Source organism: Myxocyprinus asiaticus, chromosome 13 (assembly GCF_019703515.2).
Source record: "Myxocyprinus asiaticus isolate MX2 ecotype Aquarium Trade chromosome 13, UBuf_Myxa_2, whole genome shotgun sequence".
NCBI classification, from domain to species: Eukaryota; Metazoa; Chordata; class Actinopteri; order Cypriniformes; family Catostomidae; genus Myxocyprinus; species Myxocyprinus asiaticus.
Genome location: NC_059356.1, coordinates 374,710 through 446,798, shown reverse-complemented (window position 1 = coordinate 446,798; position 72,089 = coordinate 374,710). Strand labels below are relative to the sequence as shown.

At 40.7% G+C, this 72,089-nt stretch overlaps 1 protein-coding gene and 1 pseudogene across 1 annotated transcript; one reads left to right on the top strand and one right to left on the bottom strand.

Moving 5' to 3' along the window:
• Window positions 1-24,630: 24,630 nt before the first annotated feature.
• Window positions 24,631-33,085, top strand: LOC127450382 (somatostatin receptor type 2-like). The gene is made up of 2 exons (XM_051714468.1): window positions 24,631-24,716; window positions 30,109-33,085. Exon 2 carries the CDS (start codon window positions 30,154-30,156, stop codon window positions 31,270-31,272), a length of 1,119 nt encoding a protein of 372 aa, XP_051570428.1. The 5' UTR covers window positions 24,631-24,716; window positions 30,109-30,153; the 3' UTR covers window positions 31,273-33,085.
• An 8,914-nt stretch (window positions 33,086-41,999) lies between these two features.
• On the bottom strand, window positions 42,000-71,471 carry LOC127450566 (ubiquitin carboxyl-terminal hydrolase 22-like; annotated as a pseudogene).
• Between the last annotated feature and the right edge of the window lie 618 nt (window positions 71,472-72,089).

The following is a 72,089-nucleotide window of genomic DNA, read 5'->3' as shown; positions in this document are numbered from 1 at the left end:
TTAAAAGAAAATAAATATACACAGTGGCATATTATTTATTTAATAGTTGAATAAATAGAACTACTGTACATTTGTATACTGGTTAATTTTTTTGGTTCATATTTGTAGGGCTTTACTGGTTGTTTAGATCAGTGTTACTATCAGAAATAATTGGTAATTATTTCTTTAGTTTTTAATTAATATTTAAATTAATTAATTGAATCTAACTCATTAAAACTTCATATGGGGCTCCAGTAAATGTAGTGCGCTACGTTTAGGAGCGGGTTTGGTTATTAGCAATAATTAATAACTAACAAAGATAATTATTAATTATTAAAATCAATAGAACATTGATGAGAATCACTGTTAGCTTTTTTAATCCTTTAAATCAACAATTATCAAAGATAATCATTAATTGTTAACATCGATGAAACATTAATTAAAATTAACACTAGCTTATTGATCATTCAAATTCAACAATCATCAAAGATAATTATCAATTATCAAAAATCAACAGAATATTAATAAGGATTAACATTGACGGGGCACCACCCTGGAATCAGGGACTAATAACCAGATAGTATAACAGTCTCAATATTAGATTGTTTTCTTAGGAAAATCGACATCCAAAGAATATCGATTTTCAGGAGAAAGAACAATGAATGAAGGCTTGAATCCGAGCACTGACATCCCGTCAGCATGACACAGGTGTATGCAAAACAAACCAAAACACTTCTCTTTGTAATATAACAAAGTTTATTTATGCAGTAATATCAATTAATAATTAATACAATGCAGTCAATGAACTTCCGACTTACAACTACAAACTAAACAGTGATATGATTAGATATGGAAACTAAAATAATCCTATAACACATGAGGGTGTGTGTGTGTGTGTGTGTGTGTGTGGTTAGTACGAGAGAGAGAGAGAGAATAAAGTGACGGCCCCAAAGCCGGTTTCACGATCGTGGGAGAGGAAGCAGCTGTTAGTTTATCACTCAGAGACGCGGTGGACAGCTCGTAAACCGTCCCGGTCTTTGATTCTTTAATGGATAAACTCAGTTTGCCGGTCTCATCCGCGATGGCGGAAATGCACAACAGGCCAATGTGGTTGGACCACAATACAGCAAATCAAATTTGTGATAATTAATACCCTGCGTATTAATAATGAGCAGACATGGCAGTCCGTAAACTGTACAAGCCAAAACCTTGGTACACAAGAATTACACACTATCTATTCTATCTCTGCCCAGACGTAAACTTCTTACTTGAATCGCATGAGGATGCAGAATGTGTGTTCAGCCGTCCTTTAACTCAGACTCCTTTCCTCGCTCTGTCGGCGGGTGGTATGGCTGCTGATTCTCGGCGGGCTGGCGGAAAAATTAGCGATGTCGACTTGATTGAAGATGGAAGAGAAATCTTTAATCTCTTTACTTCTGCAGGCAAACGGATGAAGATGCGGATTGCTCGGTGGTCTTCTTCGGATCCGTTAGAGTGTTCGGTGGAACACAGAGTAATCTCAACTCGTCCAGCGAGATGGAGATTGTATGGCCACAGTTTCAAGTCGGACGTTACTTCCTTGTGCCATGAGGCTGCACCTGAGAGTAGCAATGAGCTGCGTCTACACACGGCAAGCAAAGTTGCTGGAAGCAAATCCCGGAAGCATTTCAGAGGTATTTCTACTCCTGATGATGTCATGGTTGAGGTGCGTTCTGTCATGTGCCTCATCCAATAGGAGTTGAGAGTTCGATCCTTTAGTGAGCAAGGCTTCATGGGATTTGTAGTCTGTTTTGGACTCCCTTTGTTTGATTTTGGTGCAGTTTTTATCAGTAAGATTTACGACTTATGTGGGGGTCTGAGTTAGGTTTTACGACTGTGTTAGGCCTGCCTTTATCTTCTATCTGAATACATGAGGCCCAACATATTTTTCAAATAAAACAAATATTTAAACATGAAGCTTAAATTTCTTCATAAAGTCTAAAAGTTTTAAAGCATTTTGTTTCGGTTTGCAATTCTGAGAAAAGTTAATAGTAAGGCAAAATCATGAAAAAACGGTGATGGTCATTTGCATCAGCCTTTGAGTTAAGTAAAATTTTGAAAATCTGTTATGGCCCCCAAAATGCCCTGTGCAAAATAGTAAGTGGAAAACATGTTTCAATTATTTTTATCTAGAGTTTTATTAGATATTGCTTCTTTAATCTACAAAACAAAAATGGTGTGCATTCGTCTCTAAAAATACCCACATCTTTTAGAAATTTCTCTTTTGTTTTCAGAATAGAAATGAATGGGTACGTAGATTTTTAGAATGGTGCTCGCTGCCAAGATGCGAGGCTCTTCAGAATCAGAATGAGCTTTTTGCCAAATATGCTTACACATACAATTAAATCGTCTTGGTGACAGAAGCTTCCAGTGCACAGACAATTCAACAACAAGATAAAAAATAGAATAAAAATAAAAAGTGAATAGCAGTATATATATATAGAAATACACAATAAGACTGTAACGCATTCACAAGATGGGCAAAGAGGAGGCGGGAACTGGCTGAGCAGTCAATGTAAACTTTTAATAAACAAATGAACATAAAACTGCTTTCCAGCATAACACAAAACACACACACACACACACGCTGTGTGCGTCTCTCTCTCTCTCTCTAACTGGCATCCCTGCTCCTCTTAATCCCTCTCCCGGATGATTGGGCTGATTCAGCCCCAGCGTCCATCGTTACGGTCTTCCCATAAGACCTGCACCCCTGAGTCTTCTCTTTACTGTTGTACATTAAACTTGAGCGGGTAGAATTCAATGACAGTATTGTCATTTAGAACATTCATTTGCAGAAAATAACAACTGGTCAAAATAACAAAAAACAAACAAACAAACAAAGATGCAGTGTTTTCAGACCTCAAATAATGCAAATAAAACAAGTTCATATTCATTTTTAAACAACACAATACTAATATTTTAATTTAGGAAGATTTCAGAAATCAATTTTTGGTGGAATAACCTTGATTTTTAATCACAGCTTTCATGCATCTTGGCATGCTCTCTAACCAGTCTTTCACATTGCTGTTGGGTGACTTTATGCCACTCCTGGTGCAAAAATTCAAACATCTTCCTCTTGATCACATTCCAGAGGTTTTCAAGGGGGTTCAGGTTTGGAGATTGGGGTGGCCATGACAGGGTCTTGGTCCGGTGGTCCTCCATTCACACCTTGATTGACCTGGCAGTGTGGCATGGAGCATTGTTCTGCTGGAAAACCAATCCTAAGAGTTGGGGAACATTGTCAGAGCAGAAGGAAGCAAGTTTTTCTTCCAGGATAACCTTGTACATGGCTTGATTCATGTGTCCTTCACAAAGACAAATCTGCCCAATTCCAGCCTTGCTGAAGCACCCCCAGATCATCACCGATCCTCCACCTGGTCGTCTAATAGTTAGACAGAGACCTGGAGAGGCCTTTAAGCCACAGTGTCTAGCACCCACTGTAAAATTTGGTGGAGGATCGGTGATGATCTGGGGGTGATCTGTCTCTGTACTTAAACCGGAAGTGCGTCAAAACTAAATAAAATGCCCATTTTTAAATGTTACTCTTACATTTATAGTTTATATTAATAAAATATGCCTTGTATATGTCTTTTCATAATAATAGCCTAATAATAATAATAATAATAATAATAATTATTATTATTATTATTATTATTATTATTACTATTATTATTATACAACTATTATTTTAAAAATATTATTTTCTTTTTTTTTTCTTACCAGATGAAGCTGAATTTGTAGGCTACATTAACTGTGGAATATGTTGTTAACGGTGGTTTTCCTGGTATTTCTGATATCAATATCTGTATGAAACAGAATTTTCATTTGTCTGTGCATGTACAACAACATTATTCTGAAGGCAGGAGGAGTCAAGCAAAATGTGAAATGTCATGCACACATTTTGCAGAGAATAATCAATACAAACATTAAAAGAAATGAAAATAAAATCAATATAGCCTTCAAACAAGTGAAAGTCCAGTAAGTCTATACATTTTTACGATAAGAAACCATCATTTAGTTTAATACTTATTATTATTATTATTATTATTATATGTTAAATGTTTATAGCGCCTTACCAGAAGCATGACGGAGCATGTTTCAGTTTCTTTCTTTTTTTTTTTTTTTTTTACATAATGAGGAATATTCCTAATAGATGAATAAACCTTTATGGAGCAATTTAACTTTTTTTTTTTAATAAGTTTTAACCAGATAATTTACATAATCACTGATGTGGTCAACTTTAAAAGATGGATAGACGAGCTATGACATGAAATCATCACTTCAGGTCAGGAATTTAACATTTAACATTTAACAGACACATGAGAATCACGTGTGAATCATATAATACACTGACATTTCAAGAAAGGAAAATGCAGCAGCCAGAGTGCTGACTAGAACCAAGAAATATGATCATATTAGCCCCATTTTATCGTCGTTACATTGGCTACCTGTTAAATTTCATATTAATTTTAAAATTCTAGCTCCTCAGTACTTGAATGGTCTAGCTCCGCAGTACTTAAGTGACTTTCTACTACGCTATTGTAGGGCTTTACTGGTTGTTTAGATCAGTGTTACTATCAGAAATAATTAATAATTATTTCTGTAGTTATTAATCAATATTTAAATTAATTAACTGGATCTAACTCATTAAAACCTCATATGGGACTCCAGTAAATGTAGTGTGCTACGTTTAGGAGCAAGTTTGGTTATTAGCAATAATTAACACTAGCTTACTGATCATTCAAATTCAATCAAAGATAATTATCAATTATCAAAAATCAATAGAATATTAATAAGGATTAACATTGACGGGGCACCACCCTGGAATCAGGGACTAATAACCGAATATTAAAACAGTCTCAATATTAGATTGTTTTCTTAGGAAAATTGACATCCGAAGAATATCGATTTTCGGGGAAAAAAAACAATGAATGAAGGTTTGAATCCGAGCACTGACATCCCGTCAGCATGACACAGGCGTATGCAAAACAAACCAAAACACTTCTCTTTGTAATATAAACAAAGTTTATTTATGCAGTAATATCAATTAATAATTAATACAATGCAGTCAATAAACTTCCGACTTACAACTACAAACTAAACAGTGATATGATTAGATATGGAAATAAAAATAATTCTATAACACAAGGTGTGTGTGTGACAGTGTGTGTGTGTGTGTGTGTGTCAGTGTGGTTAGTGAGAGAGAGAGAGAGAGAGATGATTAAGTGACAGCCCGAAAGCTGATTTCGCGATAGCTGGAGATAAAGCAGCTGTGTTCATCACTCAGAGACGCGGTTTTACGAGCGGGGCTCGTAAAAGTCCCTTGTTATTTGACTCTTTAATGGATGAACTCAGTTGCTGTCTCACCCGCGATGGCGAAAATGCACAACAGTCCAATTTGGTTGGACCACAATACAGCAAAACAAATTCGTGATAATTAATACCCTGAGTATTAATAATTAGCGGACATGGCAGTCCATAAACTATACAAGCAAAAACCTTGAAACACAAGAATAGCACACTATAATATTCTATCTCTGCCCAGACGTAACCTCTTACTTGAATCGCATGAGGACACAGGTAGAATGTGTTTTCCTCCATCCTTTAACTCTGACCTGGTTTCTTGAGGCTCGTGTGATGACGAGAGGCCATTTCCACACGCTGTCGGCAGGCGGTACGGCTGTTGATTCTCGGCGGGCTGGCGGAGAACTCAGAAATGTCGACTTGATTGAAGATGGAAGAGAAATCTTTAATCTCTTCACTTCTGTAGGCCAACGGATGAAGATGCGAATTGCTCGGCGGTCTCCTTCGGATCCGTTAGACTGTTCGGTTGAACACAGAGTAATCTCAGCTCGTCCAGCGAGATGGAGATTGTATGGCTACAGTTTCAAGTCGGACATTACTTCCTTATGCCACGAGGCTGCACTGGAGAGCAGCAAAAAGCTACGTCCGTTTTCGGTGAACTAAGTCGCTGGAAGCAACTTTGGAAGCATTTCAGAATTATTTGAAGTCCTGATGATGTCATGTTTGAGGGACGTTCTGTTGTGTGCCTCATCCAATAGGAGTTGAGAGCTCGATCCTTTAGAGGGCAAGGCTTCATGGATCTGTAGTCTGTTTTGGACTCCCTTTGTTTGATTTTGGCACAATTTTTATCAGTAAAATTTACGACTTAGAAGGAGGGGGCTTGAGGAATGTTTATATGACTGTTAGGCCTGCCTTTGTCTTCTGTCTGAATATGTTGAAAACAACAAGAGTTGGTTGTTGTCCAGCATCTTTAGAGCAACTGAAGGGCCGAACAGTTCTTGTCGGTTCACAGTAACCTGTGGGTTACGCCATCCATGTATTCCTGATAGGAAAGAGAAATGGTTGCACAGTCCATACAGTTCATTAGAGTTCACAGAGGTTTTATCATCTGGACAGAGACTGAGGCACATCTGGGCATAGAACTTCCAGCTAATTCTAAAACTACATTCATCACACATAAACATTTCAAGTTATTGGAAGGCACAGCATTAACCATAACACAATCCTTTGTTGTTCTTTGGTCATAACACAAAATCAAAGTAGAACCTGACATTGGTTACTAGGAACAAAATGTTAGAGGAAAGGAGGGTTAAAGGTTAAAAGGCTTATCCTTGGAAATGATGGAGTTAACCTGTGTGATGGGCTCAGACTGGTGTGTAAAACGCGGCTGTATGAGAAGTGAGTCCAGTCTGGCCTGTAGGTGTTGAATGTACCTGTACCTGGCGTGTGCAATAATTGCGATGATGATCCAACCACTAAGGAGGAGCCAGAGGGCAACCAAACTGATAGGGTGTTCTCGGTAAGATGACGATCTGCTTATGTGACTATGAAATATAGTGGTCAAGCCAGTCGGTTTGAGACTGAACTTCACTAATTCCATCCCTTCAGCCTGAAGCTGCTGTTGAAGGGTGTCATCAACGGTGAGGCTGTGACCTCTAAATACGTCCATGATCTCAATTTCTGCGTCATGTTTGTTGACGTTGAGATGATGGAGGACAATATCGTCAGTGTGCACAATGGCTCTTTGGGGAACCATTAAGAACACCGTTTGGTTTGGTAGCCTTAGTTTAGTGGCCTTAGCTTAGTGGCTGTATCATGGCAGTCGTATGACTTCAGTGGCTGGTGTGTTAACGAGCCAGCAACTGCCTGCTCGCTCTACCTTTGTCTCTGTTCCTTCATCTTTGATGGACATGCTACCATGACACTTGTTCATGGAATTCGGCTCTTTGGCCGCAGAGGTAGTTAGTCACCTCTCTAACAAAGGGGTTGCGTTTTGACAAACCCAATGAATGTACTTTGTCTTAGTACACATGTTTAGGTTAGAGATAAGGTAGAGCGAGGGGTCCTCATCATGGTAGGCGAGTGTTGGTGGTGTTTTGAGGTGAATGTGTGCATTACCTCTCTGAAAACCAACATTAAATACAGATTTTAGTCTATATATATTCTGCCTATGATGGTAGATTGAGGATAAATCCTATTTTGAGGTTCTGAGGATTTACATGGATTGGAATTTCAGTGCCAAACTATATGCCATGTGTATCTGTGAAGGTTGCACAATGGAGATAGTTGCAGATCTAAGGATTTGTTTGACAAGGTTTAAGGAGACCAGGTAAGCTGGAATCCTTCCATCACTCAGACTGTTGACTGAGGAGCTAATTTCCCTGAGGTCCTGCATTAGATCTCTAACGATACACACATAAGTTGTTTTCTCTGACAAAATCCCTAAAGAGTGCAAAGTGTTATTGATAAGAACGGATTGCGAATTTACAGTGACTATAGTACCCTGAAGGGTTTTATTCAGGCCCTGTAATTGTTCTTATTGGAGTCGTCGTCTCTGCTGGATTTTTGGATGATGGCGACGTGTGCATCTGAAGCTGGCGAACTGTTTTCTGGACCAAGTGGTCTCGGTATGTCAACCTGAGCCCACGTGTCCATGACGGCAGTCAATGAGTGGAGCCAATCGGTTCAGTAGGTCCTGGCCAACTAACGGTGGTTCCGTATTAATGGGACATATGTAAACAGGGTCTGTTAGCATCATCCCTTGAAAGGTGTCAATCCAGGCCCGTTTTGTGATAGACGACCTATCTTGCGTGTAGCTTGTGATGCTTACGTTGCAGGTCTCTGTTTATAACGGTTTGCCAAGGGAGAGCTTTGCTCTAGCCACCTCTGCGAAGGTGTTGGAACCCATTAGACTATTTCGGAACCGGTGTTGAGTAGTGTGTGGGAGTTGAATGACATGTGTCAGGCATTGCCCTTACGGTACAGATCGCCCAAGAAGGTCAGAAAAGGAGGGTGTGGCATGTTAGGAGTGACTGTTTTGGGGAGCAACTTGGACACTGTTCCCCTTTTCCTGACCTACAAAGTAAACTTTGGCGTTAACGGGAGGGGGTACATCGTCTAGTCATACTGACGAGGTTTCAGCGGCGTGTTCCTTTGAGGAGTCGACGGACCTGGTGAACAACGGAGCACGTCAAGCTTAGTTACTAACTCAGTCAAGCGTCTCCTAATATCCTCCATTTCCTCTCTCAAATCTTGTTCTCTGAGGGGATTCGAAACCTTGTCTACCCACTCACCTTCTTGTTTGGGTTTTCGTTCGAAACGCGCATTTCTTTTCGGCCGGCGAATGTTTTGTTGTTTAGGCCTGCCGTGACCCTGGGGGTGTGTCTGGTCACCACCCCCCTGGTTCTGTTGCCTACCCTGCTGGCGGGGTGATCGCCACCTTTGGGGTCCTGTTCTAGCATTCACCTTAACGCGAGGCATTTCGTTGCCTTCAAGCGCTAGGTCTGCATATGAGGCTTGGATCCCCAGGGCTCTGGCGTCACCTTCGTGCCCTCGGGCAGGGCGCACTCGTGTCTCCCATGCCAGTTGCGCGTATCTTCTGATTTCCTGCATGGTGGGGTTGCCCATTCTGCAGTGCATCGTGACGTCATATCGCACGCACTCGTGGAGGTTGTGAAGGAAAAGAGACTTGAAAGCTCGTTCCTCCTCCAGACCTGGTGCATTACTTCCTTGGAAGTACGTGGTTCTCAGGCATCTATAATACTCACGCGGAGGCTCGTGCCTCTTCTGGGTGATGGCAAAAGCAGCTATGGTAGCGGAGGCTTCGTCGATATACAGCGAATACTCCTCGCGTAGGGCTTTACACAGAGCTGAGTAGCGGTTTCGTGTACCAGTCGGTAGCGTTTCCATGAACGCATGGACACTCCTTACCGTGGTCTTCCATATGAGCTTGAGTTTTTCGCGCGACAAAGTGTAAGGCAAATCAATCAGGCAGTGCTCAATTGCTCAATTAAGATAATTGTCGATGTTTGAATCTCGATTATTTGGGTCAAAGCGTTCTATGTCCCCTGCGAGGGACTCGAGTTGTCGGATGCGCAAGCGTTGGTGTCGGTATGACCACGGGTCGTCCGAGTCATCCGAAACATCATAGTCACTCGGATCGCTATAGCGATGAGGACGACTTCCTCCCCTTCGTGGTGGGGAAGGAGTCCAGTCGACGCTTGGGGGTGGACCCCGGGTTGCGTACAGCTCCCTGGCTAATGGGATCTTTGAGCCGCTTACACCACTCTGGGCTTGAAAATAATTGTCCCCCCTTCATGGTGTGGAACCAGTCGGTTTGAAACGCACGGTGTCGTGACTGAAAAATGACTGAGGAGGGCAACTATAAGGAGGGGCACCTGCATTCAACCAGCGGGCCGCTGGAGGATTTTGAAAGGTGTCTTGGAGGACGAAGTCAGAGACTGTACCACTAGGGGCAGCTCGGCTCCTAGCGTGTGTTCCTGGGTTTCTCAGGGGCACATTTCTACGCGTATCGCTAAAAAGGGAGCCCTCTTCTATGTCAGATGTCGTGCGGTGCGTTTCAGCTGCACTTACCTGATCTGACTCTACTCTTAGCTGGGCTTCGTTTTCCTCCTGCATCCGGGCATGATCTTCCTGTGCCTGGACTTTCTCAGCTTGAGTGCACCTAATTTCTTGGTGCAGGTTGAGATTTTCATTCTGCATAGCTTGATAGCTGCTCTGCAGCTGTGCGAGCTGGGCCTGGTGCTCTGCGGTTTGCAGTTGGGTTTTGCGGTGATGAAGAAGGAATATTTGGCCCACAAGGTCCAGGATTGTGCGCATTGGCTTCCCGACCGGGTTGTTGACATAATCAACTAGTTCCTGCAATGCTTCATCACAATTACTAATATTGTAGCCGTTAAGGTTATCTCTCTCCTCTATGGAGAGACGAAGGACAGCAGCAACTACATCTTGCAGTGCTGGGTCGACTAACCTCTGTGGAGCTTTAGCTCCAATCACGCAGGGCGATTGGTGACTCATTTTATTGGGGCCGTAAAAATTCTTGTGACAGTGGCTCTGACAGCTTGTTGTTTTACAGTTGATATAATGCTAACACAAAAGCACAGTTGAGAGGCTTCGACCTGTGGCTTACGGTCTACTGTTATGTAATGTGCAAATTTCACTGTGTTCTCTCTTTGGTGGATGTCAATGAAGTGACTTGGCACCTCTCTGTAACATTTAGATGAAAGCGTTAGGAGTTAAATAATAACAACGGCAGATTTTAAACAGACTATAGTAAATTTTCCAACCCCTAATTCACTCTTAAGAGTACTTTCACACCACACTGGCTTATGTTTGGCAAGTTTTGAGAAGTAAATTGACACTACTGTCAGCAGACTCCACTGCTGACAGTAGTGTCATCTGCAAACTTCAGGAGCTTGAGAGGGGTCCTTGGAGGTGCAGTCATTTGTGTACAGGGAGCAGAGTAGTGGGGAGAGTACACATCCCTGGGGTGCACCAGTGCTGATCGTACAGGTGCTGGAAGTGAATTTTCCCAGTTTCACTAACTGCTGCCTATCTGTCAGAAAGCTGGTGATCCACTGACAGATAGAGGTGGGAAGAGAGAGTTGGTTTAATTTAGTCCAGAGAATAGCTGGGATGATGGTTTTGAAAGCCGAATTGAAGCCCACAAAAAGGATCCTTGCATATGTCCGTGGTCTGTCCAGATGTTGCAGGATATGATGCAATCCCATGTTGAGTGCATCATCCACAGACCTGTTTGCTCAATAAGCAAATTGAAGGGGATCCAGAAAGGGTCCAGAAATGTCCTTCAGGTGGGCCAACACCAGTCTCTCAAATGACTCAAGGTCACCAGAATTGGCCGGATCCAGCTCCATTCCTGCTTGGTGTCGGACTCCACTGCTACGTGTCTCTGAGTGATGACGACTAAATGCAGCCGGTGCCAGCCAGACATCACTTCAGTCTATTACAATGGACTTCAGAGGATGAACTGATGCCAAATCCAGCTATAAGACATAGGATACTTCATATGCCATTGCCTGAACCTTGAATTTAGGATGGACCTCACCAAAATTACCGGTCGGTTGAACTGTAAAGCACCTCACTGATTTCTGCCTGCATCACCCTGGTCTAATGATGGACAACACTCTTAAAATGGAATACATAGACTATCAATTAATTTCCAAAAAACGCCTTCATCAGCCAACTAACAAAGGACAATGCATCTATGTGAACTTCTGCAGTTAATCCAGGATGAACTTCAAAGACATTAGTCATTAATCTTACAGTTCTTACAAAATCTTTGTTTAAACACTGACCCTTAACACTTAGTTTAATAATTTTAAACCATGACTTGCACTAAGGTTATTTTTCTCCATTAACCAACATCTTATGGAGTTTTTTGTTCCTTGCCATAGTCGCCTTCGGCTTGCTCATTGGGTTTCTAAATACAACTATTATTTAATTACTTATTATTATACACAATTCACAATTGTACTTAATCAAACTACACAATGATGACTCTAAGAATTTATAGATATTACAGCATGATTTTCTGTAAAGCTGCTTTGAAATGATGTGTGTTGTGAAAGGCGCTATACAAAGAAAAATGACTTGACTTAGTAATGTCTTTCAGGCCTCTCTACACTGATACAGGGTTGTTAGCTGAAAACTTGTTTTCTTTTAGCCACTCTAATCTCTTTTGTCAGTTTGTTTCTGGCCTGATCGTACAAGATTTTATCCCCACTTCTGAAGGCATCCCTTTGGCCTGACAAAGCTGCCTGAGTTTAGCTGTAAACCATGGTTTGTCATTGTTGAATGTTAAATAAGTCCTAGTAGGAATGCAATATCCTCACAGAAACTGATATATGATGTCACAGTATCTGTGAGCTCGTCCAGATTGGTGTCTGCAGCTTTAAAAACACTCCAATCTCTGCAGTCAAAGCAGGCTTGTTGTTCGAGCTCTGGTTCATTGGTCCATCTTTTTACAGTCTTTACTACAGGTTTAGCTGATTTAAGTTTCTGCGTGTAGGTCGGAAGATGAACCAGACAGTGATCAGAGAGTCCCAAAGCTGCTCTAGGGACAAAGCAATATACATCCTTTAATATTGTGTAGCAGTGATCCAGTATATTTCTGTATCTGGTGGGGCATGTAATGTGTTGTCTGTATTTTGGCAGTTCATGGGCAAGATTGGCTCTGTTAAAATCACTAAGAATAATAATAAGTGAGTCCGGGTATTGCTGTTCCGTGTCTGTGATCTGATCAGCCAGCTGTTGCAGCACTGCGCTCACACATGCTTGTGGAGGAATATAAAAACTCACCAGAATAAACGAGGAAAACTCCTGTGGCAAGTAGAAAGGCTTACAGTTGATAAAGAGCGCGTCCAAATTAGGACTGCACATCTTCGTTAACGTTGTTACATCTGTAAAATCATGTTCCACCACCTCTTGTTTTCCTCGTTAAATCCACAATGCGATCCACTTTGAACAGCTGAAAGCCTGGCAGATGTAACGAGCTGTCTGGAATGGCTTCACTGAGCCCAGGTTTCTGTGAAGCACAAGGCAGCAGAATTTGAAAAGTCCTTGTTTGAATGGGTGAGGAGATGTGGTTTGTCCGTTTTATTAGGGAGAGAGCGGAGATTCGCTAGATGAATACTCGGCAGCGCTGTTCGAAAGCCACACTGTCAGAGCTTGACCAGTGCGCCGGCTCGTTTCCCTTGCTTGCGTCTCATAGCGCGCTTGAACAACACAGCTGCACCTCTGACTAAAATGTCCAGCAAAACATCCGAATAGTCCAAAACTGGGAGAATATTGTCTGGTATGTGCTGCCGAATGTTCAGCAGTTCGTCCCTGGTAAAACTGATTGGAATAAAATTACTAAACACAGGACAAACAAACAAAAACAACAAAAGAGTTGGAGAGCTCCACAACGAGACTTCTTGAAGTACTTCTGGCTTCTGGTACTACAGAAGTACTCAAGGCTTCTTGGTGGTTGTCAAAAGAGCCCAGCGTGATTTGTGGTATTATTCATGTTTTTTGGTACAAATTGTTTGGGGTGAGTTAATGCCATGTTTATGTGTGATTTTGTTCACGTTCATATTTTTAGGTTTTGATTTCTTTTTTTTATTTGGAAAGTTTAGATTCACTTCCTTGTTCCTGATCCTTGTCTGTCATGTGATTTCCTGGTCTTGTCATGTGAACCTTTTGTTTCATGTGTTTTGTTCTCATTGGTTCATGTTTTATTGGTCTTGTTATCTTGTTAACCCCTGTCTGTGTATTTATAGCCCTCATGTTGTCTTGTCCTTCATCAGGTATTGTATGTTTAATGTTGGCGTTTATTCTAGTTCATAGTTTTAGTTTTTTATCCAAGTTTTGTATTTATTGCACTTTGTAAATAAAAATGCACTTGAGTTCTTTTCATCATTGTCTGCTACTTCAGCCTGCCTCAATATTACAGAATGCCTGACCAACAAAGATGGACCCAGCTGTACAACTAATTCGTCTCCATCAGGGAAACTGTTCCATCGAGGATTATGTTGAAGACTTTTGTGGACTATATATCCTGGTGAATTTCAATGAGGTCACCCGCAAAGGATTTTATAGTTTTGGATTAAATGAGCCTCTAAATTCCCTGATGCCCAGGTGCAGAATTCATTGGACTTTGGCTGAATATATTGATTACGCCCTATTGTTGAGTGGTTCGGCCTTTACTGTTGGAGTTGCAGAAAAGAATGTCTGCACTCCTACAGAGAATTCCATTCCCGCCACCATGGCCGTCACGCCAGAGTCGTTTTACCTTTACCTTTTTGTAATTTGCAATGTGTGAATAATTTGAAAACAACAACCATGAAACAAACTTAGCTATACATAAAAAAAACCTTCTCGACTTGTTCACATGACAATTAGACCTCATAAACTACAATCATTGTGACTCACCTAATGTGAAGGTTATTGTTGTTTAGCATTTACTAAGCATTTACTTCATGTCGGGCTGAAGAGAAGAAAGTTGCAAACGGAGATCAGGCTCGACGTGAAGCTTATTCCGGTATTTTGTCTTGAGTGCCACCAATGCATAAAATCCAGCTTCGCATAAGGATGTTGTCGGAAATAGCATCAAAATCCTCAGAGCTTTGTCAGAAAGATCAGGATAATCAGAGAGAGTATGAATCCAAAAATTCGTCAAAGATTTTTGTGAAAACAGTCATTTAAAGCACTGTCACAAGATAAGTCAATAAGGCTGTCGTGCTCCTTTGCGCTTAAACTTGTGAATGCTCCCTCACACAAGTTTACAAAAGGATTTTCAATCCAAGTACCCTGAACATCTGGAGATGGAAAGTAGTCGTGCAACTGGCTCTTCAGACCTTGGATGCTTCAGATGCTTCTTCTGTTAAAAAAATGTGATAAATTCTCAAATGATTCAGAGTATGATTTGCAAATACGCCCAGCCCACATGTCCTTTATTGTGGCTTCGATTTTATTTTGGACTTGAAACGCTATCACTGATTTGCCTTGAAGACTCAAGTTCAGACCATTTAAGTGATTGAAAATATCAGAAAGGTAGGACAATTTTGCAAGCCACTCAAAATCACTGAGGTGGTCCGAAAGGTGAAATTTTGATTCGGATAAAAAAATCAGTGCTTTGTTGCGTAATTCAAAGAGACAAGTAAGCACCCTGCCCCGTGAAAGCCATCGTATCACAGTGTGTAAAAGAAGCTGAACATGGTCGCTACCCATTTCTTCACAAAGAAGTCGAAAACAAACGTGACTGAAGGGGCTTAGTCTTTTTGAAATTAACTATTTTAACAGCCTCATCCAAGACACATCTGAGATCTGTGGGCATCTTCTTGGTAGCTAGTGCTTCCCGATGTAAACTGCAGTGGACAGAGCTCATGAGTGGCGCAACCGTTCTCACGCACACAATGACTCTGTTGCGATGCCCCACCATCGCTCTTGCTCCGTCTGTGCTCAGACCCACTTATTTAGACCAATCTATTCTATTTTACACAATAAATGCATTAAAAATATCAAATATGGCTTCGGCAGTTGATTGAGCTGGCGGTGGCTTACAAAAAAGGAAATCCTCTTGTAATTCTCCGTTATGTACATACCATACATAAGCAAGGAGATTGGAAAGGTTTGCAATATCGGTCGATTCATCTAACTGTAGGGCATAAAAATGACTCTTTCGAATGTTTTTAACCAACTTCTGAGTTATATCATCTGCCATTTCATTTATTCTTCTCTCAACTGTGAAACCAGATTTAACTGCCTTTTCTCCACACATCATGCCAACCATTTCTTTCATGGCAGGTAAAATCAAATTTTCATCAATTGTGTGAGGTTTTCCAGCCATTGCAATGAGCTTTGCAACATGATAAGATGCCTCCACTGCTTTACTGTTGTCGTTGCCAGAGCACGCAGTTTCAAGAGTTTTTTTCCTGCTTTGGTACTCTTTAAGTTTGTTCTAAAAAAAAAAACTCAATAGGCTTGGACACATATTGGCTATGTTTTGTCTCCAAGTACCGTCGTAGTTTGTTCAGTTTCAAAGCTTCATTTGACAAGACTTCTGAGCATAAAACACAGAGAGGTAGCTGCTCGTTCTCCGCTCCCTCATATTTGAAGCCTAGTGTTAGGTAGTCACTACTGTATTTTCTTCATTTAGCTTTATTTTTAGTCTTTTTTTAAGTCAGGCATTGCTGAAGATTTATCCTTACATGTAGATGAAGAAACATCTGTATTTGTCCTTTTTCAGTGACCCTGTTGCAATTTTTAAATCTGTTGTAACTGTAGGCTACTGTATGCAGCAAAAATATGATAAATTGGCGGGTTATTCTTAAACAAACCAATCAGCAAGCTCGAATAGTGAACGCACAGTAACAGTTTAATATTTATTTTTCGTTATTTAATTATATATCGAATTATGATATTTAATTATGACTTAGACATTTTTACATATATTAACAAAATTATTATTTCTATTAATAATAATTGGCGGCCTCCCCTGCAATACCGTCGCAGCCCACTAGGGGGTTGAAAACCACTGCCCTAATCCTAACCCTAACCCTACCCTTACTCCTTACTAGTCTTGTATATATTTAAAGTTAGTACATAGTAGTTAAGGCCACCTAATATAAAGTGTGACCAGTTGGCTTGAAAAAGCCAACCTACTGACTCTAGCTCCTCCTAGAGCTTTCAAACTACATGCACCAAACTCGTCACAGACCTTCAGACTAATCACAAATAGTCTGTGTGATGAGGAGGAGGGCGGGGCTGGCCATGAGAGAGCACGACTGGCCTTCAATCAGGATAATCAGCCGAGGAGAGGGATAAAGCCGAGCCGGATTGGGAGAGAGAGAGCCACACGCAGCTGCCATGTGTGTTTATGTTTGTGTCTTTTTAAGTTTTCATTAAACATTATTTTGATGGTTCGTCTGGTTTCTGCCTCCTCCTTGCCCATTTTAAACCGTTACATCACTGCTGAAACCCGGGACGTCACACATATCTCTTCACCAGAACTTTGTAGAGACATCCGGATTTTCTCATTTGACTCAGGCTAGCAAGGAGTCTTTTGAGTATCACCCTGGTAACTGCCTAGCAATCACATGGGGTTACCCTAGCAACAGATTATCAAACCACATATCTCTGCACCAGAACATCATAGAGACTTCTGGGTTAGGTCATTTGACTCAGGCTAGCAAGGAACCTTTTGATTATCACCCTGGTAACTGCCTAGCAACCAGATGGGGTTACCCTAGTAACCGATTGGAAAACAACATATCTCTGCATCAGTATATCGTAGAGATTTCCGGGTTGGGTAATTTACTTAGGCTAGCAAGGAGCCTTTTGAGTATCACCCTGGTAACTGCCTAGCAACCAAATGAACTCATCATCAAAATACTTTTGTTCATTGTTTTATAATATTGATTAATTGATTGAATTATTGATTAAATAATGTTAACATATACAGCTGCTAATGTAATATATAGCTCTGGAAAAAATTATGAGACCACTGCAAAATTACCGGTTTCTCTGGATTGACTATTTATAGGTATGTGTTTGAGTACAATGAACATTTTTGTTTTATTCTATAAAGTACTGACAGCATTTCTCTTAAATTAAAAATAAAAATATTGTCATTTAGAGCATTTATTTGCAGAAAATGACAAATGGTCAAAATAACAAAAAGATGCAGTGTTTTCAGACCTTGAATAATGCAAAGAAAACAAGTTCATACTAATAGTACAACACAATACTGTAGGGCTTTACTGGTTGTTTAGATCAGTGTTACTATCAGAAATAATTAATAATTATTTCTGTAGTTATTAATCAATATTTAAATTAATCAATTGAATCTAACTCATTAAAACCTCATATGGGGCTCCAGTAAATGTAGTGTGCTACGTTTAGGAGCAAGTTTGGTTATTAGCAATAATTAATAATTATCAAAGATAATTATTAATTATTAAAATCAATAGAACATTGATGAGAATCAATGTTATCTTTTTTTTAATCCTTTAAATCAACAATTATCAAAGATAATTGTTAATTGTTAACATCGATGAAACATTAATTAAAATTAACACTAGCTTACTGATCATTCAAATTCAATTATCAATTATCAAAAATCAATAGAATATTAATAAGGATTAACACTGACAGGGCACCACCCTGAAATCAGGGACTAATAACCAGATAGTAAAACAGTCTCAACATTAGATTGTTTTCTTAGGAAAATCGACATCCGAAGAATATCGATTTTCGGGAAAAAAACAATGAATGAAGGTTTGAATTCGAGCACTGACATCCCGTCAGCATGACACAGGCGTATGCAAAACAAACCAAAACACTTCTCTTTGTAATATAAACAAAGTTTATTTATGCAGTAATATCAATTAATAATTAATACAATGCAGTCAATAAACTTCCGACTTACAACTACAAAATAAACAGTGATATGATTAGATATGGAAATAAAAATAATCCTATAACACATAAGGTGTGTGTGTGACAGTGTGTGTGTGTGTGTGTGTGTAAGGAGGGATGCGCACAAAATGGCGGACGTAACTCTCGTGGAGATTATGTCACGCGAGACTTCCGGCCAGGGAATATGACCGCGAATGGGGGCGGAGAGAAACCAGTCAATGGCGACTGGCGTCTACCAGTTACCACGTGTATCCGCTTGTACGATAGCTTAGGGACAAAGCTGGGCTTTAGCATTTAAGCTATCTACGAGCCAAAATATGTGCCAGAATGTTTGTGAGGGGTCATGTGCCTGCGTGTGTGTGTGTGTGTGGTTAGTACGAGAGAAAGAGAGAAGTGACAGCCCTAAAGCCGATTTCGCGAACTTGGGAGAGAAAGCAGCTGTTAGTTCATCGCTCAGAGACGCGGTGTACGGCTCGTAAACAGTCCCGCGTTATCTGACTCTTTAATGGATGAACTCAGTTGCTGTCTCACCCGCGATGGCGAAATTGCACAACAGTCCAATTTGGTTGGACCACAATTCAGCAAAACAAATTCATGATAATTAATACCCTGAGTATTAATAATGAGCGGACATGGCGGTCCGTAAACTGTACAAGCAAAAACCTTGAAACACAAGAATAACACACTATAATATTCTATCTCTGCCCAGACGTAAACCTCTTACTTGAATCGCATGAGGACACAGGTAGAATGTGTTTTCCTCCTTCCTTTAACTCTGACCCGGTTCCTTGAGGCTTGGGTGATGACGGGAGGCCGTTTCCTTGCTCTGTCGGCGGGCGGTACAGCTGTTGATTCTCGGCGGGCTGGCGGAGAACTCAGAAATGTTGACTTGATTGAAGATGGAAGAGAAATCTTTAATCTCTTCACTTCTGTAGGCAAACGGATGAAGATGCGAATTGCTCGGCGGTCTCCTTCGGATCCGTTAGAGTGTTCGGTTGAACACAGAGTAATCTCAACTCGTCCAGCGAGATGGAGATTGTATGGCTACAGCTTCAAGTCGGACGTTACTTCCTTGTGCCACGAGGTTGCACATGAGAGCAGCATTGAACTGCGTCCACACACTGCAAGCAAAGTTGCTGGAGGCAAATCCCGAAAGCATTTCAGAGGTATTTCAACTCCTGATGATGTCATGTTTGAGGGATGTTCTGTGGTGTGCCTCATCCAATAGGAGTTGAGAGTTCGATCCTTTAGTGAGCAAGGCTTCATGGGGTTTGTAGTCTGTTTTGGACTCCCTTTGTTTGATTTTGGCGTGATTTTTATCAGTATAATTTACGACTTGGAATGTGGGGGCTTGAGTTAGGTTTTTATGACTGTGTTAGGCCTGACTTTGTCTTCTATCTGAATACATGAGGCCCAACAATACTAATGTTTTAACTTTGGAAGAGTTCAGAAATCAATATTTGGTGGAATAACCTTGATATCCTATCACAGCTTTTATGCATCTTGGCATGCTCTTCACCAGTCTTTCACATTGTTGTTGGGTGACTTTTTGCCGCTCTTCACACAAAAATACAAGCAGCTCGGCTTTGTTTGATGGCTTATGGCCATCCATCTTCCTCTTGATCACATTTCAGAGGTTTGCAATGGGGTTCAGGTCTGGAGCTTGGGCTGGCCATGACAGGGTCTTGATCCAATGGTCCTCCATCCACAATTTTATTGACCTGGCTGTGTGGCATGGAGCATTGTTCTGCTGTTAAAACCAATCCTCAGAGTTGGGGAACATTGTCAGAGCAGAAGGAGGCCATTTCCCTCTCCTTGTCTGTGGTCCCCACATGCTTTAAAACATCCACCATTATGCCTGTACCAAAGCAACTCAAAATCACTTGCTTAAATGACTGGCGTCCTGTTGCTCTGACCCCCATCATCAGCAAATGCTTTGAGAGGCTAATCGGAGATTACATCTGCTCTGTGCTGCCTGCCTCACTGGACTCACTGTAGTTTGCTTACCACAACAACCGCTCCACTGATGATGCCATTGCACTTACACTACACACTGCTCTCTCCCACCTGGAAAAAAGGAACACATATGTGAGAATGCTGTTTGTAGACTACAGCTCAGCATTCAACACCATAGTGCCCTCCAAGCTTGATGTGAAACTCCGGGCTCTGGGCTTAAACAGCTCACTGTGCAGCTGGATCCTGGACTTCCTGTCAGGCAGATGCCAGGTGGTTAGAATGGGCGGCAACATCTCCTCATCACTGACCCTCAACACTGGAGCCCCGCATGGCTGTGTTCTCAGCCCACTCCTGTATTCCCTGTACACACATGACTGTGTAGCTCCAATGCCATCATTAATTATGCTGATGATACGACGGTGGTAGGTCTGATCACTGACAATGATGAAACAGCCTACAGAGAGGAGGAGAACACTCTGGCATGCTGGTGTCAGCCTCTCCCTCAATGTCAGCAAGACCAAGGAGCTTGTGGTGGACTTCAGGAGAAAAGACAGAGAACACAGCCCCATCACCATCAATGGAGCACCGGTGGAGAGAGTCAGCAGCTTCAAGTTCCTCGGTGTCCACATCACTGAGGAACTCACATGGTCTGTCTACACTGAGGCCATTGTGAAGAAGGCTCACAAGTGCCTCTTCTTCCTGAGATGGCTGAGGAAATTTGGAATGAACCACCACATCCTCACATGGTTCTACACCAACGCTGTAGAGAGCATCCAGACTGGCTGCATCACTGCCTGGTACGGCAACAGCACCACCCTCAACCGCAAAGCTATGTTATGTGTAAATCAGATGTTTATTGTAACTGTCATACTGCTATGTTGCTTGGAACTGCACCCAAGACTTTCACTCACTGTTGCACTTGTGTATATGGTTGAATGACAATAAAGGGATTTGATTTCATATAAGGAGGCAAGTTTTCTTCCAGGATAACCTTGTACGTGCTTGATTCATGTGTCCTTCACAAAGACGAATCTGCCCGATTCCAGCCTTGCTGAAGCACCCCCAGATCACCACAGATCCTCCACCTGGAGAGGCCTTCAAGCCACAGTGTCTCACACCCACTGTGAAATTTAGTGGAGGATTGGTGATGATCTGAGGATGCTTCAGCAAGGCTGGAATCAGGCAGATTCATCTTTGTGAAGGACGCATGAATCAAGCCACGTACAAGGTTATCCTGGAAGAAAATTTGCTTCCTTCTGCTCTGACAATATTCCACAACTCTGAGGATTGGTTTTTCCAGCAGGACAATGCTCCATGCCACACAGTCAGGTTAATCAAGGTGTGGATGGAGGACCACCGGATCAAGATCCTGTCATGGCCAGCCCAATCTCAAGACCTGAACCCAATTGAAAACCTCTGGAATGTGATCAAGAGGAAGATGGATGGCCACAAGCTATCAAACAAAGCCGAGCTTCTTGAATTTTTAATTTTAATTTATAAAGTCACCCAACAGCAATGTGAAAGACTGGTGGAGAGCATGCCAAGATGCATGAAAGCTGTGATAGGAAATCAGGGTTATTCCACCAAATATTGATTTCTGACTTACATTATTCGAGGTCTGAAAACACTGCATTTTTTTTTTTGTTTTTACTATTTTGACCAGTTATCATTTTCTGCAAAAAAAAAAAAAAAAAAAATGCTCTAAATGGCAATATTTTTATTTTGAATTTGAGAGAAATGTTGTCAGTAAAACAAAAATGTTCATTTTACTCAGTCACATACCTATAAATAGTAAATCCAGAGGAACTGATAATTTTGCAGTGGTCACTTAATTTTTTCCAGAGCAGTATATATTTAATATATTTTAATATAGAATATTATATAAAGAAATTAACATTTGAACTGAAAAAAAAAAAAAAACAATCAACAAGGAAAATTAACACAGTGATGTCTTTTTCCTCTTCCTGATTTCTTTTTTTTTTTTTTTTTTTTTTTAAATACATACATTATATATATATATATATATATATATATATATATATATATATATATATATATATATTTGTATTTTGTGTTTACTCAGGTTGCCTTTGTTTTATGTTATATCTCTTTTGAAGATCAAAAAAGTTATCCAACATCTACACTGCAAAAAAAATATTTTCAAGACAAGTATTTTTGTCTTATTTTCCAGGAAAAAATATCTAAACATTCTTTAAACTAGATTTATTTACTTGAAAGCAAACTGGCATAAGATTTTAAGTCTTGTTTAACTAAATTGAGTAAGATTTATGCTTAAAACAAGAAAAAAATATTTTGCAGATTATTTTATTTTCTTGTTTTAAGTCTAAAGTTCACTTAATTTTTTCAATTTCTCTTTAAACAAGACTTAATAACTTATGCCATTTTGCTTGACAAGTAAATAAATCACGTTTTAAGAATGTTTAGATAATTTTACAGGAAAACAAGACAAAAACACTTTTTTTGCAGTGATATCACCCATGTGAAAAACTAACTGCCCCCTTAAACTTAATATCTGGTTGTACCTTTAGCAGCAACAACTGCAACCAAACATTTCTGATAACTAGAGATCAGTCTTTCACAACGCTGTGGTGGAATTTTGGCCCACTCTTCTTTGCAGAACTGCTGTGTGTTCAGCCACATTGGAGGGTTTTCGAGCATGAACTGCCTGTTTAAGGTCCTGCCACAGCATCTCAATCAGGTTCAAGTCAGGACTTTGTCTAGGCCACTTCAAAACTTTAATTTTGCTTCTTTTGAGATATTCAGAGGTGGACTTACTCCTATGCTTTGGATCATTGTCTTGCTGCATAATCCAGTTGCGCTTGAGCTTCAACTCTGATGACTGGAATTCACCTGGATTTTCTGGTAGAGAGCAGAATTCATGTTTCCTTCAGTTATTGCAAGTTGCCCTGACCCTGAAGCAGCAAAGCATCCTCACACCATCACACTACCACCACCATGCTTGACCATAGGTATGATGTTCTTTTTGTGGAATTCTGTGTATGATTTGCGGCAGATGTAATAGGACCCTTGTCATCAAGGTGTGTGTTGGCAAAATTCAGACGAGCCTTAATGTTCTTCTGGGTTAGCATTGGTTTTCGCCTCGCCACTCTTCTGTGGATGCCATTTTTGGCCAGTGTCTTTCTGATAGTGGAGTCATGAACAGTTACCTTTATTGATGTGAGAGAGGCCTGCAGTTCCTTGGATGTTGTCCATGGCTTTTTTGTGACTTCCTGGATGAGTCGTTGCTGTGCTCTTAGAGGAATTTTGGAAGATCAGCCACTTCTGGGAAGGTTCACTACTGTGCCCAGTTTCCTCCATTTGGAGATAATGGCTCTCACTGTGGTTCTTTGGAGTCTCAGAGACTTTGAAATAGCTTTGTAACCCTTCCCAGACTGATGTATTTCAATCTCCTCTTTCCTCATAATTTCTGGAATTTCTTTCGACCTTGGCATAGTGTGCTGCTGGGTGAGACCTTTTAGTCAAATTCATGCTGCTAAAAAAGTAATCAGGTCTGGGTGTGTCTAGTCCAGCTGAACCCCATTATGAGTGCAGTTTCATAGATTTGGGGATTTAGTAACTAAGGGGGCAAATACTTTTTCACACAGGCCCAGTTGGTATTGGAAAACTTTTTGCTTCAGTAAATAACATTATCATTTAAAAACTGTATTTTGTGTTTACTTTGCCTTTGTTTTATGTTAGATTTTGTTTGAATTTTTGAAACAATTTAGTATGAGATATACACAAAAACAGAAGAAATTAGCAAAATACTTTTTCACAGCACTGTAAATTATGCAAAAGTATTGTTTATTGTTAGTTTATGATACCTAATGTGTCAGCTGTTAACAAATTCAACCTTATAATGAAGTGTTACCAGTTATTCTTGGCTTTGAAAACTCCACTAACTATGGTAACTGGGATTGTTTTCCAATCTGATACTGATCTGTGCCAACAGTATAGTGTCATTTTTAAACGTTTCTTCTAAAGATTTCTTCTTACCTAAAATATCTTTTATTGTAGAAGCAGTAGGCCTGTATTATATGCATGTAATATTAATGTATAATAAATGAGAAATATTTAAAAATAAATATACATTTATAGAGTAATAAATAAATTATTTTCACTGCATGCATCAACACAATGAGCAGATCAGTTGTGCAACACATCAGTGATGAAACATCACTAGTAAATCAGCATTACTCTAACACTACTGGAACATATTCATAAATGTGATTGAAAATGTCACCCGTATAACATGCCCGTATAATCTCTGTCACGTCTGAGAATGAGTGTCTCTCTCTCTCTCTCTCTCTCTCTCTCTCTCCCACTCCCACTCCCACTCCCAGTAAGCGGCTCATCTCGGCGCGGGTTCACATCTCTTCTCATACAGTTTCAGGACAGGATCAGATCAGTGTGCTCATGTTTGGATGATTGTGGAGAGTTTGTGTGATTCAACAATGAGCAGCATCTTCAACTTGAAGGTAAGAGTGCCACTTCCAACATGTATAATATTTCTTTTTAGAATTCAATCATTGACTCATTTATGCTTACATAATTTAAGGAATGTATTCAGATGTACTAATGGATATTAACATACCCTACTCTGTTTTCTGCCTCTGAACATTTTATTATTATTATTGCCACTGTACATGCATAAAACCTGAAATAAAAGAGTTATATTACGTTTTTACCATTATGGCATGAAGGTAGAGAAATAAGTTCAAACCATTGATTTGGTTGATTATTATTGAGAAAATACTTGAAAGACTCATGCTACACATTTGAAAAGATACATTAAAATGTTCAATAATAAATAACTGAATAATCAAGCCAAACAAATAGGAAATTATCTAACTACATTAAACAAACTAACTGTCAACTCACAGCTGACATTTCCTTCTGCGTGTCCTAAACAGACACTGATACACACTACCAGTAAAACACTTTATTTTGACAGAACTCCTAATAATAATAATACGTTTTATTTATATAGCACCTTTCCACAAGCTCAAGGACACTTTACACTCCATATACATTTAACAGGACAAAGTATATTAATATATATTTCAACAGAAGTTACAATCTCAATTACAAAGGAGGAAATAAAACATAAATCAGTAATAGACAGATAATGCACTGAGAAAAGATGTGTTTTAAGCTGAGATTTAAAGATAGAAATAGAGGAGATGTCATGGAGGGTCTGAGGTAGAGAGTTCCACAGTTTAAGTGCAACTACACTGAAGGATCTCCCACCAAAAGTGGATAGACAAAATCTGGAATCAGAAGAACGAAGAGTGCATGCTGGTGTATATGGTTGCAGCAGATCACATACTATATAACGAGGTGCCAGATCATTGAGAGCTTTGTATGTCAAGAGAAGAATTTTAAACTTAATACGGCATGAGACAGGCAGCCAGTGAAGACTAAACAAGATGGGAGTAATGTGTGCAGAAAGCTTGGTGTTAGTGAGAACTCTAGCTGCAGAGTTTTGGATGTATTGTAATCGGCCAATAGCTGGTAGGCCAGTAAAGAGGCAGTTACAGTAGTGAGACATAATGATATGAAAGCATGAACTAGTGATTCTGCATCCTTCAGATTGAGAATGGGGCGAAGCCATGCAATGTGACGTAGATGGAAGAAAGCAGTTTTAGTAATGGTTCTGATGTGGGCTTCAAAAGTAAGAGATGGATCGAAAGTGATTCCCAGATTCTTAATGAGTGCTTTAGCTTAGATTCTTAAGCTTTGTGCTGTCAATGGCAACACACGTGCAGTGCTAGAGTTTTGGAGGTGAATTTCAAATATGTTAATGGAAAAAACTGCATGGTACACACACACCCCTGAAGTTGTAGGTGGGTGTGAAGCTGTAAGGCACATTGATCGCTTTGCTTTTCAGTCTGTTTGTCTAACTGATTGTGACGCAAAGGACAGGTCAATGACTGGACCATGATCTGCAGACCAGATTCTGTCCTGATGTGCTGGATTATTGCTGTGAAGAGCCACGGAAAACACTTGGACTCAAAGCAATGATCTTTCACACTCTGGTTATTTGATAGGTCCAAGAAGATCATACCAGTTTCAGATATGTAATTGGACATTTGGTGGTTTTTACACTTGTTAAACTTTTTAAATCAGTAGAAAATTTTCATTACAGTTCACATTCAATTGTATTGCAGCAAACATTAAAAATAGTGACACAATAGTGAATAGTCCCTGAATTACTCTGTTACCAAACAATCCCTGCTAGATTTCCCTTAGGGAATATGTAAAAACTGTTGATGTATGGCCATCTGCTGTGCCTGTCATCTGATATCTCACACTCAAAGTCTTTCAGCAGAGGCAGATATCATCATTGGTCTTCTTGAAGTAACACTTAAAGGTGCAGTATGTAAGATTCAGAAACCCTTGTTATTAATGACACTTGTGGCCGTTAAGTGAACTGCAGCCAGCTACCTGTTGCTCGTGCTCGTGCACACACTCCATAGGTAATGTACAAAGAGACTGAACGTGATTCACCGACATCATGCAGACAGATGAGGTAGCATAATTAAAATTACACAGTTATGATTGTTTTACTAGAAACTTTGAGACTGTATATTTATATTTGACTCTCCAGCGCTGGAACAGGGCTAAAACAAAGTGTGTGTATATATATATATATATATATATATATATATATATATATATATATATATTATATATAGAGGTCTGACTATGCGAGGCAGTAGTTTGAAGTAATCACTTTTCTTTGCATGATACATTGACTGCATTTATACGATAGCCTATGTTGACGTTAGCTAGCTAGCCAGCTTTATCAATAGCTGTTAGCTAAATTTGGTGGATGATGACAGTAGCTATTTATAAAATAGACTGTACATTATAAATATGTTGACACAATTCAGTATTGATGTGATTCCATCACAACTGACATTTTGATATATCGATGCGCTATTGTTTTATAATAATAGAATGTATATATTTTCTGTATAACCAAGTTACGTTACACTAATGAATGGGTCTTTTTGCATTATCTTGAACATTGTCTAGCATTCATTTCATGTGATATTGTAGTTTACCTTGCTGCATAATTACAGATTAGCATTGTTTATGTCAGTTACTGTGAATCAGCATACCTGACTTTTAGTATAAAGAGAAGATCGTTTAAATTATTTGAAAGTTACGAAGCATGGTATCTTGCAATTCGTCAGCGTTAGCAGGCAAGATCAAGTTAGTTAAAATTACACAGATCAATCCTTATGGCACTATATTTCACATGCTTTGCAGTTATGTAAGCTTACCTGTCCAACAAAAAGAACGCCAATTCAGGGTTGGTTTTGATCCCCAAAACCGGTTTTGATCCCCAAAACCGAACGAAGGTCCCTCCAGGAATCAAATGCCCTGCCGATGTTCACTCTAGTTTTCGCTCGACCACGATCACATTTTTTTTGGCTTACTCTTAGTTTGTGTAGGAGTCAGTGTTGTGCTGGGAGCTGGACATTTGCTGGATTCCATCTCTAAGATAACGTTACCTAGTGTTGCAGTTTGTTGTCGCTGTTGAATAGCGGAAACACTGAGGCAAGGCTCTCAGGAGCGCGCATAAAAGTCACATCCTTTGGATTTTCCCAGCAAAAGCGACCTGCTCCCTTTGCATGGAAATCAGTCTACAGGCTTTAATAGGCAACCTAGGAAGTCCGGGAAGGGCTCATTTTTTAAGTTGCGTTACAAGCCATTCACACATTGGTAAAAAAAATACATGAAAATTGTTACATATTTTAATACTTTAACAACAATGTTCACTCACAGTTTATTATTATTATTATTATTATTTTTTTTTACTTTTTAAGTTGCCAGGGCCAACTGTTTTTGTACCTCTAATCTAAATATTTAATTCATTTTGGATGCATAATTGTATCCAAAAGACCTATTGTCTACCTTTAAAAGGTCCATTTAAATGTTTTGTTCCTCTCAGAACAAAAATTACACTGTGTAATTTGTTAGGTTTTTTTTTTTGTGTTATTTCCTAATTGCTTATGCCCAAAAGTATAGAAAATGGCTATTATTCCCCACAAACTTGTGACCAGGACAGTGATATTTTGAAATTTACCTATTTCCAATGAGAAAATGAGTGAATTTGTGTCTTTTTGTTCACATAAAGTCACAAAAAAACAACATATGAATCCAAATTTACATGTATTTATACTAAAGTAATATTCAAAGCTGTGCTGGTCCATAAGGGTAACAGGTACCCGTGTCTTCCCCTGGCTCACTCGGTGCACCTCAAAGAGGATTACAACAGCATCAAGACCTTGCTGGACACCTTGAAGTATGATGAGTATGGCTGGGAGGTCATAGGAGACTTCAAAATTGTGGCATTCCTGATGGGTCTCCAAGGCGGTTTTACCAAGTTTCCCTGCTATCTTTGCCTTTGGGACAGCAGGGACACCAAGGTACACTACCACAGGCGGGAGGAACAACGTCAAGTGGGAGCCACTGGTGGACCCCCGGAAGGTGCTGATGCCACCACTGCACATCAAATTGGGCCTTATGAAACAATTTGTCAGAGCTCTAGATAAGGAGTCAGCAGCCATCAAGTACCTTTAAGACTTCTTCCCTAAGCTGTCTGAGGCAAAGGTCAAAGCCGGTGTCTTTGTCGGACCACAGATAAAGAAGGATTTTGGATGCACATGTTGTTTTTTTCTGATTTTATGTGAACGAAAAGACACAAATTCGCCCATTTTCTCATCAGAAATAGGTAAATTTCAAAATATCACTGTTCTGGTCACAAAAGCAAAGTTTGTGGGGAATAATAGCCATTTTCTATACTTTTGAGGCATAAGCAATTGGGAAATAACACTTACTACCCAGGAACAAAAACTGTGTTACATAGTGTTATCAGTACCCTTTTGTCTCCTTAAGGGTACAACTATATACCCAAAACAAGAGTATCACTCAAGTAGCTGTTGTACCTTAAAACATACAGTTTAGTACCTTTTTCTGAGAGTGTTGGTTTCTTTGTAGCTTGTTATTTAAAAATGAACTAGTGAACAAAGCTGAGGTATGTGAAAAAAATAATTTCACTGTATATATGCAAATGTATAATGTGTGACAGAATAAAGGCTTCTTCTTCTTACTTGACAATCCAGCAAATAAACCAGGCCTCATAGGTATGCTCCAAACACTAAGCTATTCCAATATTTATGCTGCCTTCTAAGGTACCCTCTTTTGGCCAAATTCTGAGGCAGCATCTCATGTATTCCAGAATGTATTACAACAAGCTTAGAGTCAAAATCCATCCAAGATTTGTTCAGTACCTTAAAGTATTGACAAAAAAGAGAGCACTATTTTACCCAATATTTTATGCTAAAAGCATTGCATAGTTATCTTAGCAAGAAGTTAACGTTATATCACAAATTATATTGCAATCAACTGTGAGTCGAGTCTCTTGTACACTTCACCTAGAAAACGATATTTGTATAAAGCACAGACCTCCTGCCTATGTAGAGAGTTCCACATCAAACACCTATGAGGGTCCATTTCAGTTAGGATGCAACCTATGGACATGTCCACAAATCCATTTTCATCCAAATATGCATTGATCTCAATACATTTACTCCTCTTATCTACACTGGAAAACAGAGACTTTCGAAAAAACACTCTCCATTACTACTTCCTTCAGAAAACGAAGATGTTAGGAAACTCTAAACTGAGTTTTCAAACTTAAACTGATTAGTCTGGCTGTAGATAGTGGGGCAGCTAAGTAGATGCAGAACAGAGCTGGTACAGTTTATGTTGTTGTTGTTTGCATCAAGTAGTCTATTAGTGCTAATCTTTAACAATACAGGACAGTTTAATCACCTCTATACTGCTGTTTTCCAGGTGCTACATCACACTTGACGGCATTGGGAATCTGAAGCGAACTGTATGATGGATTCTTGGACATTTTCATTCTCACCTAGTAACCTGTCCGAGTTTCCCATATATGATGGCATTATGTTGGGCAACCTGTCCAATGAGGGTGTGAGAAATGACACTGACAACAGTTTAACCAGAACTAGCACAGTGGTCATCACCTTCATGTATTTTGTGGTTTGTGCGGTCGGTCTCTGTGGAAACGCTCTGGTCATCTACGTCATCCTGCGATATGCCAAGATGAAGACCGTTACAAACATCTACATCTTGAACTTGGCCGTGGCAGACGTGCTGTTCATGCTGAGTTTGCCCTTTATTGCCATTCAGTTGGCGCTGGTCCACTGGCCTTTCGGGGTGGCCCTGTGTCGCATTGTCATAACCGTTGATTCTCTGAACCAATTCACCAGTATCTTCTGCCTGATGGTGATGAGCATCGATCGGTACTTTGCCGTGGTGCACCCCATAAAGTCCACCAAATTGAGGAAGGCCCACATCGCCAAGACCATCAACCTGGTGGTGTGGGTCGTGTCGCTCCTTGTCAATCTCCCGATTGTTATTTACAGCGGACTGATCACCAAACCGGATGGTTGCTTCTGCACCATCGTGTGGCCGGAGCCGCAGGAGGCCTACTACACCGCCTTCATGTTCTACACCTTCTTTCTGGGTTTTTTCCTGCCTCTCTTGGTTATCTGTCTGTGTTATTTACTCATTATCATCAAGGTCAAGTCATCCGGGATCAGGGTGGGCTCCACCAAACGCAAGCACTCTGAGAAGAAGGTGACGCGCATGGTGTCCATCGTGGTTGCCATCTTTGTGTTCTGCTGGCTGCCTTTCTACATCTTCAATGTGACATCTGTCATGGGCACCATAAGCACCACGCCGTTCTTGAGGAGCATGTTTGCCTTTGTCGTGGTGTTAGGATACGCCAATAGCTGCGCCAACCCAATTTTGTATGCTTTTTTGTCAGAGAACTTCAAAAAAAGTTTCCAGAACGTTCTGTGTATGAAAAAGGTGGGTGGTCTGGATGAAACTGAGCACACTGACAGCAAACAGTACAAGTCACGAATGATGAATGACCCAACAAAAATGCAAAGCACACTGTTAAATGGAGACCTGCAAACCAGCATTTGAGAAAATCATAAAGCAAGCAACTCTGCATTGATACAGTTTGTGCCACAGAATGGACAAATGGGCCAATCTGAAAACTTAAAACAACTGTTGCATAAAGGACGGTTTTAATGTTCATCTGAGAGACATTTTGATTTCCGGTGTTGTGCTGAAATCTGACTGCCCGCCAGATTCTTACACCCCGCTACCAGATTGGCCCTTATCCCTAAAGTTCACCCCTACACCCACCCCTAACCTCATTGGTCCCTACCCCTAAAGCCCACCCCTACAACATAAGGACACTCAGGAGTCAAAATTCAGCACTACACCAGAACATATTGGTGACAACAATAGTGGAACTGCTAATGAATGTATATTTAGGCATGAAAAAGAAAACTGTTTATGTAATTGTGACTTTCAGTAACTGGCATGTACAGTATGTAGTTTTATATTGGCCTTTTTTCATATTTATCCCAAGATAACAGCATCATATTATGGTGTAACGTTGCAAAAACTGTATATTGTTCACTGTAAAAATGTTGCTGGTTTTTTCACTCTTTATATAATAGTTAGTTTTAGAAAAGCACAGTCACTGTCTGACCAGTAACTAAATGCTGCTAGACTGTATAGACCTGCATTTTGTTATAATGTGTTATCGCCGTCTTACCACATTGAAAACAACATTGATTTTTTTTAGTTTTTTTTTTTTTCGATTATGAAGGACAATAAGTCCTGTACATTTATTGGTCAATTTGCTAGCTGTTATTAATTTAGCCAAAATAATGTCATTTTGTAGATTTTGTAAAAGGGTTTCTCTCATAATTCCCCAAATATGCCATGTAACCCAGTGAGAATCAATATATTTTAGCTTACCAAATAGAGTCTGAGGAAAAATTCGGGTCTGTACCCAACTGAACCGACATGCTTTTAAGGTCAAATGTTAATCTGCGAGATCTCAGAGATTTTCCACATCTTTACACAGATGTTCATTTAAGAAGCAGTACAACCTGAACTCAAGTTCATGCTGACATCATACAGGGATGAATGTACCAAAACGATCCTGGGCAAACGATCATTCAGACATGCACAAAACATTTCCTGCCTATATTATTTGCATAGCTAGCATAGAACATCTGTTTGCAGCTATATGTGCCTACACCTCATGCTTGCTGTGTAAACATGTTGAACAAGTGTTCTTGTTCAAAAATTTACCTGTTGCAAGACGCTCTCTCAAGCAAGTCCATGTTTCTCTGTCCAAAATAACTGTTTTTTAAGCTTTTGTGCAATATTTGCAAATTTGTCATTTGAAGCCAAGCAGCGCTGATGCTCCGTGTAGGCTTTTGACACATGTATTTTCCTATGAGTGAGATGTGGCAAAATAAACCTGCCCTAAATATATAACCAACTTCGTCCACAGAATGTGACCATCACAATGTCAGGTACTTTCGAAATAACACCCTACCATCAGAAAGAATTCCCTTCAGTTTTCATGTTTGTCATAAATTCTCATTATAAAGTATGACTGAGCATCTTGCAATGAGCTTTAACTGTGCCTCTAATCACATTAATCGAGTTGCGAATGGATCTACAGTATGTTGTGAAAACTTGAGTTTTCTTGAAACTTTGGCACAGCAATGTTTTAATGAGTAAGCAGATTTTTTACTAGGTAAAAACCTACATTTACCACATGATGCTGTGTTAGAAAGCTATGTGATCAGTATTAAAGATGTCTCATAGCTAAGAAACAATCAAGTGTCAAGTGTCAACAACACAAAGCCCTGCCTGATCAGTGTGATCGAGCACCACCCTCTGGTCACACACAACTACAGTTTATGTGGTGAATCTCATAAAAGCCAACAAATACATGTACAGCTCATATTTCACCAAATCAAAAGAATATATATATATATATATATATATATATATATATATATATATATATATATATATATATATATATATAATCTTGCATAAAGAAAATTAAGCCCATTGCAAGACCAATTCTGAGAATTTAGAGGGAAATATGCTTAATTATCATTAAAAAATTTGACCCCAAAAATAAGATTTTTGTTGTGAAATATGGACATGCTGTTTGTGACATTCATCTAATTAGCCCAATCTTCAAACAGTGATGCAGTCATCCAGCTTAGATTGTAATGGCTCAAACAGATGATGATGATGTCAGGGAAACCAACTGTGATTGAGATTTTCATTATTAGAGAAAATATCATCTACTGCACAGAAAAAAAAGCCCAAAACTATCATAAAAGTCTGACTCATGTACTTTATTTCAAGTCTTCATAGTCATACATAGCTTTGTACAGTTGAAGTCAGAAGTTTACGTACACCTTAGCCAAATACATTTAAACTCTAGATTCCTGAGATTGAATCGTAGAAAACAATCCCTGTCTTAGGTCAGTTAGGATCACTACTTTATTTTAAGAATGTGAAATGTCAGAATAATAGTAGAGAGAATTATTTATTTCAGCTTTTATTTCTTTCATCACATTCCCAGTGGGTCAGAAGCTTACATACACTTTGTTAGTATTTGGTAGCATTGCCTTTAAATTGTTTAACTTGGGTCAAACTTGTGGAAGGGTAGCCTTTCAGGTTATGTATGTCAAAATAGGACTTGTTTTACTGTGGATATAGATACTTGTCTACCTGTTTCCTCCAGCATCTTCACAGGTCCTTTGCTGTTGTTCTGGGATTGATTTGCACTTTTCGCACCAAAATATGTTCATCTCTAGGAGACAGAATGTGTCTCCTTCCTGAGCAGTATGATGGCTGCGTGGTCCCATGGTGTTTATACTTGCGTACTATTGTTTGTACAGATGAACGTGGTAGTTTTAGGCATTTGGAAATTGGTTCCAAGGATGAACTAGACTTGTGGAGGTCCACACATTTTTTTCTGATTTCTTTTGATCTTCCCATGATGTCAAGCAATGAGGCACTGAGTCTGAAGGTAGCCTTAAAATACATCCACAGGGACACCTCCAATTCAGTACACCTCCTATCAGAAGCTAATTGTCTAAAGGCTTGACATAATTTTATGGAATTTTCCAAGCTGCTTTAAGGCAAAGTTAACTTATTGTATGTAAACTAATGAGCCACTGGAATTGTGATATAGTCAATTAAAAGTGAAACAAACTGTCTGTAAACAATTGTTGGAAAATGACTTGTGTCATGCACAAAGTAGATGTCCTAAATGAATTGCCAAAACTATAGTTTGCTAATATTAAATCTGTGGAGTGGTTAAAAGATTAGTTTTAATTACTTCAACCTAAGTGTATGTAAACTTCTGACTTCAACTGTATAAGGATAGACATAAATGAACGTCATTCACTGAAAATCTCTACCTCCACAGAGGCTAGTATTTAGCTTAGTGTCCAGTTGCAAAAATGATGCATCAAATGGTATTGGTTCTGGCATGTAACACGATACACATACCATGTTTGAACTTTAACAATTTAATCGAGCTTCAGTGGAAGAATTCAGTTAATAACAAACAAAACTTTGGTCTCTCCCACGCCCACAAAGCTATCGTATGAATTAAGAAGACTTGCCCTGCGTCCTAATATGCTGACTTCCCTACTACATTCAATGCCAAATTGTATGTCAAATGAGTGGGATGTCTGAATCCTCAGTGTTCTTTATGAAACAGTAGATGAGCAAAAACCAGATGCATTCACTGAGAACTGTTAGACTGTACTGGTCTGACATCACCAGATTAAATAATTTTCACTGTTGTTGTTATGATGTTATAGATCAAATCTTAATGTGCTTTAGAATACACTCTCGCCCTTGACCCCAAACAAATAAAACAAATATCGTGTCCAGCCTGCGTCATGTTCATGGCAGCACTGACTGTCAATATCAAGCACTACGTTCATTACAGTATGTCAATATTACAGCCACAAATAAAAAGACTCAGGGAAGTCTTGAAAATAAAGATTGCAAAATTCATAATAATTACCTTTTTTTTTTTTTTGCATTTTATTGCATGTGCATATGAAAGACAGACTGCGTTCATCTCATAATGCTTGGTTAGATCAGAAAGGAGAGCACCATGAAGAAATACAAAATAAAACACAAGAGAAAGAATGCAGTTCATGGATATGAATTGTCCATCTATCTCTGTGGTTCGGTTTCAAGTATGAAGAGTTTTTTTGTGTTCATCAGGAAGTGATGTTGGGCAGTTTCAGGTAAATGTTTGTTGTTTGTCTTGTGCTGTAGTTGCTCTGTGCATCATCAGCTGTGTATAAGACTACTCATATTCAAGAAACTGCTTGTGATAAAACAGCAGATGCCTGTTGAGAGAGAGAGATAGAGATTCATAATCAGACGAGACATTGAGATCATACGGGCATGCTATATGGGTGACATTTTCAATCACAGATGCCCCATTTACACTGACATTCTGGGCCCATTATGTCCATTTACCTGGAAGAAAATGCTTCAAAAACTTAAAACTGCTCATCTTGAGCCTGGAACTGCTAAAGTCAGAGGCTGGATTTACCTTTTCGGTCAACTTTTAAATAACATCTGTGTTACAGCAAAGCTCATGATGGCACAAAGATGCTTGCTTTGGATGTTAAAGGGGCAGTTATCCCAAAAATAAAAATTTTCTCGTTATTTACTCACTCTCATGATATGCCAGGTGTGTATAACTTTCTTTCTTCAGCAGAACATAGAAAAATATCTTGGCTCAGTTATGTCCTTAAAATGCAGTGAATGGAGATTTCTCTTTTGAAGCTCCAAAAATCACATACAGTCAGCATAAACGTCATCCATACAACACCAGCTGTTAAATTAATGTCTTCTAAAACCTTTACTTAAATATCGAAAAATATCAATATTTAAGTACTTTTTAACTCTAAACATGCTTCTGGTTTGCAGTGGTAAGCCTGTGTGACGTAATCACATTGGCATTTGAAACACGCGAGAACTGATGCACGTGCATCACAGCCGGAAGAGCAGCGCTGTTTACAAGTGAGTAGGAGGAATGCTGTACAGAAGCGTCATTGGTTTTGGTTTAGATCTGTATTTAACTGTTTTTTTTACTCACAATGATGTGTTTGTGTGCTTATCCTGGATGTCTCAACCGAGACAAAAACAAGAGATTACGACTGTATCATGGCAACTCGAATACGTCACACTAGAGACCGCTCTCTTGAAGTGTACAGTATACGACTGCTGACCGGAAGTGATGGTTTATAGTTAAAAAGTACTTAAATATTTATCTTTTTTTGCACCAAAAGCAATTGTATAGCTTTAGAAGACATTAATTTAACCACCGTATCAATGATGTTTATGCTCACTGTCTGTGATAAGGCATGTTATTGGCCAAGCACAAAAAAGCAGGAAAATGTACTGAGCAAATGTACCATCGCGATTTCAGTCTTAATGAATTAGGTTGGCTTGAAAGAGCCATAATATATATTATATATAATATATACGCTACCATTCAAAAGTTTGGGGTCACTTGCCTGAAATGTTTCTCATGATCTTACAAACCTTTTGATCTGAAGGCGTATGCTTAAATGTTTGATATTAGTTTTGTAGACAAAAATATAATTGTGCCAACATACAAAACAAAAATTGTATTTAAATTTTTTTTTTTTTTAAATGGATGACTTGGACTGAATAATTAAGAAAAGCAGCCACTAAGTGCCCAGCATATAGATGGGAACTCCTTCAAAACTGTTTAAAAAGCATCCCAGGGTGATACCTCAAGAAGTTGGTTAAGAAAATGCCAAGAGTACATTTCTGCACAATCTAGGCAAAGTGTAGCCACTTTGAACATAGTTTTGATATATTTTGGATTTTTTTAGTCACAACATAATTCCCATATTTCCATTTCTATTATTCCATAGTTGTGATGACTTTATTATTCTAAAATGTAAAAAAAAAAAAAAAAAATTAAAGAATGAGTAAGTGACCCTAAACTTTTGAACGGTAGTGTATATAATCTCACGTACTCATTCTTCCGTACACTTTTTCGGCACTTAACTCGTCCCACATCATTTGTCATAGACTGAGGTGTCAAAACGACCAACCTATTGAGGACACCTGTGCTATGACTTTTCTAAGGGATGGGGGGTACGGTGCACCACAACCATTTACGGCACCCTAGCAACCACCCTCGTAGACTTACATTCAAAATGGCTGAAAGGGATATCTTCAGAACAGAATGTCACAGAGATTTGGAGATTGGCTCTTTTGAGTCAGGTTATTAAGCAGCCAATAAGAATCACTCTGGTTACTGGCTAGCCACGCCCTAGCAACCATTTAGAGCACTCTAGCAACCAGGCCCATTGACATCCATTCAAAATGGCTGAGAGGGATATCTTTGGGTCAGAATTTCCTAGAGACATGAGAGTTTGCTTGTTTTACTTGGGTGAGCAATCAGTCTTCATGTGTCCACTTGGAAATGACTTAGACGCACCCTAACAACCAAACCACATTTTCATTCAGAATGGCTCAGAGCGATATCTTCAGATCAAAATGTCATACAGACTTCAGTGTTGGCTTGTTTGATTCAGGACAGCAAGCAGCCTTGTAAGTATAACCCTGGTAACTGCCTAGCAACCAGATGGGATTACCCTAGCAACCAAGTATCAAACCACATATCTCTGCACCAGAGCATCGTAGAGACTTCCGGGTTGGCTCCTTTGACTCAGGCTAGCAAGGAGCCTTTTGAGTATCACCCTGGTGACTGCCTCAGATGGGGTCACCCTAGCAACCGAGTATCAAAAAACATATCTCTGCACCAGAACATTGTATACTTCTAGGTTGTCTCATTTGACTCAAGCTAGCAAGAAGCCTTTTAGTATCACCCTGGTAACTGCCTAGCAACCAGATAGGGTCATTCTAGCAACCAAATTTCAACACTCATATCTCTCCACCAGAATGTCGTAGAGACATGCAGGTGGGCTAAATTTATTTGAGATAGAAAGTATCCTAGCAATCGTGGAACAATGCCAATATTTCTGCACCAGAACATCTTACAGCAATGGGGTGACCTCTTTCAACTTGGGGCAATTGGTAGGACATTGTGGCATCAAGTTTTGCCACAGCAAGCACCACTCACATTTTCATCAGAAAATGTACCATCTAGTTCTTCTTCCGTACAAAACTTTGGCACCTAACTCATCCTGCACCGTTTGGTGTAGACACACAAATGAGGTAGAGACCTCATAGAGACATGGGGTTGGGCTCATATGACTCAGGCTATCATGAAGCTGTTAATGTATCACCCTGGCAACAGCCTAGTAATAGTAATAGTGAGATGAGGTCACTCTACCAACCATTCAGAAAAACCCATATCTTTGCACAAGAACATCATAGAGACACGGGGTTTGATTCTTTTGACTCAGGCTTGCAAGCAGCCTATAAGTATCACCCTAGAAACTACATAACCATGCCCAAACCACCATTCAGAGCACCCTAGCAACAAAACCCTACTGACTTCCATTCAAAAATGGCAAAAAAAAAAATTTCATTAACATTTTTTATTGACTCATAAACATATAACAAAGAAAAAACACAACATATGTACATTGAGTCAACATTTAACCCCACTATTACCCCTCCCCAATCACCAACCCCACCCTGACGCCCATCAATACCAAGTTTAAATCTTTCTCCCGTAATCTCTTAAGAGAAATTGAAGTTCCATCCCCCAGACTCTGAATCAGCAGGGAGTAATACACTGATACCTCATGACCTTTTTCAAAAGCAGTAATCACCTCTCCCAGAGTATCTGCCACCTTAGGGGGGTGTATGCTACTCCCAAAAATAGTACAAAGCAGGTGACACAGCTGTAAATACCTATAGAATTGAGATCTGGGAATCCCAAAATGTTGAACCAAATTTTCAAAAGATCTCAACACTCCACTCTCATATAGGTCTGAGTGTTGTAACCCCCCTCACAATCCAGTCTGACCAGCAGAAAGGGTACTTATTAATACTTAATCTAGGGTTCAGCCATATATTTGAGGCAACATTTAAATAAATGTCTGAATTAAACACTCTGGACACTTTTGTCCATACCGAAAGCAAATGCGAGATAACGGGGTGAAACTTATCCTCTCCGGTAAGTTAGATAGAAAGGCTTTGCAATACCGAAATAAGGGTAAAAACTTCATGTTCAATACAAAACCAGGGAGGGGCTTTCTCAGGTGGAAGCGACCAATGAGCCAAATGCCAGAGACCGAATGTATAATAATAAAACAAAAACTTGGGTAGGCCTAGCCCACCTTTGGTTTATGTAACTTATTAAAATGTAATCTAGGACGTTTACTATTCCAAATGAAGGACTTCGCTATGCTATCAAATTGCTTGAAATAATGTTATTATGAAATAATAACATTAACCTTCCTAATCCACTGGAAAGCCATTACTGGGCAGTACGCTGTCAGAGCCAAAGCTTCGGATTTAGACCAATTGACTCTGTATCCTGAGAACTTAGAAAAGGAATGAATAATTCTGTGGAGGTAAGGCATAGATCTAGTAGGGTCGGAGACAAATAATAAAATACAAAAATAAATAAAATACCTTGCCACCACCCCTGTAAAATCATCCTCCTTTCTTATCACAGCTGCTAATGGTTCCAGGGCCAGACAGAAGAATAAGGGGGAAAGAGGGCAACCCTGCCGGGTGCCCCTATCCAGAGTAAAATAATCTGAAATTACTCCATTTGTTTGTACCGTCCATAAGTAACTTAATCCATCCAATAAAAAAGTTTTCCCGAACCCGTATATTTCCAAAATCTTAAAATGATAATCCCATTCTATCATATCCGCCTTAAGTGTCTCCCAAGCCACGCCCACAGAGGATACTGAGGACCAGTTGGTCTCCATATAAACATTAATTTCAGCCTTTAACATTTGTTCAGGATTTTGCAAAAGGGATTCATTAAAGTGCCAACTATATTATTTATTTTTCTCTATATGTGGCAACACCTCTAAACTCACCAGGGCATGATCTGAGACTAAGATGTTGCCAATTGAGCAATCAACAACAGATGAAATGAATAAATCTTATGGACTGATGAAAAAAATGTATAGTCCCTACCAGGTCAAAAAAGTCTCATAGTTCAAAAATATCTGTAAGGCCAAGATTTTAACACATCCTGTGAAGCGTCAGTGTTGCTCTAGGGGGCTTGCACACTTTTGCTTCACTATGATCAAGGACTGAGTCCATCAAGAGATTAAAGTCTCCTCCCAATATTGTATCAAGAGGGGTGCCAGCTGCTTGCAACTTCCCTTCAAGATCTATAAAAAAGCCCTTATCATCAGCGTTAGGTGCGTAAATATTAGTCAGAATCAACCTTTGCCCCTGAATTTCTTCTAAAACAATAATGACTCTTCCTAATTTATCTTTAATCTGTTAAACACCAGGCAGAAGAGCAACAATGATGAGTGAATTTGCAATCTTCACACAGTGGGGTGTGGTGCCTCAGGAAGAGATGCTAATTGTGAGAAAGTTCATATATTGATTTTCTCAGAGTTTATACTTTTGCTCATTGCCTCCCTGGGGAGTTTTGTCCTTTGAATACAAACACCTTGGCACTCCGCCTAACAGTCCACTCTCTGGCCAAGCGGGAAAATCATAATAGTTTCTGTGTGGTCACTATTAGTCTTTCCAGTGTGGGCAGCTGTTCAGAGAGCTTTGTATGCATTTGCAGAACACCTAGTCTCAAAAGGTGTATGTAACTACTCTGAAGAACTTAATGTTATAATGATATGAGAAAAGGTTGTGTAATACAGCAGTGCATGATGAAAAAACAAATAATGGATGCATGTCAACAAGTGCGAGTGGTACTCCAGGTCTCAAGTGTGTCTTTGAAAATGCAAAGGGGTCTAATTGATTTATCTGATTTTTCACTTCCAATGTGATGTGTGGTAGTGGAATTTAGATATACTTGGTCTGAATAAATGAAAGGAAACAGCACAAAGTCAGTATAACTAGTATTTTCACCAGTGGTATGCATCATTAAGCATATAGTAATAATAATAATTATATGACTGCAGAATCACAGTTATAGACATACGTATATAATAATCACAGTGCTAATTAAAAATTATCCAATGCGTGTGATTTGCTGGCTAAGTCACAATCGATGATATGTGTCTATTTTCAAAGTGTGTAGTGGATCGATAGAAGTGTCCTCATATCGTCCACTTCTTATTATATTTGCATTGTTATTAGCAATATGTTGAAAGCCAGGGGCCCTCTGGTTTGCAACCATGCCAACAACAATCAATTGGTTTGATTTATATGTAGGTGGAAATTGTGAAATTTGGGTGGGAAGTTTGCTTGCAATTAGTAATTAAATCATCGATGTGTGACTGTAGCCATGTACATGTCCCATGTACATTACAGTGTTTCAAATAAGTTGTCAGAAAGTTGTAAATAGTGCACGTCATGTGTGCCATAATTATGACTGTTTTATGGAAACAGGTTCAGGTCAGATCTTCAGTGGATTAGTACTTTCGGAATCTAGGCCATTATTTAGTTCCATGATGTGTAGTGGTTGAGACTGGCTAGTTTTGCTACCTTGTCAAGATGTCATGAGAGTGTAGTGATGAAAGTGTATGCTCTGTATGTTCATGTCTGGGAGATGGGTGGAACCTGTTCTAGAACAATTGGTGTTGCATAATTTGGTTCCAGTGCTAAACCGGGAGGCCATATATCTATTTTTGGTAGTGTAGTGCTGAGGTGTGAAAGGCCCCTTTAGATTGTCTTCACACCCATCTCACGCATGGCCAAGCCGTTGTCCTGGCTTGAGGCAGGGGATCAGAAACCTTTTGGCATCTGTCCTTCATGAGATTGCAACCTGAAATGGGAACAACCACAGAGAGAAAACAGTTAATGTTGAACCTTTAAATAATTTGCATTCAGACATGTGGTACTTTATTTTCCTCTGATGGTCACAGTCAAACTGTTACAGACAGCTTTAGTCTCATACTGTTTGGTTTGTGCCATCAGGGGGAAGATGCATTTTGCTTTACAAAAACATGTACCATTATAATTATAATTTTTTTATATAATTTTATTTATCACACATTATACATTTGCACATATACAGTGAAATTCTTTTTTTTCACATATCCCAGCTAAGCTGGGGTCAGAGTGCAGGGTCAGCCATGATATGGCGCCCCTGGAGCAGATAGGGTCAAGGGCCTTGCTCAAGGGCCCAACAGTGGCATCTTGGCAGTGCTGGGGCTTGAACCCCCACCCTTCTGATCAGTAACCCAGAGCCTTAACTGCTAAGCCACCACTGCCCCTGTTTTTTTATTTATTTTTTTTTTTATTTTTTTATATATTTTGTTTTTTTATTTTATTTTATTTTATTTTATTTTACATTGTCTAATGCAAAATAATTTTTATTGCAAATACAAATTTGCATTGTCTAATGCAAATTTAGTTTCAGAGATCAAATTAGACTGAGCATCCTTGGTCAGATCTGAATTACTGCTGATATTTTAGTGTAGTTTGAAGTGTGTAGCACCTTAAGCTGTTCTTGCAGTTGAGCCTGCACAGTCTGCTGTTGTGAGCACTACAGGCCCCAGTTCTGTTGGGGAACTTTCTGAATTCATGGGTATCTTAATCACCCTTTCACTCATTAGCTCAAACGGGCTGATGCCCCTAGCTTTATTTTTTAGTTGTTCTCAACACAGTCAGCTCTGTGGTCAAACAATCAGTTCACCTCTTTTGGTGATGTGTCGTCTGCTTAGCATTTTTTAAGGGTGCTATTCACATGTTTGATCATCTATTATCTCTGTGGTCTGTCAGGGTTGTGAAATTTCTGCCTGATGTTTAGCATTTCACACACACATCTTTCATTGTCTACACAATAGAATGGTTCCCCTGATCAGATTTAATTTGAATTGGTGCTTCTCAGGCGCATACATTTATGGGTCAAATTTCTGCTCAAGCTGCAGAGCTTTTGCGATTACAATATGGAATTTAATGCAATTTTCTAATTTTCTTGATTTAAGATGTCACTAGGTGTATTCTCATGCAAATTTATTTGAATATGAAAAGGTTTCGGGGGGCTGGGCAGAGTCAGAGGTGATGCGAGGTGCAAAGAGTGTTCTTTTTTATATTAAATTTTTTTTATTGATTCTTATATTAACACATAAAAGCAAGAACATATACAAACAGAATCAATACTTAACCCCCTCAATTACTACAACCCCCCCCCCCCCCCAAATCCCCAACCCTACCCATAAGAACATCCCAGTGGTCCCACATAATTATAGACACACAAAAACAAATACAAAATACAAACATAAGGCAAACCCTTGCATCTCTAGATGCAGACTTGACATTTTTTAGAATCCTAGTCCACACTTCTTCCTCCAATACCAAATTCAAATCTTGAATTTGAAACCAGCAGGGAGTAATACACTGATGCCTCATGACCTTTTCCAAAAGCAGTAATCACCTCTCCCAAAGCATCTGCCACTTTAGGGGGGTGTGTGCTTCTTCCAAAAATAGTACAGAGCATGTGGCGCAGCTGTAAATACCTATAAAACTGAGATCTGTGAATCCCAAAACGATGACCCAGATTCTCAAAAGATCTCAACACTCCACTCTCATACAGGTTTCCGAGTGTAACAACCCTTCTCACAATCCAGAAAGGGGACTTATTGATACATAATTTTGGGTTCAGCCATATGCTTGATGCAACATTTAAATAAATGTCCGAATTAAATACTCTGGCCACTCTTGTCCATATCATATGCAAATGTGAAATAACGGGGTGTGACTTAACTGCTCCGGTTAGTTTAATAGAAAGACTTTGCAATGGTGAAATAGGGGCAAGGACTTCCTGATCAATATAAAACCAGGGAGGGGCTCTCTCAGGTGTAAGCGACCAATGAGCCAAATGCCTGAGACCGAGCGCATAATAATAAAAAAAAAATCTTGGGTAATCCTAACCCACCTTTGTCAATCGGCCTATGTAATTTATTGGAGTGTAGTCTGGGACGTTTACCATTCCAAATAAAGGACTTTGCATTTCTATCAAATTGCTTAAAATAAGAGAGGGAGACATCTATAGGGAGTGACTGTAGCAGGTAATTGAATTTTGGAATACAGTTCATTTTAATAACATTATTCTTCCCAATCATCGATAAATGTAATGAAGCCCATCTGTCCACATCACTCGAAAACTTTTTCATTGAAGGGTCAAAATTAACTAACTAAATCAGACAAATTTGCTGGGAATAAAATACCCAAATACTTAATGCCCTGTTTGGGCCACTGAAAGGCGCCCGGCTGAAAGGCCGTTACTGGACAGTACGCAGTCAGAGCTAAAGCTTCGGATTTAGACCAGTTGACTTTGTATCCAGAGAACTTGGAAAAGGAATGAATAATTTTGTGGAGGCAAGGCATAGATCTAGTGGGGTCGGAGACGAATTATAAAATATCATCTGCGTAAAGCAGAAGCTTATGTGCCACACTTCCCGCCACCACCCATGGAAAATCATCCTCCTTTCTTATCGCGGCTGCAAATGGTTCCAGGGCAAGACAGAACAATAATGGGGAAAGAGGGCAACCCTGCCGAGTGCCCCTATCCAGAGTAAAATAATCTGAAATGAATCCATGTTTGTACTGCTGCTACAGGGTGTCTATAAAGTAACTTAATCCATCCAATGAATGTACTCCTGAACCCATACATTTCTAAAATCTTAAAAAGTGAATCCCATTCTACCATATCAAATGCCTTTTCAGCGTCAAGTGAAATGGCAGCGACCAGAGACTGATCATTTGCTACTGACCACATGATATTAATGAAACGCCTGATGTTATCAGAAGAGCTGCAGCCCTGAATAAACCCAACCTGATCTATATGTATAAGAGATGTCATAACCTTACTTAAATGATTAGCCAAAATTTTGGACAAAATTTTTACATCTAGCTGGATCAGGGAAATTGGACGGTAACTTTTACACACACTTGGATCTTTGTCCTTTTTAAGAATCAGACTGATCCGGGCTTGTGTCATAGTTGGAGGAAGCTTTCCGTTCTTTAATGATTCTGTATAAACTTCTAACAAAAGTTGAGCCAGTTCTGTAGCATTAGATCTAAAATATTCAGCAGCAAAACCATCTGGCTCCAGAGCTTTGCCTGTAGGTAAGGCCTTAATTACCTCGTCAAGTTCCTCCAAGGTTATCTCAGAATCAAGACAATTTCTTTGCTCAGTTGTCAGTTTAGGAAGTTCTAATGGTTCCACAAAGTTTCTAATATCTTTATCAGTAGACGAAGATGTAGAACTATAAAGATCAAGATAGAACTCTTTAAAAGCATTATTAAAAATTTCACCACCAGCAGATTTCACTGAGGGAATGGTAGAAAAAGACTCTCTCTGCTTTATATATCTAGCCAAAAGCTTCCCTGCTTTGTTCCCCAACTCAAGATATGACTGTCTTGCCCTGAATAACCAAAACTCCACTTTCCGTGACAAAATAGCATTATATCTGTATTTCAATCGAGTCAATTCTCTGAGGCCATCAGACGACATTCTGCGCTTCAGCTCTGCCTCTGCACTTTTAATATTCCCTTCCAACTCCACGAGTTCTCGTGCTTTGGATTTTTTGGTGAATGAGGCATACTGTATGATCCGACCCCTAAAAACCGCCTTAAATGCCTCCCAAGCCATGCCCACAGAGGATACTGAGGACCAGTTGGTCTCCATATAAACATTGATTTCGGTCTTTAACATTTGTTGGAAATCAGGATTTTGCAAAAGGGATACATTAAAGCGCCAATTATATGATTTATTTTTCTCCGTATGTGGCAACATCTCCAAACTCACCAGGGCATGATCCAAGACTAAGATGTTTCCAATTGAGCAGTCAACAACAGATGAAATGAGGGATTTGGTTATAAAAAAAAATCTATTCCAAAATAAATCTTATGGACTGATGAAAAAAATGTATAGTCTCTACCAGATGGGTTCAATAGTCTCCTCCCAATATTATATCATGAGGGGTGCCAGCGGCTTGCAGCATCCCTTCAAGATCCATAAAAAAGCCCTGATCATCAACATTAGGTGGATAAATATTAGCCAAAATCAACCTTTGCCCCTGAATTTCTGCTAAAACAATAATGACTCTTCCTAATTTATCTTTAATCTGTTTGAGAAATTTGAATTGTAGATGTTTACTTATTAATGAAATGACTCCCCTGCTCTTACTTGAGCCAGCACTGACGAAAACATGTCCACCCCATATCTTACCAAATTTTTCAGCTTCCTGCGGGGAAAGATGTGTTTCTTGAAGAAACACAATATCATATTTCTTACGTTTTAAGAAATAATAACCTTCCTTCTTTTTATAGGGTGCTCCAACCCATTCACATTCCATGTGGACAGAGACAACTTATTCATATTAACATTTGACATATTGATATAATAAAAATAAATAAATTGTGTGTCAAAAACAAGATTACACAGACCACATTCCCCATTAATGCAACAATCAAACCCTGAACTTTCCCCCGAACAAAACATACAGAAAAAAGAAAAACGTGCGCATTAACCCCACGCACGACAGCGCCAACCGGTGTCAATCCCTTAAAACTCAGAGTCCATGTACGCCTACGAGAGCCCCCGCAACAATTTTGCCATTGGATTGCTCAAGTCACCAGACAGACCCCAGCCAACAGGAAGAATAACAGAAAAAACATGTAGACTCATTCACAGAACCGTCTTGAAGGTGTGATCCTCCGCAAAACAAACTCCAGCTGATATAAAGCCGTTCAGTTTCCTCGGACAGACAAACATTTGTTCAGTGAGCCAGCAGTTATGAGTTCAGTGGATGACATAATCATTCCAATGTCCCATAAAAATACTCAACAAAACAAACTCCAGCCCGCAGGAGGAATAAGCACGAAGAACGAACAGATTTATCCACAGCTGTTCCAAAGGAGTGTTATTTAACAGAACAAGCTCCAGCCGCTAGGCTGAGCCAGCACGAAAAACAAAACTGGCATCCCGGTTCCTCGGATGATCAAGAGCCAAACTAACTCGGAGGCCGCACAAAAATAAAAAATAAAAATAAATAAAAATACACCATAACTTACTCAGCCCGTCAACTTTATAAAAGACGTCCTTTATGTGAGCATGTAGATATTTTGCGGTCCTCCATAGTGTCAATTCTCGATCTGGCTGGGAACTTCATTGTAAAAAACGATCTTCCGTCAATGCAAAAGTTTCTTGGAGTCATGCCACAAAACAAACTCCAGCCGCTAGGTGGAGCCAGCGCAAAAAGAAAAAAAAATGGCACCCAGCTTCCTCAGATAATAAGAGTTCCTGAACCGTGAGTCAGTCCACTAATATAAGAAATATCAAATGGCTTACTCCAATGTATTTATGAAGGAGAGTGCCTATTTTGGACATGTAAATATTTTGCGACCATTCTTCGTTTCTATTCTCAGTTTGGCCGGGCACATCAGTGCAAAAGTGATCTTCTGTTGGTGTAAGAGTTTCTTACATTCCTTGAACCAATCGCGTTTCTCTCTTGTCGAAGTCCGGGAACAAGAAAACATTGCGATTCCTCCAAGAAAGCTTTTCTTTGCTCCTCGCCTGGCACAACACGAGAGCTTTATCGGATGATTTCAGAAATTTGGCCAGAATCGATTGGGGCCTGTCTCCCTCAGCAGTTCTGCGAGCCGGGACTCTGTGAGCTTGCTCGATTTCCAGCTTATGGCCTGTTATGTTGAGCAGACTCGGGAAAAGCTCGTCCAGGAATTCCACCATATCTCTGCCCTCTTCATGCTCAGGAACTCCAACAATTCGTATGTTATTCCTTCAGCTCATATTTTCAAAATATTCCAGTTTTTCCTAAATTAATTCCAAATCTGTTTTGGACGCGGGCGGATTAGCAGATAATTCCTTTTCCGATGACTCAAGATAATCATTAATCGTTAACTCAAGATAATTTGTTTTTCAACTTCTGTCACTCTTGCAACCAATTCAGAGAATTTTGTTTCCACAGCCGTAATCGATTGACGTATTACAGCGAGATCTTCCAAGTCAGCAACAACCTTCGTCAGCATCACCGAGATGTTGGACAATTGACGCTGAACTTCATCTACTGACGTGCTTCCCAAATCGAGTCCCTGGTCCGCAGGCCCGTCAGAGGCCTCAGCTTGAACATGTAAGTGTCTTTTAATGTCTCCAGAGTCTGAGGATTTTGACTTCTTTACCATGTTTACCTCAAAGAGCAAATATGTATCTGGGTGTATCGAATCTCACCAGATTATAACATGAAAATAATCAAAAAACGAGCAAAGTTCGCAGAGCTCATATCTCACATGTCTGCTTCTCGCATGGCGTCCGTGGACACCCCCGCAAAGAGTGTTCTTGAATTTTAAAGGCCTAATCAAGTTCTTCAGTCTTGTTAAAGTTACTGAAGGTTAATGCTAATTGTGTAAAACTACTGAGTTTCGTAATTGTGTAAAATTACTGGTATTTTGGAATATGTTGGAATTTTGTACTCTGTATGGTTTAACTGCAGCTATATGGTAAATAGCACAGTGTGCCACAGAGACAAACATATCTGTCATAGTTGCACATAGAGCTTGAAACTGATGAATAATTTCAAGAGAAACATGATTACAATTATTTCAAATTTACACAAGATGAAAAGTCTAGAATGCCCGAAGCATCTACAACCTCAACCTAGGTGTTTCTTGTAACACTTACAGCAGAAACAGTCAAGTGTTTTCAGAAATAAACTGCATTAGCCTATGGGTACATGCAGTGTCACAAACAACTATCATCAAGTGTGTTCTATAACAACAGTGTATAACACAGTTGCAAATTTAAAAATAGGTTGTTACAGTACTCTTTACTGATTTATAAACTATTGACATTTCTTTTGTTACTATTTTACATATCACTCTGTTTTGCCCAGCCTTGCTTTTCATATGCAAACACATCGACTTGCAATGTTTTATTTCTCAATCGCTACTTTTCAGTTGTTTACAGTTGTTACCGTTCGCTCATTCTTTTGAAATGTTGCAAGTTTGTTGCAGCAATGTAAATAAACAATAGCGTTGGTGTTCACTGATTTTAGAATTAAAGTTCCAGTTGCAATCCTCCCTTGAATACCAGAATAAAATTTTGGATGATGTTATCTCCAATTTAAGTTTGATCTCTTGTCGCTTGGGCAAACAAAGAGATCATTAATTTGCAGAGCAAGAGATTTCGTTCCTCGTATACTGCCGCTACCACTTTCCTGATACACGTGGTTTTGTCTAATAATTCTTAAGCCACACCGGATTTTTCAGTCTCCGGTCTAAAAATATGGGTATTCCGACCCGTTATACAAAATGTGTCTATATGGGTGCGTTTATGCTTTCCCTCAACACTTCTAAAAAGCAAAGAACAATTTACTTACCACAGATGTAGATGGAGGAGAAGCTCAATCCTTTTGTCCACGCAAATCCGAATGCTGTGCTTAAAAGATGTCTCTCGCCTGGTTGGGAGATCACGGAAGCCATCACCACTGTAAAAATGCCACCTCACTGGCCCAATGGCGGAATCCAGTGGTGAAGGTATCTGCACGTTCATCTTTTCTGCCGCACTTGTGGTTTTGTCGTCTTAAATCAGTTTTAGTTAAGACCGAATCTGACTCCATTAGTAATTTTATATGACTCCAATTATATTAGACCTCGAATTTTGTTTGAGATTCCAGTTATTATTGATCATCAATTGAGATCTTCTCTAGATTTGGATACTTGATAATTCTAGCTAATTCTATACTTTTAAATTGCACTCGTTCATTTGTAATCCTGTTGCTTATGGTCTCATGCCGGCCATGTACATGGATCCAACAGTCACAAACTTGTCATTTTGATCTTTAGCTAGAGGTAAATGAACTAATACTAAAAATAATATTTACTACCGCAGTTTATCTATTTCTAATTAGTAGTTTTGCTAAGTTTCTATAGATCTGTATACACTTAATTAACATAATATTAGCTCTAGACAGAGGTAAATGACTAATACTGTTTGGATAAGGCCAACCATCATACCATTACCCGAATAGTAGTTTTGTTTAGTTCTATAGTTTCCTATTACACTTGACTAGAATAGTATTAGCATTAAACAGGGGTCATGACTAATGCTATTTGGATGGGAAATCCAAATAGCACTTTCTTTTAGCCTTTACACTTAACAAAATTCAAATGTTTAATCAGAAAGCTTAAGATCCCAGTTTTAACCCCGTTTTAACCCTTTGTATTAACCCTGATCACAGATATGCGGTAACAGGAATTTAACGTTATCTACTAAAGCCAAGAATTTCAGAATAAGTCAGAATAGAATCAAGTTTAACAATTTATTAGTCAGGTAAATATATATCAAGCCAATTACATAACTAATCAATTCAGAAATAATCAATACAAAACATCTAATGCTCAAATATGTATCTTAATCGTAACAGATGCATACCTGACTTCAGCAAAGTATGTAGTTTGAAACTACGGGGATTTCTGGCTACAGAAATCTTGTCGGGCACTTCTCACGCACCTTACAGTCTGGCTGATCCCACAAAAGCTCAATGGGGTTAAGATCCATAACACTTCCAATTATCTGTTGTCCAATGTCTGTGTTGCTTTGCCCACTCTAACCTTTTCTTTTTGTTATTCTGTTTCAAAAGTGGCTTTTTCTTTGCAATTCTTCCCATAAGCCCTGCACCCCTGAGTCTTCTCTTATTGTTGTACATGAAACTGGTGTTGAGCGGGTAGAATTCAATGAAGCTGTCAGCTGAAGACATGACGTTTCTATATCTCAAACTAGAGACTCTGATGTACTTATCCTCTTGTTTAGTTGTACATCTGGCCTTCCACATCTCTTTCTGTCCTTGTAAGAGCCAGTTGTCCTTTGTCTTTGAAGACTATAGTGTATACCTTTGTATGAAATCTTCAGTTTTTTTTTTTTTTTTTTTTTGGCAATTTCATTCCTCAAAACAACGATTGACTGATGAGTTTCTAGAGAAAGCTGTTTCTTTTAAAAAAATATGACCTAATATTGACCTTAAAACATGCCAGTCTATTGCATGCTGTGGCAACTCAAAAACAAACACAATGTTAACCTTCATTTAACAAACCAAATAGCTTTCAGATGTGTTTGATGTAATGGCAAGTGATTTTCTAGTACCAAATTAGCAATTTAGCATAGTTACTCAAGGATAAGGTGTTGGAGTGATGGCTGCTGGAAATGGAGCCTGTCTAGATTTGATCAAAATTTACTTTTTTCAAATAGTGTTGGTGCTGTTTTTAACATCAGTAATGTCCTGACTATACTTTGTGATCAGTTGAATGGGACTTTGGTGAATTAAAGTACCAATTTCCTTCCAAAACAGCAAAATTTGTACATTATTCCAAACTTTTCGCCGCCGGTCTATCTATCTGGAACTAACTAATTAAGCTTTTTTTTTTACTTTCGGAGCAGGCTCTTTGCATTCAGTTCACTACTCGATGAATTATTCAGATGCAGTGAAGTTCAGGATTGAGACACACTAAAAGCTTACAAGCGCAGTTGTAATCGAGCTACTCGTCATTAGTCTGTCCAAGTTTACATGACAGGAAAAACACCAAATGCACTAGGTTAAATACATGTCTTGTATGGGTTGCAGACATTCATCCAGCCAAATAGGGGACATTTTATTTTGCAATTGACTGGCCAGATTAAGGGACATTCTACACTTAATGTGAAAAATGCTTAACGTGACTTAAATGTACTAATACAATGACCAGCAGGAACAAAATTTCTCTCAATCTCACTAACTTTGCCAAAGAGCAAAACTGCAATCCAAGAAGAAAGACAATATACTGTATTTCTATACTGTATGCAGGTGTAATATATACACCGGTGGCCAAAATTTTTAATAATGTACAGATTTTGCTCTTATTGAAAGAAATTGGTACTTTTATTCAGCAAAGTGTCATTCAACTGATCACAATGTATAGTCAGGACATTAATAATGTGACAAATTACTATTACAATTTGAAAAAAAAAAAAAAAAATCAGAACTTCTTAAACTACTTCAAAGAGCTCTCATCAAAAAATACTCCACGTGCAGCGATGACAGCTTTGCAGAACCTTGGCATTCTAGCTGTCAGTTTGTCCAGATACTCAGGTGACATTTCACCCCACACTTCCTGTAGCATTTGCCATAGATGTGGCTGTCTTGTCGGGCACTTCTCATGCACCTTACAATCTAGCTGATCCTACAAAAGCTCAATGGGTTAAGATCCATAACACTCTTTTCCAGTTATCTGTTGTCCAAGGTCTCTAACCTTTTCTTTTTCTTTTTCTGTTTCAAAAGTGACTTTTCTTTTAAATTCTTCCCATAAGGTCTGCACCCCTGAGTCTTCTCTTACTGTTGTACATGAAACTGGTGTTGAGTGGGTACAGTTCAATGAAGCTGTCAGCTGAGGACATGTGAGGCAGCTATTTCTCAAACTAGAGACTATGATGTACTTATCCTCTTGTTTAGTTGTACATCTGGGCCTTCCACATCGCTTTCTGTCCTTGTTAGATCAAGTTGTCCTTTGTCTTTGAAAACTGTAGTGTACACCTTTGTATGAAATCTTCAGTTTTTTTTTTTTTTTTTTTTTTTGTGGCAATTTCAAGCCTTCATTCCTCAAAACAATGATTGACTGATGAGTTTCTAGAGAAAGCGGTTTCTTTTTTGCAATTTCTGACCTTAAGACTATTGGATACTGTGGCAACTCAAAAACAAACACAGACAATGTTAAGCTTCATTTAATGAACCAAATAGCTTTCAGCTGTGTTTGATATAATAGCAAGTGTTTTTCTAGTACCAAATTAGCAATTTATCATGATTACTCAAGGATAAGGTGTTGAAGTGATGGCTGCTGGAAATGGGGCCTGTCTTGATTTGATGATGCTGTTTTTTACATCAGTAATGTCCTAACTATACTTTGTGATCAGTTGAATGCCACTTTGGTGAATTAAAGTACCAATTTCCTTCCGAAACAGCAAAATCGGTACATTATTCCAAACTTTTGGCCAGTAGTGTATATATTTTAAAGCTTTTCTATTTTTTATGTCATTAAAAAAGACAACAAAAAAATTTAATTGGTGTTCCAGTGCCACTGTCTTAGTACATTAAGCAAACATGCCTCATAATGGGTTTTTATAGGTGAGAAAAACTTTATATGGTTGTATAAGGTTGTTTTGTGGTTGTTTGCAGTAAAGTGAGTTTTTTACAAGGGAAATGAAAGAACATTTTCTCAAACGTCATTTAACTCGAGTCTCTCTTCCAGAATGAGTACTGACATATGTAATACAATGTAATAATTTATTGCCAAATAAATGTACTCGCACAGGAATCACAATGGTGGGAAACAACTATTAAACACACAAATTGTGTTTGATTTTTCATAAAATGCTGCATTGTCAATTATCCAGTTTTTGATGGAAAACCCAAAAGTAGACGAGCGCAAATCGTCACTGATCTTCCCTGATCTTTCCTCTGCTACTGTCAAGTGTAGCAGGTAGCGTGTGAGCTTTAGTTTCTCAGGATTTATTTTTATTTGTAATTGATCATTTTTAACATTGACAATTGAATATGAATGTGAATGAACGTTACATTTATATAGCGCTTTTCTGAAACTACACTCAATGTGAAGATGATTCAAATGCAAACACATACTGGAACATTCACAGAATGTGATGAGTGTGATGGACCAACTGTGTCCCGTAAGGATTTAATACGTTAAATGTTTACCCATAAATGTTCTGTTCCATTAAAGGAATATTCCGGGTTCAATACAAGTTCAGTCGACAGCATACTGTATGTGGCATAATGTTGATTACCACAAAGATGAATTTCAACTCGTCCCTCCTTTTATCTTTATAAAAAAATGCAAAAATCTGTGTTACAGTGAGACACTTACAATGGAATTCAATGGGGCCAATTTTTGGAGGATGTAAAGACAGAAGTGTGAAGCTTATAATTTTATAAAAGCATTTACATTAATTCTTCTGTTAAAACTTGTGTATTATCTGAGCTGTAGAGATGATTAAATCATAATTTTTACAGTCATTTTAGGTTTTTAGGGTTTGTTGGCGTCATGGTAATGAAGTTGTAAAATTGGCTATAACTTTTCACAGAAAAGGTTAGTAAGTGATTTTATCACACTACATGTTAACACACAAATTGTTTAAATCTTGTGGCTATAGTCTCACATGCAAATGAGCTTTGTTATTCGCAGCAAATGTTTGCCAGAAGTTTGCAGCTCTTCACAAGAGAAATTGAAATTGCATGTGAAAATGATGTGGCGAGGAAATTTTGCCATGATCTCTCAATTTTTGTAAGGGCTTTTGAAAAAGTGAGTATTTTAACATTCGAAGATTGTTCCCCATTGACTTGCATTGTAAGTGCTTCACTGTAACCTCGATTTTTGCTTTTTGTAAAGAAGTCAAGCCAATTCAAGTCATTTTTATTTGTATAGCGCTTTTCACAACACACATCGTTTCAAAGCAGCTTTACAGAAAATCATGCATTAACAGAAAATGAAACGTCATGGTTACTGGTGTAAACCTCCGTTCCCTGATGGAGGGAACGAGACGTTGGTGTCGATGTAGTGACACTAGGGGTCACTCTTGGGAGCCCGAGACACCTCTGGTCTTTGATAAAAGGCCAATGAAAATTGGCGAGTGGTATTTGCATGCCACTCCCCCGAACATACGGGTATAAAAGGAGCTGGTATGCAACCACTCATTCAGGTTTTACGCTGAGGAGCCAATATAAGGTCCAGCCATTTCAGCGGGTAGTTCAGCATTGTGGCAGGAGGGACCAGCGTCTCGTTCCCTCCATCAGGGAACGGAGGTTACACCAGTAACCATGACGTTCCCTATCTGTCACTCACTCGACGTTGGTGTCGATGTGGTGACACTAGGGGTCCCTATACAAAACGCCACAAGGCTGAACTGTGTTATGTGAACTGGCGGTGTGCGGTGGGCAGACTTGCTGTGTGCCTCATAGCCAGCACACCAGGTCGACACGTAACCTCCCCAACACAGTTATGAGTGTTGAATGGCCCTTTTTGGGGACAAGTCGACTACCCAAAGATAGAGACAGGCTTAACCCAGTCGTGGCCTCTTTCCCCTTCTCTTTTTCCACTCCCTAAAAAAGAAGGGGGATTATCTGACTGGGCCGCCAGGTCTAGTCGGGGGGTGTCCCTCCCAAGGGACGGACACCGCAGAGACCACACCTCACCCCAAGAGAGGGGGTGGGGGATATTTAAGTGGAAGAATACATCACATGGTTTTTCCAACCATGTGGAGAGCCTTCAAGGTAGATCCTGCCCAATGGGGGAGGAGTTACTACAACATGGAGACTGGGGCAGAGGGACTCTGCCCAAGGAAGACGCAGTTTGCCAGCAGGGAAATGAATTAGCGGAAGATATAGATCGCATGGGGTTAGCCTTACAGGGAACCACCACATGCGGGGCACCTACCCCGGGAACCGGGCTCTTAGTTAGCACATGTACTGGGCCAGCAACGAGTCTCTCTGAAAACTCGACTGCCACAGGGCTCGGAGGAAGTCAACCAGGGAACAACTTTTGTGAACACTACTGGGAATTAGCAGCGCACGTCTTCAGCTCAAAAGGAGGTGGAAGGTGCTATGTGCAAGCGGTACACCCAGCCGGCTATCCAGGGCTTATCCGCTTGTGTTGCGTGCCACTACCTGGGATGAAACCGGTTCCACCCGGAGGTTGTAGAACCTTGCAAAGGTGTTGGGTGTTGCCCACTGCTCTGCAAATATCTGTTAGAGAGGCACCTCTGGCCAGGGCCCAAGAAGCCGCTACACCACGGGTAGAATGGGCTCGTAGCCCTACCGGGGGCGGCATGTTTTGGGCGAGATATGCCATAGTTATGGCGTCAACGAGCCAGTGGGCGATCCTCTGCTTGGAGACAGTGCTTCCTTTCCGCTGTGCACCAAAAGCAGACAAAGAGCTGCTCAGAGATTCTAAAGCTCTGCGTGCGATCCAAATAGATGTGTAAAGCACGCACCGGACACAGCAACGACAGGGCTGGGTCTGCCTCCTCCTGGGGCAGCACTTGCAGGTTCACCACCTAGTCCCTAAAGGGGTGGAGGGAACCTTGGGCACATAGCCCAGTCAGGGTCTCAAGATCACGTGAGAGTAACCTAGACCGAACTCTAGGCACGTTTCGCTGACAGAGAACGCTTGCAGGTCACCTACCCTCTTGATGGAAGTGAGCGCAGTCAGGAGGGCAGTCTTCAGGGAGAGTGCCTTAAGCTCGGCTGACTGCAAAGGCTCAAAGGGGGCTCTCTGTAGACCCTGAGAACTACAGAGGTCCGCTGAGGGAACGAGGCGCGGCCTGGAGGGATTCAGCCTCCTGGCGCCTCTTAGGAACCTGATGATCAGATCATGCTTCCCTAAGGACTTACCGTCGACTGCGTCATGGTGTGCTGCTATGGCAGCAATGTACACCTTCAAGGTGGAAGGGGACAGCCTCCCTTCCAACCTCTCTTGGAGGAAGGAAAGCACTGATCTGACTGCGCATCTCTAGGGGTCTTCCCGACGGGAAGAACACCACTTGGCGAACAGACGCCACTTAAAGGCATACAGGCGCCTCGTAGAGGGAGCCCTAGCCTGAGTGAACGTGTCTACCATTACAGGTGGGAGACAGCTTATGTCTTCCGCATCCCGTCCAGGGGCCAGACATGGAGATTCCAGAGGTCTGGGTGCGGGTGCCGGATGGTGCCCCTTCCCTGAGAAAGAAGGTCCTTCCTCAGGGGAATTTGCCCGGGGGGAGCTGTCGCAAGGAGCGTGAGGTCCAAGCACCACGTCTGGGCAGGCCAGTAGGGTGCTTACCAGGACGACCTTCTCCTCGTCCTCCCTGACCTTGCACAGGGTCTGTGCGAGCAGGCTCACTGGGGAAAATGCATATTTGCGAATGCCAGGGGACCAGCTGTGTGCCAGCGCATCTATGCCGAGGAAGGCCTCGGTCAGGGCGTACCAGAGTGGGCAGTGGGGAGGATTCTTGGGAGGCGAACAGGTGCACCTGTGCCTGTCGAATCGACTCCAAATCAGCTGGACCACCTGAAGGTGGAGTCTCCACTCTCCCTTGAGGGTAACCTGTTGTTATGGCACGTCCGCCGAAGTGTTGAGGTTGCCCAGGATGTGAGTGGCTTGCAGCGACTTGAGGTGCTGCTGACTCCGTTGGAGGAGACGGCGGGCGAGTTGTGACATACAGCGGGAGCGCAGACCGCCTTGGCGGTTAACATATGCTGCCGCTGCCGTGCTGTCTGTCCAAAATAGCACGTGCTTGCCCTGGATCAACGGCCGGAACCTCCGCAGGGCGAGCAGAATTGCCAGTAACTCGAGGCAGTTGGTGTGCCAATGCAGCCGTGGACCCGTCCAGAGGCTGGCGGCTGCGTGCCCGTTGCCAACAGCGCCCCAGCCTGTTTGAGGGGTCTGTCGTGACCACGACGCACCTGGAGACTAGTTCTAGGGTAACACCTGCTCGTAGAAACGAGAGGTCGGTCCAAGGGCTGAAAAGACGGTGACAGACCGACATAATGGCCACGCGGTGTGTCCCGTGGCACCATGCCCGTCTCGGAACTCGAGTCTGGAGCCAGTGCTGAAGCGGCCTCATATGCATCAACCCGAGCGGGGTGGCCACTGCCAAGGATGCCATATGCCCCAGGAGCCTCTGAAAAAGTTTCAGTGGAACCGCTATTTTCTGTTTGAATGCCTTCAAACAGGCCAGCACTGACTGGGCGCGCTCGCTCGTAAGGCGCATCGTCAAGGAGACAGAGTCCAACTCCAAACCGAGAAAAGAGATGCTCTGAACTGGGAGGAGCTTGCTCTTTTCCCAGTTGACCCGAAGCCCTAGTCGGCTGATGTGTGAGAGCACTAGGTCCCTGTGTGCGCATAACACGTCTCGAGAGAGAGCTAAGATTAGCCAGTCGTCGAGATAGTTGAGAATGCGAATGCCCACCTCCCTTAACGGGGCAAGGGCAGCCTCTGCGATCTTCGTAAAGATGTGAGGAGACAGGGACAGGCTGAAAGGGAGGACTTTGTACCGATACGCCTGACCCTCGAACGCGAACCGCAGGAAGGGTCTGTTTCGAGGAAGGATGAAGACCGGAAAGTACGCATCCTTCGGGTCTACCGCCGCGAACCAATCTTGATGCCGGACGCTCGCTAGAATGCGTCTTTGTGTCAGCATCTTGAACGGGAGTCTGTGTAAAGCCCGGTTCAGTACTCGCAGGTCCAAGATTGGCCGCAACCCACCGCCTTTTTTTGGTACAATGAAGTAGGACTGTAAAACCCTTTCTTCATCTTGGCTGGAGGGACAGGTTCTATCGCGTCCTTCCGTAGGAGGGTAGCGATCTCCGCGCAAGGTAGCAGCGTTTTCGTCTTTCACCAAGGTGAAGTGGACAACGCTGAACCTGGGCGGATGCCCGGCGAAGTGAATCGCGCAGCTGAGTAGGACGGTCCGGACGAGCCCTCGTGACGGATTGGAAGGCGCAAGCCATGCGTCCAAGTTCCGCGCAAGGGGGACCAATAGGACAACGTCATCGGATGTACCGGCAGGTGGGGCCTTGCGGCGGGGCGGAGCTCGAGGTGCCACACCACGTCGTGGCCGTGCTGAGTCCGAGGACATCGAAGCACTTACCTGGCTCCTTGTGACCACCCCCGGAACAGCCTGGGATGGGGGAGGAAGAGGCCTGTCCTCGTGACCCGTGGAGACTGTCACATCGGGGGCGGATTTGTGCCACAGCTGGGCGCTCAGGGCGGGAGACCGCCGCTGGAGTGCCAACCTGCCAAATGGAGTGGTGGACGGTGGTCGTGATGCCAGCCGTACACACTGGATACGTGACCCAGGGAACAAGGGAACCACTCTTACTGAGCTCTTGAGTACTGCAGCCACTTGGGCATGCAGCGCAATTAAATGCAAAAGGTAACAAAAAGATGAAGATCTGCTTACCAGCTCCAGAGCAGCGGGTTTCGTTGTCCCTGGGTCGCGGGTGGCGTCTGCTTCCTGCGGTGGGCTCCACGCCGGGGCCAGGCCGAAGGAGCGGGCTGCGGCAGAGCCGGTGCAGTCACCGCAGGGGGACGCCCTTGGTGATGAGTAGATGGGGTGCAGGATCTTGAGCTGCGCCGGGGCAGGATATGCCGGCTAGCATCCATCTACTGCTCTACCATCGAGAACTGCTGGGCAAAGTCCTCGACGGTGTCGCCGAATAGACCCGCCTGGGAAATGGGGGCAGCAAGGAATCGTGTCTTGTCGGCCTCACCCATCTTGACCAGGTTGAGCCAAAGGTGGCGTTCCTGGACCACTAGTGTGGCCATCGTCCGCCCAAGAGACCGCGCCGTGACCTCTGTCACTTGGAGAGTGAGGTCGGTCGCTGAGCGCAGTTCCTGCATCAATCCCGGGGCGGAACTACCCTCATGCAGTTCCTTTAGCGCCTTGGCGGACTTGCAGGAGAGCCATGGTGTGCAGGGCGGAGGCGGCTTGTCCAGCGGCCACGTAGGCCTCGGCTGTCAGAGACGATGAAAACCTACAGGCCTTGGACGGGGGCTTTGGGCACCCGCACCAGGTGGCGGCGCTCTGCGGGACATAGGTGCACCGCGAGCGCCTTTATCCACCGGGGGATTGCCGAATAACCCTTGGCCGCCCCACCATCGAGGGTAGTGAGAGCGGGGAAGCTGAAAAGATCGGGACCGGGCAGTAAAAAGTGCCTCCCGCAACCTTGTCAGCTCTTCATGCACTTCCGGGAAGAAAGGAACGGGGTGGGGCGTGGCTTTGAGCGGCGCCGCGAGCCCAGGAACCAATCACCGAGGCACGAGGTTTCAGGGAAGAGCGGTGAAATCCACTCTAACCGACGCTCGTGGCTGCCCGGGAAAGCATGTCGTCATCTCCGCGTCAGCCTGTGACTGGGCGATCGACCCCGAAGGGAGGAGCCCAGCTGAGGCTTCCGACTGCACGAGCCCGCTCTCCGATGCTGCGCTCGAGAGCTCATCACTTTCGCGGGCTCCGAATAAGAGGTCGAACTCGCCGTGAGACGAGCCGGCCGACTCACCCGGAAGCCCGATCAGGGCAGACGAGCATGCTGGGGAATGGGAGGTCCGCGGGGGGATACCCGGCAGAGGCGGTCCCATTGGGGTCCCCAAATCGCCCCCAGTGCTAGCCGCGCTGGCCTCAAACCCTTGGGTAAAAGGACCGAGGCGGAAGCCTCTGGGGTGGCTCGCTTTCTTACGAAGGCGAGCCGCGACCGCAATGTTGCCATGGACATATTCTCGCAATGTGAACATGACCATCCACAAACGCTGTCTCCGTGTGAGCAGTGCCCAGACACGAAAGACAGTGATCGTGACCGTTAGAAGGCGAGAAATAACGAGCACAACCAGGAATAACACACAATCGGAAAAGCATCTTTAAAAAGACGCGTCTTTAAAAAGACGTTCCGTGTGTGTGCTCTTTTAGAGAAATATATACTCTTTTAGAGGGGAAAAATGCTCTTTCAGAAAATATACTCTCTTTCTGCCGAAGCGCCCAGGGGCATTCTCTGCCGTGCACCAGTGCAGAGGAGGGAGAAGCCGCTGAAATGCGCCGTCAGATCCAGCAGAGGTGAATGAACAGTAGTATTCAGCTCAGTGAGCATGACCGTTCGGCTCCGAAGAGAAAATCTGAATGAGTGGTTGCATACCAGCTCCTTTTATACCCGTATGTTCGGGGGAGTGGCATGCAAATACCACTCGCCAATTTTAATTGGCCTTTTATCAAAGACCAGAGGTGTCTCGGGCTCCCAAGAGTGACCACTAGTGTCACTACATCGACACCAACGTCGAGTGAGTGACAGATAGGGAACTGTATTTGTAAAGGCTTAGAGTGATCATTATGTAGTATGATTTATGATTGTAAAATATAATTTTTTTGCAGTAATCAACATTATGTCACAAATGCTGTTGATTGAGCATAACTTGAATTGAACCTGGAATATTCCTTTAATTTAGAGACTCTGTATTATACGGGATGTCAGTCGTCTTTCGGAGCAAGAATGCACATGATGCCGAAGCCAGTTATGGTCTGATTAAGGTGTACACATGCTGGACGAAGCCGAGCTACAATCGCATTATCTAGGTCTGTTAGTCTGACTGGTGCGATTTTAGTTGCACGATTGTTTTTACAGTACATGACATTTTAAAAAGTGAAAAAAATTCAATTTGATTGAAATCAAATTATTGAAGTGCATTTACACATACTGACTATAAGAAGAGACACCAAGCTCCTCCGCAAGATGTGTGTGTGTGTGTGTGTGTGTGTGTGTGTGTGTGTGTGTGTGTGTGTGAACTCATGTCATGACTGTCATTGTTGTAAAAGAGTGACTGCTGGTACTGGCCGTTCATTCTGTTCTCTTTACTGCAAACACACAGAAACGGTCATGAACACAGAGCCATGAGACATCAGACCCAAAATGTACAGCATGAAAATCCATCCAGAGCAGCATCTTACTAACACTGCAATGTTTCCTTCAGACGCATCTGGAACCGCCTCATTTCATTCAATTCATTCTAGTGTGTGTGTGTGTGTGTGTGTGTGTGTGTGTGCTGTCTCACCTAGAGGCCATAAAGGGTATCATGTCCAGCTCTAAGGGAAAGGAGATGTATGTTGTGATCTTCTTTCTCAACTTTGCCGAATGTTCAAACCGCTGGAAGTGCAGATGAAGAGAAGTGAGATGGGACGGTGACCAAACATAGCAATATTTTGCGATGATCAGCATAGGCCGCTTGTTTTAATTACCACCTAGTGTCACAATCTAGCAGAGAAACGGACAGCCTGGTCAATGAAGAATGTTCAGATACAGTGTAAAATAAGAGTTCAGTTCTCAGCTGCACGCACTTTCAGATGAAAATCGTCAACTGTTTAGTGGACTCCTGGTAACTATGGCAACCACCACATTTGATTTTGGCACTGCTGCCGAGATGCTCTGGCCGAGTGAACCTGAGAGAGAGAGACTGTTAATAACCACATCTATATCATGATCTATAACAAGCACTGACTGTGTGTCCACATGCGGAGGCAGTCTGTGAGTGTGGTGGAGTTGGTCACGTGACTCTCTTCGTTGAGCGTGTCTGTTCCACGACTGAGGTGCCGGAACGGTGTGGATAAGCCAGGTAGATCCAGACTGATGTCCCAAAATGGGTCTAACGTTGTGGAAACGCCACTGCAAATACACAACAAATGTCTGTACACATGTCTCACACGCACATTGATGTTCTGAAGCAGCTCATGAATGTCTTCTGTTGCGTTCGTGTAGTGCAGCTGGGAACTTTGTTTCCTGCTGGACTGAAATAAACCTGTGCACGCTGACTCCTGAAAACTGTGTAAAGCAGCCAATCAGATCAGAGATAATTCTGAAACAATACGGTCCGTGAACAGACTGTGAGTGTGCCATGACCCTAGAGCTGCTGGTGAACACGTGGTGATCTTACTGGCACACTTGACAGGTGAAGTCTGACTGCAGTCCTCCTGTGAAGATCTGATCAATAATGCAGTTACGGTGATTTGGATTGTTGGCCTTCTTTCCGTTATCATTACCTGACACACACACACACACACACACACACACACACACACGAGACAAATGATAAAAAACTCACTATATTTTCACACTGTGTGATGTGTGTACATGTGTGTAACTTTTACAGTGTCTGTGCAGGACGTCCAGTGCAGCGATGAGGAACTCGCATGCGTCCTGCTGCTCGTATCTGGCCAGGTGCCGTGTGTAAGTCCAAACCAGATGAAGCAGCCGGAAGGGAATGTGAGGAGAGCGATAACCTGAGTAAAACTACACACACACACTTGTTCAGTCTTGATCAGTGATCCTCAACTGGTGTCTCAGGTCTGCAGAGAAAAACAATGCTGACTACCCCCATTAGGGCTGTCAAATTAAAATGTCGAATATTGGTAGAATTTAAGAAAAAAACGGATGGTTGCAAAAGCGTTCTGTGTGAACAGCCCCTTACAGGTGGAGGTACTTGACCATTGCAACTTGCTCTCTTATAAGCATTTCTCAGATTAAGCAAAGAGTTTTTAAACACTTTGTCAGGAAAGATATTCAACTTGGGAATGTGTGTCTGTCTCAAGATCCGTGCGTTCGGTTCCAGTCTGTTGTGTTCCCTCTGTTTGAACAGCCCCTGGCCTGTGCTCATAGTCTGAGCTGCTTCGCCACCAAGTTCAGCCGAATACCACTGCTATTTGTGAATATTGCTACCCTACATACACTGTAATGAATAAAAAACAATGTGGTATTTCACTGTTATTATGAAGTTTGAGTCAGGGGTAGTATACTGTGGCATCAGTAAATGTAACACCATGTGAACTGTCTATTGAAGCATCATTGTTATTGTTTATTTTCATACAATAGGCAATTTTGGTTCTGCACCAATTGATGACTGATTTAATATGTGTGTCAGTTGAGAGCCTTTCATCACAGCCATCTCTCAATGTGAACATGTGACCTCCTGCTCGTCTCAGTGATGATGAATTCAAGAGTGAGACAGACGAAATCTTATGGCTTTCTTACAGCTTTACATGTCATTCAGTCCCTTTATTAAGCCATTTTCATTACTTGATTTAAAACCTGACAAACACACACACTGACCTCCTGGAAGAGTTGAGACATCTCACACACCAGACAATAGTTGGTCTTCATCTCACACTTGTGTCTGTTGGACAGGAAGAAGTCTCGCAGCAGGGGAGTGTGTGTGAGCGCCTGGACGATACAGTTCATGAAGCACGTGTTGTCCAGGTTTATTAAACCCCGCAAACCTGACCCACACACACACAGCAGTAAAAGAGAGATGTAACGTAACACTGCACCTATGCATGTATGGTGAAGCTGCCGGTGATTCTCCTGCCCTTCGGATTGCTTCTCAGCAGCTCCAGCTCTCTCTTGCTGGGATCCCATGTGGATAATCTCTCACCCATTCCTGAAGAAACACACAACACACCGCTGAGGACAAGAGACACGCACATGTGATATAAGAACACGCTATAGCACCTTGCATCTTCCAGGCTTTTCTTTGCTCTTCTCTGGCGATCTGATCCACGTCTCGGTCATATATGTAATCTTGACACACAAAGCAGAATATCTCTCCATACAGCAGATCTACAGCTAACAGATTTGACAGAGTGAAAATATTGCATTCTTCAGATTCAGCTAGACAATTAAAAAAACAAAAACAAAAAACACTTTGAATCTGGTGCAGTTACTGTGTTATGGCTTTGTAGGGCAGAATGGTACCTATAATTTCTTAGAAAGAAAAGCATTGCATCTAAGAGAGGAGTGTGTACAGGTTTGAGTTGTGAGGGACATACTGTATTTTTGAAAATGTCAACAAACTGCTTAGGACATTTAAGCTCATAAATCAGCCAAAGCACATTTTTCCTTTACATTTCCTGAAATTATCAGGTTTCTCTGAGGGTTTGATTTAGGGTATAGCAAATATCATTAGCTCAGCATAAAACTACTGCATCTGTGAGATGTCCTCACTGATGTAGTGAAAGCAGCATTCATGAGTGCTGCAATGAAAACTTTTTTTTTTGTGGATTTTCTCCCCAATTTGCCATGCCCAATTCCCAATGCCCTCTAGGTCCTCGTGGTGGCATAGTGACTCACCTCAGTCCGGGTGGTGGAGGATGAATCTCAGTTGCCTCCGCGTCTGAGACAGTCAATCCACGCATGTTATCACGTGGCTTGTTGAGCGCGTTACCGTGGAGACCTAGCATGTGTGGAGGCTTCGCGCTATCCTCCGTGGCATCCACGCACAAGTCACCACACGCCCCACCGAGAGTGAGAACCATATTATAGCGACTACAAGGAGGTTAACCCAACGTGACCCTACCCACTCTAGCAACCGGGCCAACTGGTTGCTTAGGAAGCCTGACTGGTGTCATTCAGCATGCCCTGGATTCGAACTTGTGACTCCAGGTGTGGTAGTTAAGAGTCTTTACTTGCTGAGCTACCCAGGCCCTGCTGCAATGAAAACTTAAAATAAAATAGAGACACTGAAAATTCAGAAACACATTAAGGGCCCTATTTTAACAGCGCAGCACTATGCTTTAAGTCAGTGGGCATGGCCATGAAGTTTTGGTATTTTCGTGCAAGCATGCGCTAAGTCTAGGTGCAAGTGGGTTTAGCAAAATTAAGCATGCATTGCTCAAATGGGCTGGATCGAGTGCAATTTATTCGGAGGTTCTTCTATGGTTATTGCACCAACAGCGTCCTCTAGACTCTGTGCATGGTCACTTCCTTGCTTCATCCAGTAAAAAGGACAAGGGGTTTAACAACTATATTTTAAGTTATTTTGACCACAATGAGGGAGAATAATTCACAAGCCATAGACCAGCACTGGCTTAGCAAGGTCCCTGTTTCCGTCAGTGTTACCATGTAATTATTTTGGTTCCTTTTTCTAAAGTATAGCCTGTGATATTGTAAGTTAATATAATATGACAACTGACGATACTTCAGAGCAAATGCGGGAGTGAACGATAATACTTCTTAACATAGTGACTCTCGCTTTAACCATACAGTTTGTCTAATAGTGGTCAATATTAGTTTATTTTATTGTATTTATGCAGTATAATACAATTTTAATTTTCAGTGAACTTTACGTAAAAAAAATCATGTCCCGTTTCTAAGAGATTTGTCATGTGCGTGTGCAGAGGCCTGCCGAACTGAAGAGAGCACTGATGATGGATAAGTGCTTATGAGAAGTGTACTTTTTAATTCTCCTTTTTTCTTTTATTTGCAAAAAATAAATAAAAAAAATGGACAATTAACAACGAAGCAGTAATTTGACAATAAATATAGATTAAATTGTGTGCTAACACTTTACAATAAGGTTCCATTCGTTAACATGCATTAATGTATTGGTATCATGAACAAAAAATTAACAATATATTTTTTTACAGTATTTCTCTTTGTCAATATCAATTTATTAAAAATACATTTGTTCATTGTTAGTTCATGTTAGTTCAAAGTGCATTAACTAATGTTATATATAACTTTTGATTTTTAAAATCTATCTGTATATGTTGAAATCAACATAAACTAAGATAAATACTGTAAAAGTATTTTTCATTGTTAGTTCATGTTAACAGTGATTGTCAGGGAAATAATTTATCATTACACTATATTTTCAGAGTTTGGACATGAACTTTGTTACCACCTGCTGGTGGAATGATGGTCTTCATGGAAATGTTTCAGAACTATTATGTACTGTAGGTTACAAATACTTTCATATTTGCCAAAATGGCATGACTTATATTATTTATTTATTTTTTTAAATTTTTTTTACACTACTATACATTATATTATAATTATATTACAAATGTATGGGTCAAACAAGAAGTTTTAGCTTCAATTTTCTTGACAATTTGCCCAGTACTACACACTCTGTAAGTTCTTAGAGGATTGTGTTTTTAAAGTATGTTTGTTGTGGACATGACTCACTTGTGTGTGTCTTACCTAAATTGTGTCGTTTGTTTTTGCCATGTTCGTGAATGTGTTTCTTTGTAAAGCAGCCAAAGAATACGCAGTACAGACAGGAGTGGAGATGATCCAGCAGAGCAGCACACACATGACAAATGCACAACCTCACCTAAAGACACACAAAAAGACTTGAGAGAGTTAGCAAAGAACACAACACATAATGCCCAAAACTCGCAAGTAAAAGTCCTCATTTCCTATATGGACAACAGCTACTGGGATCTTCTTCGTTTAGTGTTCCACAGAGGTAAAAGGTTTTGAGCGGCATGTGGGTGAGGAAATGATGACAGCTTTTATTTCTGGTGAAACATTACATTAATGTGATTTCTAACTGATGTCAGGGCCTGTTGTACAGATCCAAGCTTGTGACTTCATGGAGTGTTTTAATAATAAAAAATAAAAATATTCCAGTAGGGCTGCAACAAACGATTATTTTGATAATCAACAAATCTAACGATTATTAGAACGATTGTTTGACTATTCAGGTGATTATTGCAACGATTAATCATTAGCTCTTTCAGCTTGTGCCGACTTAAAATGTTGTATTAAACATGCTTATTAACAATAAATAGGACAACACCATCTTTTAAAAGTACCTCTAAATGACATTCACTGAAATAAAGGGAAAAAATACTTTTTATTAAATTTAATTCAGTACAAAATACACTGCAAAAAATCCCATTGTTATCAAGTGTTTTTGTCTTGTTTTCAATTTCAAATTGTCTAAAAATCCTTAAAACAAGATCCATTTACTTGAGAAGCAAAATATTATATATTTAGACTTGCTTTAAGAGAATGTATCTTAAATATAAGTGTAGTTGTATGTAAGTGTATTATTTACTTGTTTATACTTCTGTCAGTGCAGAAAAGTCAAAATATACTCAAGATCTATTCTCTGAAATCATATCTTATATGTTGTTATGTAATATGTTGCTTCTTAGGTAAATTAATGTTGTTTTAAGGAATTTTAGATATTTTAAATAATATTATATTCAACATTCTCAGATAAAAAAAAAAAAATCATCTGCAGTATAGCTCCTTAAGTAAATGTAAATTGTTTTAAAGGGTTTTATATATTTATATTGGAAAACAAGCCAAAACACAAACAAATCAAAAATGTGTATAATGGGGCGAAGACTACCCTCTCTCACCTTTCTGTTCACTTCAATCCATCTTTAACTCACAAAAAACAATAATAAAGCTGCGTATTGCCAACTTTCTTTACGATAAGATACACACCGTGACACAAATATTATGATTCAATACGTTGCAAGCCATCACGTTTTCATCAAGCTGCATCAAGCGCGCGCGCTCGAGGGACAAGCGTCGCCATGCCAAAGTGTGCTTCAGCAGGGATGCAGTCAATCTCTTCCCCCTTAGACCGGGTCACTTCACATGACTCATAGAAACGGTGCTAACCGCACAGAGAAATGCCAGTTTCGGAGTTTGTACTTACGAATTTACATGACCTGCTTCCGTATTATTTGAACTATAATAAAGGATGCATTAAAGATATGCTCGCCGAGGTGTTTCCTTTAAAGACGCTCTGACGTTAAAGTTTTGCTTAAGCAGAACGGCAGCTCCGACTCCGCTTTAATTCACAACGATAGTGCTTCTGTATTTACTTTTGTATTTTTATATAATTTCCTAATACTTTGCGATCTACGTCACCTGAAGCTGTTTGGAAAGTCTGGACTGTGAGCTGTGTTTTCTTTCTCTCCTCAATAAGGCGCAAGCTGCGGTTGGTGCTCCTCTCGCGCACCCTCTTTAGAGTTTAATGTGATATCGTTAAGTTAAATGAGATCAGACGACTATTCGACAATGAAATTTTTTGTAGATAATGTCGACTAATCGTTTCGGCCTAACCTCCAGTTACACTTTTATTCCCCATATGCATTTTTTAAAAGGCTAAAATGAGATTTAAATGATGACAAATTAAGTATAAATTATTGCAAAATGGCTAGTTCTGGATGCTGAGTGACATGGCTCCTCAGGGCGCCTCAGAGAATAAAGACTTTACCGCATATAACAAGATCCACCACCACTGCCTGTTCCACTAAACAAAAACACTTCTTGTGAAGGCAGTATGTCATGTCCAAACTGCTTATTATGAGACATATTTCTGCACCTGTAACAAAAGCTCTTGAGAACAGAAGACTGAACATCCATTATTCTGTCTTGTATAAATTACTTTGATACAATTAATGGTAATTTTATGCTGTTTTCTCCCTTCGGTAGCTTCACAGCTGCAGTAACTATGAATTGTTGTTGGATGGAAAAGAGCTGCTTGAAGATTCTTTAAGATTTCTCCTTTTGTGTTTCACACAGTTGAAATTACATCATTGGTTGTGCAGTCTGATAGATGTGTCTGTCCAGTGTCAATGCAAAACATTTAACTGGCAAGTTTCATTTTGTTATTCCAGAAGTTTCTTCAATAAAAGCAGTTGTTGTAGAGAGATGTTGATAAGAAATGTTGTCCATCTTGATTATTAGCCATTTTAGGCAGTTTTCGATTTGCAGTATTAAAGGGATAGTTCACACTAAAATGAAAATTCTCTCCTGATTTACTCACCCTAATGCCATCCCAAATATGTATGACTTTCTTTCTTCTGCAGAACACAAATGAAGATTTTTTGAAGAATATCTCAGCTCTGTAGGTCCATCCAATGCAAGTGAATGGGTGCCAAAATGTTGCAGCTCCAAATTCCACATAAGGGCAACATAAAAGTACTCCAGGCAGCTCTGGTTGTTAAATCCATATCTTCTGAAGCGATATGATAGGTGTGGATGAAAAACAATCACTTTCACATTCTTCTTCTTCTATTTTGGCGATTTGCATTCTTCATGCATATCGCCCCTGCTGGACAGGGAGGAGAATTTATTATAAAAAAATGACTTAAATATTTATCTGTTTCTCACCCACACATATCATATCATGTCTGAACACACGATTTAACCACTGCAGTCATATGGATTACTTTTATGCTGCCTTTATGTGGATTTTGAAGCTTAAAAATTTGGTCACCCATTCACTTGCATTGGGAGGACCTACAGAGCTGAAATATTCTTTTACAAATCTTCATTTGTGTTCTGCAGAAGAAAGAAAGGCATACACATCTGGGATGCCAGGAAGGTGAGTAAGTCATGAGAGAATTTTCATTTTTGGGTGAACTATCCCTTTAAAGCAAAATAAATGATAGCTTATTAACTTATTTTAAATAATTAAGTCAGCTTGAGGCCCTCTTGGAAGTTTGCTGAGGCCACCTGATTCAGAAGCACAGCAATTTATGTTCCACATTATAGAAATATATTAAAGGAATAATGTACCCAAAAATGATAATTCTCTCATCATTTACTCACCCTTATGCCATCTCAAACACCTATGACTTTCTGCAGAACGCAAACAAGGATTTTTATGTACGATGATTGTTTGTCCATGCAATGCAAGTCAATGGGGTCCAAAATTTTTGAGCTCCAATAAGGACATTGAGGTAAGCCATACGACACCAGTGGTTTAATCCATGTCTTCTGAAGCGTGTACAGCACTCTGGGTATGCGTCATGCCAAGTGTAGAAGAGCTTAAAGCCATGATCACGCCTTGGAGACTGCTGATGTCAAGATTTGAAGTGAAAGAGGAGTTCTGTTTTGGTCTGTTTCGAACCTAAAAACAACCATATCGCTTTAGAAGTCATGGATTAAACCATTGCAGTCGTATATATTTTCTTTATGCTGCCTTTATGTCCTTTTTTGGAGCTCGAAAGTGTTGGACCCACATTGACTTGCATTTTACGGATATATTCACCTCATAACTCCATCAAATGATCTACGTTTGTGTTCCGCACTTTTTTATGGTGAACTATTTCTTTACACTGTACAAAATACAATAAATATTTCCTAAAGTCCTGGAAGAAGTTTAATAAGGCCACTGTTGCTGTTTAAGGATGTTCATGACCAAACAATCATCCTAAAACCAGCTTGCACTGTTGTGCTTAATATAACCCAATTGATAGACAGCATGCAGAAATGCTTTATATATCCTGAAAAGTAATAAAAGGCGGGCGGACAGGGAGCAGTAAAAAAAGTTCCTAGTGAAAATGACAGGAGAGATGGAAAGGGTGTACGTTTCCCTAAAGTTAAACAATGCAGACTGTAATCATGACAGCATACAGGTCCAAGTCAAAGTTTCCCAGGATCATCATTGGTCATTGAAGGAGAGTCAGTGACTCACAGCAAACACAAGCAGACAGAAATACATTTGGCACTCCTCAGCAAGGCTCAGATGAAACCTTAATTTAATGTGGAAGAGACTAACATGTTCTAGCAGCTAATACGGGCGATATAAAAGCTCCGATCATATAGGAATCTCGTCGTGTAGAAGCAGCATCAGCCTCCATCTCGTTTAAATTTCAATACGTTTGGAGTCCAGCAGCTGACTCCACCAGCCCACATCATCATGTACTGATTTGATAAGAGTTTGAGGTGTGATTTGTACCTTCCGTCTCCTGCTGTCCGCTGTCCCGTCCTGCTCCACACAAAGCACTGATAGATGATCCGCACGTTCTGCCTCCAGTTGTCCACTTTAAAGCCTGTGACATTACAGCAGCCGGCCGGACTCATGACACTCTCCACATTTAGCTGTGTGCAAGGTAAACATACATCTATATTCAGTTGAGTGAACCTGCAATAAATTGTGTGTGATTTCAAGATGAAACGTGTCCGGCAGCAGTTAGCATGCTAGCGGAACTCTAATGTTTCCTTTTGAAACTGCGCGAGCAGCGCAAACATCCCATACCGAATTCCAGCATATGATAACTAAAGGTGCTCCTTATTTTCTTCACTCTTATTAAACTGGTGAGAACATTCCATTTTTTGTGTCATGCTGGTCCACAGGATTGCTGCTCCACCGGTTCAGTTTTTAGAGATTTTTTAATGGTTGGTATGCTGCGTTCCATTTGTCTCGGAAGTCGGAGTTCCGAGTTATTTTCCGAGTTCCGAGACCGGAACTGACAAATGGAACGCCCCCCGATGTCAGAATTCCTACTCAGAAAGTCGGATGAACTCAGAGGATCCCGAGTTCAGAAAGCAAGATGGCTGCGAAGAGCATCGACTGTAGTATGCTGTGGGTTTAAAGTTTTTTTTTTTAGCACTTTTGTCATTTTTGTGTCCAAATTAGTAAATTGTATACACAATACTGTATTACCCTTGCCTATAGGCATGTTGCTACGATCCTGTTATGCGTAAATTACC

Excerpts from the sequence above, each read along its gene's own strand:
- LOC127450382 (XM_051714468.1), top strand. The coding sequence starts at position 30,154 with ATGATGGATTCTTGGACATTTTCATTCTCACCTAGTAACCTGTCCGAG.